General features: G+C 43.0%; 2 protein-coding genes and 1 pseudogene across 2 annotated transcripts; 2 read left to right on the top strand and 1 right to left on the bottom strand.

Annotated features, from left to right (window-relative positions):
* The first annotated feature begins 5,329 nt into the window (after window positions 1-5,329).
* On the top strand, window positions 5,330-5,884 carry LOC147433696 (uncharacterized; annotated as a pseudogene).
* Window positions 5,885-7,042: 1,158 nt separating this feature from the next.
* LOC147433695 (uncharacterized) lies at window positions 7,043-9,374 on the top strand. Its single transcript, XM_086490330.1, has 2 exons — window positions 7,043-8,404; window positions 8,739-9,374. The coding sequence occupies exons 1-2, from the start codon at window positions 7,152-7,154 to the stop codon at window positions 9,259-9,261; spliced, it is 1,776 nt and encodes a 591-aa protein (XP_086346456.1). The 5' UTR covers window positions 7,043-7,151; the 3' UTR covers window positions 9,262-9,374.
* Window positions 9,375-18,096: 8,722 nt separating this feature from the next.
* Window positions 18,097-61,401, bottom strand: LOC147433694 (uncharacterized). Its single transcript, XM_086490329.1, has 19 exons — window positions 61,269-61,401; window positions 60,527-61,158; window positions 49,553-49,783; window positions 34,686-35,012; window positions 33,694-33,862; window positions 33,006-33,223; window positions 31,585-31,806; window positions 31,373-31,484; window positions 29,779-30,029; window positions 29,526-29,678; window positions 28,987-29,093; window positions 22,799-22,892; window positions 21,171-21,325; window positions 20,611-20,796; window positions 20,280-20,364; window positions 20,050-20,177; window positions 19,759-19,924; window positions 19,517-19,648; window positions 18,097-19,431 (listed from the first exon to the last, which is right to left on the bottom strand). Exons 2-19 carry the CDS (start codon window positions 61,151-61,153, stop codon window positions 18,547-18,549), a joined length of 4,248 nt encoding a protein of 1,415 aa, XP_086346455.1. The 5' UTR covers window positions 61,154-61,158; window positions 61,269-61,401; the 3' UTR covers window positions 18,097-18,546.
* Window positions 61,402-72,089: the final 10,688 nt, after the last annotated feature.

Here is a 72,089-nt window from a genome sequence, read left to right as displayed (position 1 = left end):
GAACGTTAAGTATGTATGGACTGCTAAGGACCAAAATGCTTTTGAGAAGCTCAAGGAGAAGCTTATCTCCCAACCAGTCCTCATGCTTCCGGATCTCTCAAAGCCATTTCAGGTCTAATGTGATGCTTGTGGTGATTGCCTTGGAGCAATTTTGCTTCAAGAAGGGCATGCCATAGCATATGAGAGGCGAAGGCTCAATACGGATGAACGAGTCTTGGGCATTTATGAGAAAGAGCTTTTAGTTGTTCTACATGTCCTAGACACATGGAAGCACTACCTATTGGGGACTCCATTCATTCTACGCACTGACCACCAAAGTCTCAAGTATTTCATGACGCAAACCAAGCTTTCTGACAAACAAATGAGGTGGGCAAATTTTCTTTTGCAATTTAATTTCCATATTGCTCACATTGCTGGTAAGCACAATCAAGTGGCTGATGCACTTTCACGATGACCAAAAGTTAATGCGGTGTCTATTGCTACTCACAATGATCTATCCTCTATGATAGATGAGTATACTATTGACCCTGACTTTAGAGACATAATGTCAGCCCTTGATTTGGCGAAGAAAGAGGATCATTCACCTTGAGGATTGGTTATCTTCTCCACGGCAATAGGCTATGTGTTATCCATTCCCTTCGTGAGAAAGTTATGTATGAATCCCATGCTCCTTCCTATGCGGGGCATAGAGGTATTCAACCTACTCTTTGAGAAGTAGAGACGTATTTCTATTGTCCTACCATGAAAGTGGACATACAAGAGTATGTTTCAAAATATGTAGTATGCCAAAAGAACAAATATGGTAGAGGGAAGCAACCTAGATTATTCCAGCCATTGCCTATCCCAAATTCACCATGGGAGAGTATATCCATGGATTTCATCTTTGGATTGCCCAAGTATATCCATGGGAATACGAGAATATGGACAATAGTCGATAGGTTTAGCAAGCAAGCACACTTTATTCCTGTCAAAAAGAATATTAAGGCACACCAAATGGAAACTCTCTTCATATCACAAATTTTTAAACACCATGGATTACCAACATCCATCGTGTAAAATAGAGATCTTAGAATGACCAGTAATTTTTGGAAAGGTCTCTTTGAAAATCTAGGAACAAGATTGAATTTCTCTTCGGCCTATCACCCACAAATGGATGACCAAAGTGAGATAGCCAATCTTACGATACTCGATCTACTCAAGACTTATATTACCGAAGTAGATCAATGCTCACAATGGGAAAAGTACTTACCTCTTGTAGAGTATGCCTACAATATTACTATACATACTTCTACAGGAAAAGCACCTTTTGAGATCATTGAGGGAAGACCTAAAAGTCCCTTGCTACTCAAAGTACATATCTTTGCCGCCGATGAGTATAGCCGTGACCTACAAGAATCTTTACAAAAGATTAAGCAGGCTATATCTATATCTCAACAAAGGCAAAAAGCTACTGCTAACAAGCACAGAAGGGCCTTAACATTCAAAGAAAATGATTGGGTCTTACTTAAGTTTCCTAAGGCTCGATTAAGGCAAACGACGGACAAAAATCCTATGGGCCATCAAAAGTATTATGCTAAGCTAGCAAAAAGATACTATGGTCCTTTCCAAATCTTAAAGCCCATCAATGAGATGGCTTACCAACTCAAGTTGCCCAACCATTGGCTCATACACAATGCTTTTCATGTGAGCCTACTCAAGCCCTACAAAGGAGAGCCACCAAGTGAACCAATTATTGAAGACCCTCCCAAAGTTGAAGACCAAGAAGAGGTGCTACAACCTGAAGCTATCCTTCGGCATGAAGACAAGGTACTACGACATGGTAAGATTATCCGACGATATCTTATTAAGTTCAAAAATTATTCTTTTGAAGATGCTAGATGGATGCAAGGAATACAGCTTAAGGATAGTATGAACCTTGTCAATGCTTACAATGATACATTAGAGTAAGCAAATGTACAAATTTCTTTTAAATGACCCATGTTTTTGTTTTATAAGACTAGTTCTCTTTTTTAATGTGCACAAATTTAAATAGTATGCATGCTTAGAATTATGTTTGTGATGACGACGTCTCTCAAACACCAAGTAGAATTTTTCACTCTACTTTGGGAGAATGAAATGGACTAAAGAGCAACATGCTTGCGGCATCTATGTCTCCCAAGCACCAAATGGATTAGCCATCCATCTTGGAAAGATGTCGTAGGGTAAAAAGGGATCCTCTACCCGCTAAATAAGATTGACTAATGACTAAGGCTTTATCTCCTCTACCTCATAGTCGAGGATGATTATGATTTCAAGAGAGAGGTAATGTCATAAAATCTAATATCTAACCAACCCAAATGATTTTCTCATATTAAACTAATCATTTAATGTGGGAGAATAAACGGGAACAAGGGTTAAGATATAGACATAGATCTATCTCAACACGAGGCCAATGGTAAAGGGGCCCAAATGAGAGATGGTATATCAAAGAGCAAGGTTAACCAATGGAGCATAAGACCTTAGGGTTAGCTTCATTGTGAAGACCTCCAATAGTTAGTGTAAAAGTCCTTTGACCTTAGGTAAGCTAGGGCTGAGCTTGAGGTGGGAACCCGGCCCAAGCTTAAGGTGCTTGAGATGCTTGTCATGCTTGATGACTAAGGTGCTTGAGATGCTTGAGGTGCTTGATGATTGAGATGCTTGAGGTGCTTGTCATGCTTGAGATGCTAGGGCTGCACTTGAGGTGAGAACCCAGTCCAAGCTTGAAGTGCTTAAGGGCCAAGCTTGTGGTGGGAACTGGGCCTAAGCTTGAGGGGCTTGAGGTGTCAAAAAGTCAAGATTCAATCCCTACAATGAGGGGGCAAGCCCTACAACAGGGGGGATGAGAGAGAACACCCACATACTCACACAAAGCATGCTTGGTACAAAGAAAGCAAAAGGGACACTTGTCAAGTTCCTCCTCATGTTGCCCTCATGGTGTCCCTGAAGCCTATTAGTTGGCCACCCAAGAGGTCCAATGATAATTTAAAAGATTTAATTAATTGTCTGCATTTATCAAGTCCTCTCCCTCAAAGGGGAAAGGGGGACACTTGTCCTAAGGCTACCCTTGTTGCTTGTAATGCCTCCTGCTTGTGATTGGCTAGGCCTGGAGGGATCCAATGAGCTTCAAGCATGAACTACAAGGGGGGGGGTAGACCAAATCAAGCTAGGGGGGCGCTTAGGAGTATACTCTCCCACACACACTCTCATTGTGCATTGTGCAAAGTGCAAGAGCTCCCTCTCCTTTACCAAGCAAGTAGAGGTTGAGAGCCTACACCAACACTCTTGGCTATGGAGTGCAAATTCAACCAAGAGCCATGCTTCAATGCTTAAGCTTGTCATCTTCTCCATCTTCATTACTATGCTATTATGTATGCTAGCAAGAAGAGTGATGATAAGTGAGGAATTAATTCTTTCTCCTATGAAATGTATCTTCTTCCTCTTGCCTACCCTCATTCCCTACTAGCTCTCTCCATCTTTAAAGGTGTTTGAGGTCTTGGGACTGAGGCTTGGGATAGTTAAAGCTTTCCACAAAGTTTATATTATGCTTGTGATGCATGAATCTTTCCATCTTCATTGCATCACCTAGGTCACGAGGAACACAAAGATTGTATTGTAACAAGTCTCTCTTAATGGGAGAACTCATAATACAAATGCCTATTGGAGGGGGGACCGGCTCCACATAAATCCGGTCCTCAATTGTTGTCATGCTCTCTAAATTATCTTGCAAAAGTATTGTTCATGCCAAGTTAACTAATTGCTATGTCTATGTTTTTATCTTCAATTATGTTCACCCGTTATGCTCACAAAGTAATTTCTCAAAAGTACTCTCATTAATTTTTGCTACTCTCAAGTTAATAGGCCAATTTCATTACAAGACATTCAAAGAGAGGTAGATTAGGTGTAGAGAGAGATGTAGATAGGTTTTTATCCACTATCTATCAGTCTTTCTACACCTCATCTATATTTATTCTACAAAGAGAGGTACATTTGGTGTATATGCACAAGCTCTATCACACACACACACACACACACACACACACACACACTCACATAGATACATATATACATATGCCTACATACATATACTATTAGACCTAAATTGAGGCTAGTAGTGCCAATAGTCTAGTGGCACCTCTTTAGAGAGCATCACAATTTCAGTTGTGGTAAAACGAAGCGTACTATGTTGCGGTGCGTGGATCAAGGACTACAAAGCAACGATTAAAAAGGGACTATACCCAAGAGGAAGCATTCATCCATCGAATGCTATGTTCCCTTACTTAGTGCATACATACACACACACACACACACACACACACACACACACACACACACTCACTCACATATGAAAGTATATACAAATATGTACTATAAGTATATACACACACACTCACATATGAAAGTATATACAAATATGTACTATAAATATATACAACAAAAGAGTTACATACACCCAATCTATAATCTCCCTACTCTTTTCGATATCTCTAACTATCCCTCTCTCTATTTTTCTTTCTCTCTCTCCCCCCCTCTAAATCCCTCTCTCTCTACTCTCTCTCTCTCCTCCCTTGCCCTATCTCTATCTCTCTCTCTCTTTCCTTGCTCTATCTCTCTTTCCACCTCGCAGGGATGTGTATCCCATTGTTGTTATATGTTGACGATATTGTGTTGATCTTTGACTCACCAGAGGGTATGCAGCGAATGTTGTATGCATTACACAGTAGAGGATAGTGGATTGTTTGTAAACCTTGGTAAAATTAAGGTTATGGTGTTTAACACCACACCAAAGTGGATCAGGAGATCAGCACCGTCTTTCACATATGGTCAAGAGATTGTAGAGTATACAAATGCATACACTTACCTTAGGGTTGTCTTCACTGGGCCACGGTTTTCTTTGGTGCGAGCAGCAAAGACTAGACTGACTAGAGCTTTTGCGGCCTTGGGAGGCTTGGAGAGGATGTGTTCGCAGGTTCAGTTCCAAGAACCTCGGACAAAGTTATGGCTCTTTGATACTTTAGTAGCCTCAACTAAGTTGTATGGGGTGTAGATATGGGGACATTCTGTAGGCCAGGATGGTTGGAGACGTACGGACATGCTGGTATGCACAGATGACACCATGGTTTCAGACGCATGGATTCACCATGGACAGGCTGCCCCCTTTCCAGTCCTCTCTTTAGGCACCCTCGATGTCTCTTACACGGGAGGACATGGATAGAGTTGCCATATGAGTAGGGCACGAAGAGTTGCCATATGGATAGGGCACGAAGATACCAGGAGGACATGGATAGAGTTGCCATATGAGTAGGGCACGAAGATGGCTTTCTATAGAGAGCATCTTCTCCACCTCATGGGGGATGGGTTTGTGATTCAACCCAACTACATGGACACACATATGTCTCATGGTTTGCGATGTGCCATTGGTCAGATACGCACATCCTCACATCAGCTGGAGATTGAGACTAGTAGATTCAGAAGGATACCATTAGACAACAGGATACGCCGCTTATGCCAGTTATTACAGCCAGAGATAGAGCTACATTACATATATCATTGCATAGTGTACTATGAGATACGTGGCCGTTTCCAGTGCTTATACAGAGAGGGTTTCGGTTCTTTCTCTAGGGTAATGAGTTATGAGGATCAAAGATGTCTTGGGCTATATCTACTTGAGTTACACAGATATAGAGACACTTTACGGGGGAGAGATAGAGAGAGACAGTCCCAAAGATAGATTACAGATTTCTTTTCACTAGATATGGGACAGCCAGAGGAGCAGCCATCACCGCAGAGCTCGGCCCACACTCAGTCGACCACTACCGGCACTCTCATCGACCGAGCACTGGAGCTACAGAGATCCAAACGAGCATGATTGAGGAGAGGGGCTATACAGCATCGACGGAGACTACAACAGAGGATTCGAGCCATACTCTCTCGACATCCAGAGTGCAGATGAGGATGAATTCTAGTTAGATACATATATATATATAGATATATATATATATATACATTCTCTCTCTATCTCTCCATCCCTCTCTATCTCTCAACATTTTTTTTCTTTCAAACTACTTTAAAAATCACATTTTCTCTCAAACTCATTTAGTTATTCTAGGGTCATTTACTCTCTCTTTTTTTATTGATTTTTAAAAAAAAACTTATTTAATCATTTTAAGGTCATTTTCTCATTTACACTTTTTTTCTTTTAATCATTGATTTTTTTCTTTAAACTCATTCAATCATTTTAGGGTCATTTTCTCATTTTCTGTTTTTTTCCACCTAATTTAGTTATGTTCAAACTTAGCTTTCATTCACTGAATTGAACATAAAGCTAGTCTAATCAAACATTCTTTTCTTCCCTCTCTCTCTCTCTCTCTCTCTCTCTCTCTCTCTACACACACACACATTAATCATTAAACATAAACATACATTAATCAAACATTCTCTCTCTCTTTCTCTCTCATCATTAAATATAAACATGCACATTGCAGTAATCAAGCATTTTTTTCACTAAGTATCCGTTCCTCCTCTTCATTTCCTCTCTCTCTCTCTCACACACACACACACACACACACACACACACACTAATCTCACACCAATCTTTTTCTCCCACTCATTTTTTTCTCTCTTTTCCTCTCTCTCACTCTAATCACGCATCGCATTGCGCAAGCAAACAAATCGAAGCGCAAAGAGGACAAACAAGTCAATCGCAAAAGAAAAAGCATTGCGCAAGAAACAAATCGAAGCGCAAAGAGGACAAACAAGTCAATCGCAAAAGAGAAAAAATGCAGAAGGTCAGGTTTACATTTATTCTTTAGTGTGTGTGTGTGCATGCACGTTTCAAACATTTTTATTTTTTTTTGGTGGGGGGTTGGGGCGGGGGGGAGAGGGGGGGGGGGGGGGGGGGGGAGGTGAGGTCGGGGACCCACTTAGCTCTTTCTTTCTTATCCTTGCGGTCAACCTTGCCCCCGATGGTAGAGCTTCCTTCCTTTGTTGTGGACGAACGCCCATAGTGTGTGTGTGTGTGTGTGTGTGTGTGTGTGTGGGGGGAATTGTGTAAGGCTATAAACTGGCTATGTATTGCGCAGTGTGAACGCTGCCCAAATTTCTTTCCTTGTGATCACTTCCGAGAGGAAAGGAACATGGCAGCAGCAGACTCTGAGCTTCCTACCCCTTCCTTTCCTCTTCCTTCTGTTGAGGAAGTCTCAAGACTTTCCATCTCTAGCTTTGCCTATGAACTGCCCGCACACCAGCTTCTTACATACCATCGGTATGTTTGCTCTTTCCTTCAGATAGCTTGCGATGGCTTTGAAAAGAAGGCCGACCTTACAGAAGACGATATTGCATTTCCGATGCCCGCCTCTTTACAAGCATCCACAGACGAGCAACAGACATCAAGCTCTTTCTTCACCGGCGAGGCTGATCGCAGCTACACTGCCTTGCCTGCTGCTTCTGCTGAGAACTCTCTCGGTGCTTGGACACTTAAGTGCAGCATTAGTACCTCTGAGGATGATAATGCCACTCGTCCTTTGTATGGCAAGCGCGTGGTCATCAAGGACAACATCCCCATGCGTGGGATGCCCATGTATTGCGGCACGTCTCTGGCTTTTACGCCACTCACGGACTCTCCGCTCGTTACTCGCTGCATAGCTGCAGGGGCTACTATTGTGGGCAAGGCCCAATGCGAGTACATGTGTTTGTCAGCTTCATCTCATACCTCATCTGCAGGGCCAGTCCGCAACCCTGTTGCGCCCGATTACCATGCCGGTGGTAGCAGCAGTGGGTGTGCCGCTCTTGTTGCTAGTGGGGAGGCTGATCTTTCCATTGGATGTGATCAAGGTGGATCTTGTCGCGTTCCAGGTGCAATGTGTGGTGTTGTTGGCTGTAAGCCCACACACGGTCTTGTACCCTACACCTATATTGATGGCATGTATGGGCCGATCGACCATGCCGGTCCCATCACTCGCACGGTAGAAGACAACGCACTATTACTTGGTGTATTGGCTGGATGGGATGGTCTGGATGAGAGAGCAAGCTGCACAGCAAAGACAACGAGAAAGGTTAACTATTGTGAAGGTTTGAGGCAGGGTGTGAAGGGCATGAGGATAGGTGTGGTAAAGGAGGGTCTTATGAAGCCATTTATGGAGGAGGACGTGAAAAGGGCAACGGAGGACTCAGCACAATTGTTAAGACAGATGGGTGCAGAGGTAGGGTCTGTTTCAATACCTTTGCACTTCACATCTGTGGCCATCTGGGTGCTGTGTGTGCTGCCAAGTGTAGTGCAAAGGCTCTTCTTCTCAAGAGAGAGAGATCGCTTGTTGGGAGTGGACAAGGATGGCAAGGTCTATGATCGTCGGTCCTTTTTGCAGGAACATCTTTTGGCCCATGTGGCCAGGTAAGGAAGCACCTCCATCTGTATTACTTCAATCAATTCTAACATAGGAAAGCTTACTACCAATGTGTTAACGCTTAGATGGTCCTGTTTAATTTCATGATTTGTGGGAGATACTCTTGTTCACAAGAAGATTTAAACATTTTCTCATGTAGGAAAACGGACTCTTTTTCAGTGTTTTTCATACAATACATAACATCATGAGCTTTTGCTCGAGAGGCACCGCATACCTAGCTAGGTATGCGGTGCCTCCCTCACAGAAGCTAATGATGTTGAGGTAAGTCACAATGTGGGAATTATTGTGAGAATTTGTCTAAAACTTTTTGTGACGTTGCAGCTGGAGCTTCCAATTTCGCATAGCAATGCTTGCTGGGGAGTGGTTGAGGGTGCACTTTCCGGAGTCTCTGAAGGTGGCAGAGGTGTACAAGCAACCATTGATCAAGAGTTATGCGTCTGCCCTATTGCAATATGATGTGCTACTCTTCCCCACCACAGCCTGCAAGAGCAAGAAGCTGCCCACACATCTAAGCACATCTCATGAGTATGAGCATGCGTCGGCAGAACTTCTAGCTGAGCATGCTGAGTTGGGTTTTGGATTGACAATAAACACAGTTTGCTCTAATGTGACGGGGCATCCTGCATTGAGCGTGCCAGTTGGTGGCGGCATGGCAGCAGCATCAAAAGGGGGAGAGAGTAGTGATGGGGTAGCTTTGCCAATCGGAGTGATGCTGGTGGGGGACTTTTTCCAAGAGGCATCTCTCTATCGAGTGGCATATGCTCTGGAGCAAGCTCGTCCCTGGCAGTCATTTCTATACTGTGGAGGGAATTCTCTTGCAACACATCCCCTTATCCCCACTTGAGCACTTGCCACATACTTTCTAGTACTACTATAAGCTTTTCATTGAGTCTGTAATGAGTATTCAAAGCACAATGTTTATGTGGGTTAGAAATTGCTAATACTTTTATCTGAGTCTCTATTGTTGTAAAATTTTGTTTTTGTAGTGTCACCATTTGTCTTCCTATTCCTTCCTGGTGATTAGTGCGGTAAGTTTGCGCTGATTTTGTCAATCACAAAGTGGCATGTAGGGAGACTAGGAATGCTGTATGCAATCTCTACATGATGCAACATACACCTCTTCAATGTATCATGACTCCATGTTGGCATTTTGAAGAGAGGCGCCATGATGCAAGAATTTTAGAGATTCCATTGGGAGGCGTTTTCTCGGGATGCATCATCAGAGGATATGTTGAGCAAGGTAAGGGAGAGGAAGCATTGGGCTGTTTTCATTGAATACAGAGCAAGGGCTTCTCTTCTATTGGAATTACCTACTCTTGTATCTTCTAGAGATGTCACAGAAACCCTTTGGGCTAGCAATCATAGGATTAGGTGCAAAGTGAGGGCTACCGATGCAAAAGGTGGGCTACTCTTCAATGCATGACCTATGTTGGCATTTTGAAGATATGTAGCATGATACAAGAATTTGAGAGCTTCCATCGGGATGCGGTTGCTTGGGATGCATTATTGGATGATATGTTGAGCACGGGAAGGGTGAGGAAGAATTGGGCTGTTTTCACTGTATCTAGCATCCCACTTCCAATGTCCCTTTCGGGTTATTTTTCCAAGCAACTGCTTCACAAGATTTAACAACTCTTTCCAAATTCTTTCGGTCATTTTCAAGATTGGTGAGAAGAAGAATATGTATGTAATCATGAACAAGTTGAATATCTTCACTCTGTTGTAGAAGGGACGAAGCACATACAATTAGGGAATCATTGACAAAAAGTTTGGCTAGGAGTTGTTAGTTACTTGAGAGAGACAGATTGTACGAAGGGCATGGACGATTTTTGCTAGAAGGACATGAGTTGCGTGGACCAAACATATACAAACACGACATGCACCCAGTGAAGGCGAATGATTGGAAGAACATGTGGCAAGAATCAGGAGATTTTATACCACCTCGGATGAAAAGACTATTTTTCATCACCTTCCATGTTGGAGTGACTTGCTTATCAATCATTTGCTTGACTCAATGCATATTTTTAAGAATATGGGGGAGACTCTATGGAAGACCATTATGGAAAAAAGGATAGCAAGGCCTAAATAGACAATCTGCAAGCTATGGGACAAATGCTAGAGATGTGGCCTCATCTTAACCCTAATGAAAACTATGTGTATCCAAAAGCTCCATGGATTTTGAGAAAGACAGAGGAGCAAGAAGTGAAGAGGATCATATATACATTTAAAAGTCCTACTCGGAGTGTGCAATGCTTGAAAAAAGCTTTTACTAAAGATGACAAACTAAGCGGTCTTAAGTCTCATGATAGACACAAGTTTTCAAAATTCATCTTACCAATTGCCATCAAAGATTGCCTGATAGATTACATTAGAAACATAATTCACAAGATTAGTGAGTTAGTGTGTTGGATCTAATCAAAAGAGATCAATAGAGGCAGTATAGGTGCAGCTTGCTTAAATCTTATAGAGGCAGTCTGTATGGTGGACAAGTATTTTCTAACAAAAATTTTACCTATCCAAATGCTATTACTTATGCATGTGGTTATGAAGTTTAGTAGCTGGAACAGTGCATTACAGATGGATGTTCTTCTTGGAGAAATTCATGAAAACTTTAAAAGGGTTTGTTCGTCAAAGGGCTCGTCCAGAGGGTAGCATAGCCGAGGAATGGCTTGTGCAGGAATCTCTTGTTTTTATCAGTAAGTTATTGGGTTCAATTGACCCAGGGATGCCTCGATTGTAAACTTCTAAAAAAAGTGCAACTAAGGAGGAGCAATAGGGACATGGCATCATGAGGAAGATGGATTTCAAAATGTGCGCAAATGTTATGAGATTTTGTCTTCTTAACTCAGAAGTCATGCAAAAGTGGATTGAGAAATGTGAAGTGAAAAAGCAACAGTATTTGGCTGATCGTATATGATTCAAGCGCAATTGTGTCACTAGAAATCTTCCCTTTCCAGATCATCTTCAAAAACTGTCAAACTTTCCTTCTGGATGTTGACTAGATGCAACAATTTTGGAGGCAAAACAAAATGGAGATTGATCACTGAAGAAGAAGAGGAGATGTCAAGAATGTATTGTACCTACCCTATCTTTTTAACCACATGATAATATTTCTATAGTGAGTCTAAAATTGTTTTATGTGCCACTGATATCACAAATATGAAGCTTTGTGGTCACTTGGGTGACACTTCAGAGTGCAACGGATAGACGAACAAAGGGTGATTTTTGATAGGGGTGTCAGGGCAAGCTTTGTTCAAGAGAGTTTGAGTAGTGCTAGGGATGACAATACGCAGATTGGCTAGCTTGAATACTTTGGCTACATCCAAGACATCTTGAAAATGAGATTTAGAAAGTTTGATAATTTTTATTTTTGATGTGAAGTGGTTCAAAGTTATTACAAGTGGTCCCGATGCAATTGTGCGCAAAGATAGGAGTGAATTGATTCAAGTGAACTCTAAGCGGGTTTGGATTGATGAGCGGAATACATTTGCACTTCAGCAGCATTGTGAATAGGTTGTATTTATCATAGATCCACTATGGAAGAAAAAAAATGAAGAAGATTTGACTAAACTGCATTGGCTCTTTGTCATTCGAGTTGCTCAACGGAGTAAACAAGTCTATGAAGGATTGGAGGTTGAGAACGAAGAGAAACATGAACAGGGGGATTGCGGATGATCGTGATGAGGATGCTGAGCTTAAAATCGGTGCTCTTGGTAATGAATCATGACTTTGAAGATGAGTGATAAGATACAAAGATAGATGCAGAGATGGATAGAGCCGTAGAGTTTGATGACAAAGATGTAGAAGTTCATTTAGAGATATATATCTTTGGTGCAACAGCTTTTATTGAAGATGAGATATTGACTATTTATTTTTTATAAAAACTCTCTTATAATGGTTGCTTTTGATTAATATATTTTAATTACTATCCAACAATGAATAAATAGTTATTTTAATATATTTATGATGGTTTAACTGAAGTAACATACAGTTTATATGTTTTCAAATTAGTTTTTGCAGCCATGGCTGATGACAAGGAGCCATACTCTCTTAGCTTTAGTTTTTCAGTCACTCCAATCTACATGTCACCTAAGCAGAAGCGTACTTTTTTTCTCAATTTTTTATTCTAGAGCAATGTACATATGCACAGTAGTTTTGGTACAACTGGTTCTTCCAAACCAAATACAGCTGCTCCGACCCCTTAGACCAGCGTTTCACTCACACTAACTGGTGGTGTCACATCTTTGACGAGTGTCCCAGTTACATCGATCGGGCGAGGTATACCGGAGATTGTGCTCTCTCGTTCTTCTTCAAGACGACATAGGTCTCGTCGTTCAAGTGGTGGTGGTGGTGGTTGTGGTTGTTATGGTAGTGGCGCTATCGATGCATCGACATCATCGAAAGAGCGTTCACCTCTCTCTTCAGTAGATACTACATCGATAAGTACACCACGTACACCTTGGGGATCACATGAGTTTGATCCTAGCAAGGTATACAAGACCAAGGATGGGACACTAGTTATGGATAGGACCAAAAACAACATACAAAAAAGGGTTCGTCAGCTTTGTAAGATGTAGTTTGGGCACTCTGTGATGGAAAATTGGAATGCACAGGATTAGAAGAGAAAGAATTACAACATAAATACCATCCACAAAAAGTACATGCCAACAGATGGATATGATCCAGTCTTGAATGACTAGATCTTGGGCGTGGCTATTACGAAGATATCACATTGTCGATCAAAGACACGAGATAGGTACAAAAATAATGAGTCAAAATCAGCATGGTTGGACGCAGAGAAGTGGCCAAGGATCCTGCAAGAGGTGTCGGAGAATCCAGACACAACAGCGAGATGCACCCAGAGCACGCCTGGAGTCAGTTGGATCTTCTCATCTTAGGATTGGAGGCTACGATACTCTTCCATATGATTTTGTAGGTGGCATACACTATTTAAATAGTGTATGCACATATATTGTTCCAATGTTTATATTACAGGAGCCATGAAGCATCCTTCGATACGTAGAGAAAAGAAATATGGATTTAAATATGGAGTATCAGTTCTTCTTTGTCAAACCATTGATAGCGAGACCTTACCTTAATCAATATGTTCTATGTATATGTTTTCATTGAAACATGTTGATATATAGCTAGTTATGTTTATACTATTTGGTTCATGTATACTTTTAGACGTCGGCGATGGCTATAGATATATTCATGTATGTTCAGTTTTGGTTTTGGTTATGATAATTAACAGTGTTATGGTTATAGTTATGATTTTAATTGTGTTATGATGTTGGTTAAGGTTTTGAATTTGGTTTTGGTTATGGTTTTGAAATCATGTTATGGTTATGGTTTGAGACTTTGGTTATGGTTATGGCTTTGAAAAGCGCTTAAAGTTATGGTTATAGTTCAAGAATTTTGTTATGATTATGGCTTTGGAATCCGCTTAAGGTTATGGTTATGGTAATCGTTTTGAAAACCGCTTAAGATTATGGTTATGGTTTGAGAATTTGATTATGGTTTTGGAATCCGCTTAAGGTTATGGTTATGGTTACGATTTGAGAATTTGGTTATGGTTATGATTTTGGAATCCGCTCAAGGTTAAACTTATGGTTAAGGTTTCAGAATTAGAGTATTGTCATGGTTTTGGAATAAGCTTAAGGTTATGGTTATGGTTTGAGAATTTGGTTATGGTTTTAGGGTTTCGCTTAAAGTTATTCTTATAGTTTGAGAATTTGGTGATGGTTATAATTTTGAAATCCGCTTAAGGTTATGGTTATGATTTGAGAATTTTCTTATGGTTATGGATTATGCTTAAGATTATGGTTAGCGTTTTGGAATTCTCTTAAGATTGTGTTTAGTGTTTACAAGTTTTATTATGGTTATGGTTTGTGATTTTTATGATGGTTACGGTTAGCGAGTTTTGTTATAAATATGCTTATGGTTTGCGAGTATTGTTATGGTTATGTTTGTGAAATTCATCAGAATTATAGTTACAAAATCTTGTTATGGTAGTGTACTCACATATGCTCAATTTGCAAGCAAAATGAAGTTGGAGTGTAATTTTTTTGCGTGCTTTTCTTTGAGCAAAGAGGGTTGGTTTTGGTGTTGCAGTACATGCAGCACCAACTGCGAGCCCTCTCTGCTCAAAAAAATTTACAAGTTTCTTCATCGCTATATGCAACCATATGAGTGTCGGTATAGACATCTGTATAAGCGTCGGTATCAATATCGGTATGCTCCAAATCATATAATGACGCCTAGTATACCGACGTATATATCGACGCTATGATATCGATGCTTATAAAGACATACATACCAACACCATTGATTTTTAAAAGCCGTTTATTTTCATCGGCATTGGCGTCTGTATTCATGCGACGTATTATAGTGTTTTTTCATTTATGAAAGATTTGAACTATACAAAATTGTTGAGAATGATGAGTTATACACCCTAATTTTTTTTTTGTTCAATTTGGATCTCTTTTGCTCACCCAAAATGCCAATATTTAATGTATTAGAGTGTCTGATTATCAAAAAAATTATTCAATTTGGATTTCTTTTGCTTACCAAAAATGCCAATATTCAATGTATTAGAATGTTTGATTCCAGTTATTGCCCTTGGAGATGATAGAAGTACCAAATTTTATTAAACTTCACTTATGGGCTCTATTTGACATGTATATATAGTGCATACCAAAATTTGTGATTTTTTACCAACTTTGTATCATTGATTGCCAACTATAAGAGGAACCCAATTTTATCCTTGTTTAGATATCTAGAGCTTGCTTGAAGCATTTTTCCCATATTGTTGTATTGGTCTCAATTTAATAACTTGACATTAAAGATGTACTCTAGTAGATTTATAGGAATGTCAAGTCAGATACTTCCACTATGAACAACAATCCAATATTGCCCTACAGATTTTGGCTTGTTGTGTGAGTGTTTTGTTTTAATGGACTTTGTCCCAAATGTCAAGTGTAGTATCTTGGCAAGTTTAGGTTAAGCTTGAATAACTTTATCTTGACCAAATGCCCAATTTTCAATTCGGCAAACTCTCTAATTTCAATTTGTAGCCTCTGCTGGTGATCAAAATGGAGAATTTGTTTTTAAATTTATTTCATGGGCTATTTTTTGCATATACATACATTGTGTAACACGATATTCACAAAATTGTCCAATTTTGGCCCAAAATATTAGTATCGCAATACTAGACTTTGTTCCAAATTTTGCAGAATGATGGTCCAACTATGCTTGGTGAGTCCAATGACAGATGTCCAAATTCATAAATATTTGAAAAGTACTATGGACACAATATGCATAAGCAAAGTCAAAATCATATTTTAACTCTTTTGTTTAGTGTCATTATACTAAAAATAATTTCAATTTTCATATTTTTGAGTTTGATTGTTTCTGTGTATCCAAACAAAGATTTAGCAACTCTATTTAGCTCCACGAGAGACACTTCAAAGCCAAAAAGATCTCTCTAAAATGTACTATGGCTGATTTTGAATGGATTTGGCGTTTATTTACACCTTCACTGATGGATCCTACTTACCTTACTCCTATACAGGTGAAAAATATGAAAACAAATATTGATTTTTGACTTATTGAATATCTTCCCAACTCACCCAAGAGCCCAAAGAGTATCCCACTTGATCAAACCTAATTTAAATACACTAAAGACGTTTTTGACATGTACATCAATACTCCCAAATCCCTCAACATAGTCAGCAAAACCAATTACTAACTATGTGCTTAAGAAAATAAGATGACTACTCCAGAGTGATCTTGAGGAAGCTTCACATAATGAATCCAAATACATGGTCTCTAGTTTAGGCTGCCTCGTGGCGATAGCACTGCCAAATGTCACGAGTTTCTCCAACGCCACTAATCTTATTACAATAATAGTAAGAACCTCAAACATAATTATCAATCCAAGGGACATAGTTGATAGGACTATTGCATGAAGGCTATGAGAGGGTGTCAAATTCTCAAAAAACCCAATCACAACATGCTATCACTAAAAGCTATTATGTGGCTGCTAATCAAACTCATGTATTTCACTTAACAAATGGTATAGATGCTAGATGCAAAAACAATACTACACAAAAGGCCTAAACTCAACTGGTCAATTTTGGCAACGGATACACCTTATAGCTTTGTAATGTCAAAATCTATCCACAACTACTATTCGAATCACAAACAAATATTTATATCACATACGAAGGGCCATACTCAATACATAAAAATATGACAAGTGACTTACGCCGACACGGAGACCTGTCACCTCGAAACACAATGCCACTCTCAAATTTGAAAATAGACTTTAGTAGGTCAATTTTGGCAACAAAAAATACCCTATAGCTTTGTAATATCGAGCTTTATCCACAAATACTCTCAGAATCAGAAACCGATACTGAAATAACAAGTTATGACTAAAATTAGCATTCAGAGGGCCATGCTTAAAACAAAGAAACATGAAAAGAGACTTACGTTGCTACGTAGAGCTTTAGAAACATGATACCATTCTAAAATTTGAAAACAAACTTTGTGCAAGGAAGATACAAATACTACACAACACATAGAGCACTGGATTGTTTATCTCCTAAAACTGTGACTTATTTTAAAAATATTGGTCTTTATACTTTGCCAATGGTCAAAATATAGTCCGTTGGTCCAATATGGCTCATAAAATTGGTAAACTAAGTGCTTTGGGTCAATGGGGTACAAGTTGGAAGCTATCAGTCCCAATATAATCAATAGATGCTCACATATACGATCGTGAAAATAATACGTATAATTGTAGAATCCTCCTTTTAGTAGCATGTGTTCTTGCTTTTAGTAGCATATGTTAGCTTAGCAGCTCACATTTTGTCACATGGCCATGGGCACCATGTGCCACAGGGACATGCTACTATGACTCATAGCCAAACCCTAAATAAGAAAACCCTAGGGTCGAGGTTCTTTGCTGGCACCTTTGTAAGCATGTCTGCAAGATCCACATATCCAAAAATTCCACTAGATTAGTTAGAACCCCTACATTACCCCCTTTGTATAAATGTTTATAAAATGCGTAGATACACAACCGATAGCGTTAGTTGTCTAGAGTAGTAGACTTTATAAAATGCGTGGATACACAATCGATAGCATTAGTTGTCTAGAGTAGTAGACTAGTGATCATGGTCATGTAACAGCTGAAATTGCCAAATGTGATATGCGTGAACATGTGCCTATTTTACCTAGTGTGTCTTTTTGGGTACACTAAGTGCAAGTTCAATTGACACACTTGGCACACGTATTTCAAAGTCAAATTTTTCAGAGTAAAGCACAGAAAGTCAGTAATCTCCTAGAGAAAAGTATAAAAGGATCCTCTCAATGCCATTTGACACAAGAAGTGTGAAGTGTAGAAGAAGTAGGAGCGACCTCAACAAGGCCGCCGCTACATCGTCTTATACATGTGTCTCTAGCTTGCACTATATGCAAGTTCGCATGTCTGATGTTCAAGCTTACTTTTCAAGTCCGAATTTACTTTTTGCATTGGACATAAATCCATGTGTCTACTTTTGTGCTCAGGCTTGTCCCCCATTGATCCCATCGCTCTAGCTTCATTTAGGACTCCGTGGTCTTTAGTCATGAGGCATGGTGAGTGAGATGCCCAATGCATGTTAAGAGAAGTCAACGAGAAATCAAATTAATCTCATTCAAAATTGAACTCACTAGCGTGAGCACAAAAACACGTCGTATGTAGCTTTAGTTCTTTCGGTTGGATTAGAATGTTTTCTGTTTTGCTTGTGGGAATTTTTGCAAGTCATTACATTTGATTGCAATGGGATAGATGTCCAAAAGAATGATATGATTATTAAAGGCTACCAAGTGGTGATGGTACAATTTTCCTATATAAGATTGGAGGGAAGAAGTTAGGTGCTATTATCTTTCATTCATGCAAGCGGGGGTGAGCAACATGGGCTTTGAGTACTAAGTTCATCTTGCTTCCCTACAATGGCCCAAGGGATTTTCAATTGAATCCTTGGTCCTTCATTGTCTCCCTTACTGGCTTTTGAATCGAATCCCTTGGGGCCATTGTCTCTACCTAAAGAAGTGGAGGTGGTTCTTGTATGCCCTGACCTTAAATAGAGCCCCTTGTCAGCTTCTCGATTGACTCCCTTGGGGCCATTGCCTCAGCTTGAGGAAGTGGAGATGGTTCTTCTATGCCTTGATCTTTAATTGAGTCCCTTGCCGGCATTGTGCCAGGCTGAGGAGGGAGCAATTCGGATTTTGTCTGCTCTTCATGGGTAAGAAGCCCCTCAGCAGCATTGATCATTTCCTCGTTCGGATGGATTTCATCGCTGTTGGGCAATGTTGAAGGTTTCTCTTCTGACTCCAGAGCAGCGCGCTCCTCAACTGCTTCTGCTGATAAAAATGACTTCCTGCTGCCATTGATTATGTCCTGCAAATTTACCTCATTATTTTCAATCACTTCTATATTCTGGCCCACACCTCCAACGTGCATATCTGCTCCTCCACCCACTTCATTGACCTCTTTCAATGTAGAAGATTGTTCTAAAGAAGAGTCAGCACTCTCTTCTTGGCCTACTGGCACCGATGGGAAATCAACATGTTGGGAATTCTTCAACTTGGAAATGTCAACTGATTGGGAATTTGAGGTCTCCATTACATCCCTCCGCTTCTCGCTGACCATCGCCATCCTCTCATTGTCCCTCTCTTTGCTTGCTAGGATTGTCTCAAGTTGCTTCACCTCATCTTGCTTTCTACCCATTTGCATTTGCATCTCGCCGATACGAACCCGCATTGCCTCGATTTCTTTTGCCATGCTCGCACTATCCTCGGACTTAAATTGTGGACCTCTATGAGCATTTAGCTTCATCACTTTCAGCTCTCGCCTTAGCTCATTTAATTCATTAATTAAGATGACATTTTCTTGCATGATGACTAGGTGGCTCTTGTGATATGCTGCTGTATCTTTTGCAAGCTTGCGTTGAAGGCCCTCTACCTGCAGATCATTAAGATTTGTAAGATTGGCATGGATGCAATAATATCACAACTTGCCAAACAAAACAGCAAGTGGTCTCATGCACATTTCTTTCAAGGTACTCCCGATGTCTTGTAAGCTCTTTCTTCAAGTCCTGGTCTACAGGAACAATCTTAACTTTGTGCGTTCCATACTTCTTGTTGAGCTCCTTAACTGCATCTTTCAGGGCACGTGGTTCCTGTATGTTTCCCAAGGCGACATGCGTCATCATTGGACATTTTCCTTACCAAGTACTTCTTACAGACAGTTTGAATACAAGAAGCAAATACATTGAACACTCAACAGTACCTGAATCAGCTGGGTGAGGTGATAGAAGTCACAGTTGAAACTCTTTATGAGTTCAGAGGTCTTGTGAATTTTTGTTCTCATGTTAGCCTCTTCGATGCGCAGCCCATCCACTTTCAGCTTCATCTCAGCAATGATAAGCTCTTTTCGTGTGTTTCCATTATGAGCCCTGCAATTGCGATAAGCAGAATGTCACAGAAGCTGAACCCTTGGTCTCTTTCTGCAGTTTAAAGTCCTTCCGGCACAAAGGTGACACGCAACACCTCGAGACAACATCAAGCTCAAAAAACAGACCTTTCCAACTCTTTCTCCATGTTGGCAATCTGAAGTTTCGCATTCTGAAGCTCGAGCTCCCGTGGTTCAATGGTCTGCTTCAAATCCTTGATTTTGTAGTCCAAAACAAACTTTACTTTCTCCAGCTCCTATCAAGGCACATAGAACATAGAAGGAATCTTCAAAACCCGAGGTTGAAGATGCAATAACCTCATGCTTGCATTATCATGCACAAAGATCCCGGTACTTACTTGCGTCTTTCTTTTGAGCTCAAAAATACGTTTCTCCTTCTCTCCTATTGTGTCATCTCTTTCAGATACATCCTTCTTTAATGAGCTTCACCAAAAACCTCACAAGTCAAGTCTTTTAATCTTTGTAGCAGTTAAGAGTGACACTGTGGCACTGTGATCAGGACTTAGTTGTTTTCAAAAAAATTATCGACAACACTTTTGAATCCGCGGACAGACAAAAAACTTGGAAGACCCAAGTAAATAAATGCATAGTACAAGCCTTACTTTGACTAAGCAGAAGAGATGAAGTCAAAACTACTCCTGTATGAGGCTAATTGACGATGATACTTACGCAATGTCTCGCTCAAAGAAGCCCAAGGTTGAGTATAACTCCTTTTTCTGCTCAAAGAGCTGTTTAATTTCTGCCTTCTGCTCTTCAATATCTTTCTGGAACTCGTTAAACTTCTTCTTTAAAAGGCCATTCTCACCTTTAAGCCTCAGAATGGTGTCTGCCTCTTGTGCGAGCCTTGCCTCATATCTGCCATTTTCAACAAACTTATTGGCGATTTTTGGCATAGTTATGAATTTATCAATTTTGAATATGAGTACACTCCTAGTTTTGTCTGATGAGAAATGAGAAAATTCTTAGATGCAGTGGACTTCGTAAAATTAACCAAAGGAAGCAAGCATAGTTGCTAAATACCCACACTACACTACACAGACTAGTATCAATTATAAGGTTGTACCCGTTTGAACGTGGCACTACGCAAGTTAATTACCATTTCCTTTTAAACTCTCCTCCTTTTGAAAGAAATTTCTAAACAAAACCCATACACCAGAATCGAAGCTTTTACAACTTAATCCTAAGCAACACAGACCCACAATGGTGCTATAGAAATAGACTTTTATTACTTTAGTTTGATCTCTTCTATCTCCTTATCCGTGTCTTCTTCAGTTTGCTTCTTGATCTCTTCAAAGTCTTTCTTAGTTTGAAAGATTTCATGTTGTAACTTTTCATACGCTTGATGCTCCTCTTCAAGCTTTGTTTCAAACTCTTCAGTAAGCTCCTGTTCATTCTCTTACAAGTTAGAAAATTTTCAGTTTAACAAAACGTGCCCGCTCACTCTCACAGTGAAAACCTAGCGAGTACTAAAATAGATTATGAATTAACTTTGCTACATTTTTATTATACCGTTTACAAATGCATCAACAGTGAATTGTCGATCCTGTTGTTAGTCTCCATCCCTTAAAAAAACAGCAAAGTCTAATCCAATGAAAGGAATCATCAGTGCAGGTCAAGAGCAAGGAGCATAATTCGCACGCCATAAAGGCATCTGGATACACATGGAAGCATGTGAAATAAATTGAATTTGTCACATGCCCATGGGCTCGCTGTGCCATGTGGACATCCTACTACAACTCAGAGTGAAACCCTAGACAAGAATTGCCCCACATTGCTTGTTGAAGTTCAAGAATTATCCAGCCCTGGACACCCTCACTTTGACAGCCTTGGTCAGAGGCCAGTTTTCTTATGCTTCCACAAGTGGTTGGAGAAGGGAAGCCTAGCAGATCACCTCGGTTGTTGGATCTTTACCTCGAGGCTTACGGAGCTTACCATTTCAAGAGAACATGCAATTCCAGTGACTGATTCTTATGTAGTGCATGTCCTGCTGCCTAGAAGGGGCCACTCCACTCCCTTTGTCAAACTGATCATCTAGAATATGTATAGTAGTCATTTGGCATAGCTTTCTAGCATGCCAAGATGTTAGAATTTCACAACATGTATAATGGTGGCTTTTGGAAGCTCCATGGAGCAGATTCATGAGTAAGGGTCGTTTTCTTGTTGTGTCAATTGTGTGTGACTCGTGAGATAGACGTTCGTGTTGAGCCATGTACCTGGATCCTGCCTGCTCAATAGGCCTAGGCAAGACCCTTGTTCCTAGGCAATTTAGGGCTCAAAGTCTCTTAGCTTTGTAAGTATTCAGCCATGTGTCAATTTGAGATGACATGTCATAAATGTGCCACTTGGGATATGTATGACGATGTAGCATTTTTCAGGGTGCCCCCCATTTTACTGGGTCGTGGGGTTTTGGGATGTGCGTAGGGTATGATTAGGGGATCCCTACATAGGAACCCCCCTGCCCTTGTATCATCATCTTCATAACGTTGTCAGCAATTAGCCAGCGCTTTCTTGGTCACCACCTCTCTCTATCTTGAAATCTCCCTCTCTAAAGTACTTGAAATCTCCCTTTTCTAGAAATCACCCTCTCTGCCCCTCTATTCCCTTGCGTTTTGTTGTCTTGCAATTTGGAGACCTTGCAGCCTATCCAGATAAAAATATCTCCACCAGCCATCATCGAAAAGGTGTACCCAAGATTTGAAAGATAAGATTCCACGTCATTGACAATCTAATGAAAATATGTTCCAGAGGAAGCTAAAGTTTGTTGGAGCACGAAGACGAATGAAGTTACAATTTGATGCATCCCTTTGAATTTTAAGAAGACAGCAGGGATTCAAATCAAGCACAACAAAGAACCTACCTGTATGATTTGCTCATGAGAAGCCAACATTGCAGCATTTTGCTCCTCCCAGCGCTCATTCAGCATATCTTTTTCATGGCTTAAAGAAGAATATCTGAAAAAATTTAAAGAATGCTGTACTTGATATTTGCACTGAGACACGTACCTGAGCACATTTCACTTTCTAACAAGAATAAGCATACTAAACCAGCATTAGGACAGAATGCTAGGTATTCTGAATTTGCAGAATTTTGCTTGCACGGAGAAAATATGTATTTTCAAAAACATGAAAGAAAAGCAAGAAAACAAGAAAGTCACCTCATTGACAGGCTGTGATTGGATCCACTAGTGATGTGAAACTACAGCTAGCTATTTACAAGAACTCGGCTTCATATCCTGCTACTGTCTTATCATGAAGTTTACATTCAGCTTTCATAGAAGGAATTCAGAACCTTGCTCCAGTGTCCTTACAGATAAAAGGCTCAAAGAAATGCCTGACTTTCCAACCAACTTCTGAGAAGCCTTGAGTCGGTGACGATCGTGAAAGAGTGAAGGCCCTAATGGAATCCCCTCTTGCAACTTCAATCCCCTCTTGCAACTTCTGCAGATAATTCCCTGAACTCCCAATAACCCCCACCACCCCTCCTCTCTCTTCTTCCCTTAATGAGGCACTTGTTTTTTGGAGAATTTGTCTGTGCGTTTGTGGTTAACATTCGCTCTGCAGGGCCTTATCATTTTACTTAAGCTTCAAGTTTGGGATTTATATGCGAGTATAATAATTTGATTATTCAAAGCTTCTCTTCAACCTCAGGACTCCCTCTCCATGTGCAAGGCCCTCTAACACTGAAGTCTGCAACCCCTCTAGGCTTGACTCGTTCCATCTGTTCTTTGTTTGCACATTGTTAAAGGAGCCTTGGTGGTCGACTTCTTGCAGATCAGTGAATGGTTACACACTTGCAAAGCGACTCCCCGAAAATTGTACTCTGTGATTACTAAAATAAAATGAAATACTGGACCGGGCATCAGACTCTGGGGCCAATGCATCTCAAACCCGAACTCCGCCGCTTCTTGTCTCAACTATGTTCAGTTTTGAAGTGAAAGCGTTAAAGTTTCAATCCTGTTTGTGTGTTGCTATGAGATTACCGTCTTGTTAGTGCCAAGCCGGCTATATGGTATCGGAGCTTCAATCAATTCTTCCTCTACACAAGATCCACTGTTTCAAGCACATGCCATGGATTCTCACAGAGAATCTAATCACGGATGGGTGTGTGTCCTGCATACAGGTTTGCAGGAAGATGACTCAAATGGTAATAGAGATTCAAATAACAACAAATCAACAAATGAGGAGTTCGAGGATCTACTTGACGAAACCCCTTAAAAGGATCCACACTCTACAGATCTTTGTCAGCAATTGCAAGTTAGCACCTGTGTGAAGCGGTTGTTGAAGTTTGCTAAGGATCCAAGCGAGCAAACTATCTAAAGGACCAACCAATTCCGGAGTTCTATGACATGTGGCAATGGTCACCAATCCGCCCTCAAGTCGCCAATGAAGGTTAATGCAAAGCCAAAGTCCAACAAAAAGCTCTCTCGACAGACGAGGACATTGAACACCCTAGGAAGCAGAAATTCAATAAATTAATGAAGCATCAGAAACACACACAGAAAGGGCAGAAGTATTAGTCTTTCCCGGGCTACATGGGTCGACACTTTACTTGTGAAGAACTTGCAGAGAAGGGGTCTAGGAAGAAGCACCGCCAACGTGTTCACTTCAAAGACGACACTGCTATAGTACTTCTTCTTCTTCATCCTTAGTTTGAAAACGATGTTTTTTAAGACTTAAAATCATCTACGGATGAAGCCAAAACACATTATTTCCACTTACAATCGGAATACGTTTCTAACAGTGGCTTCTTTTAGAAAAGTCTCTTCGAAAGAGCAATTGGAATGGTGTGAAGCAGAGGTCTTCAAACATACAACGCCTCATGGAACATGCTATGGACAATTTATCGCTGAGAATAGGATTATGCTATGGGTAGAGAAAGAAGCATCAAAGGAAAAAACGAAATCTAAGAAGTTGAAGCCAAAGAAGAAAATCTACCACTCCTCAGAGCTGAAGGCAGAATCCAAGCAAGGTGCTTCAGGTGTAGAGAGACAGGACATATCTTAGCCAAGTGTCATAAGAAGGAGAAGAAGAATGAAGACAAACTAGAAACATCGAAAGCGATAGAGAAGTGGGCGAAGGAAGGGAAAATCAAGGGCAGACTTGTTTCAGATTTCATGGGGACACCTAAAGATCACATTGATCCCAACATAAAGCTCTACAGGATGTGGGGCAAAGTACAGGACCAGGACGCCCTAATTTTCTTTGATAGCAGAGCAAAGGCCAACTTTATCTCACTAAAAATGGTGGCGTGTTTGGAAATCAAGCCTGAAGAAATGGGGCAGAGATGGATGCAATGTTAGCCACACCTAGGGCATGAAGTCGTCGTAACACCTCTCACTAGCAAGCTGAGGCTGCATATTCAGGGTTACATAGGGCACGAGGACTTCAACATTATGCCTCTCGAAGAGTGTGATGTTTTGTTTGGATTCCTTGGCACGCCCAAAACAGCGTCGTCCTGGACTATGGGGATGGAAGATCAAATTGAAGAATAGCACGGGTCGGGAAGTGGTGATTGATGTAAAACAGAAAGGCGAATCAGAACCCCTTGTATTGGCTTTGGCCATTCTAAATTAACGAAATAAAGTCTTCTTGTATACTTGATCTTTCTCAATAATAATGATGATAATAAGGATCCAATTCGTCAAAGTTAGAGCGAGGGTGGCAGAGTTTTGTGCAAGCTCATGAAGAGAGGGTTTGCCTCGCGAGCTAAAGCCGAAAAGACTAGAGGATTAGACCATAGAACTGATCCCTGGTAGTACGACTCTGAATCGACCCCCTTATAGAGTGAGCCATGCTCACAACAGGAAGAAACCATGATCCAAGTACAAGACCTTTTTGAAAAAGGGCTTGATCTAGAAAATTACGACACCTTTTTGTTCCCGGGTATTGCTTGTTCAAGAGAGAGACGCATCCGGAGAATGTGTATCGATTACAGGGCTCTCAATAAGATGACTATCAAGAATAGGTTTCCAATACCCACGATCAATGATATACTTGATAGTTTTCAGGGTTTTGCGTGCTTTAGCAAAATCGATTGTAAAAGTGGCTATCATCAAATCAGGACTGCTCCGGGAGATGTATAGAAGACCACGTACCTGACATCATTCAGATTGTATGAGTATTTGGTGATGCCTTACAGACTCAAGAATGCTACTTCAACCCGATCTTCTAGGACATCATTCCTTTCTCCAAGTCCGAGATAGAACATAGAGAGCATTTGTTGAAAGTGTATAATTAAGGGAACATAGAATAGTTATAAAGGGGAAGAAAAGTGAGTTCCTTCCGGAGATACACTTTTTGGGACACATTGTCTCAGAAGAGGCTTTTAACATGGATCTAATGAAGGTGGCTGCCATTTCAGATTGGTCACTTAGAGATGTACATCATGTAAGGAGCTTTTTGGGATTATACTCTTACTATCCATGGTTCATTCAACAATTTGCAAAGATTCTTTCGATGTTGCATACCCTAACTTAGAAAGGGGTACCATTCCCTTGGGGATCTTCACAAATTGTGGGTTTTGAGAGATTGAAACATGATTTGACTACAGTGCCAATGTTGAAGTAGCCAGATTTGCAACAGTCTTTTGGAGTTTATTGTGACACTTGCAGAAGCAGTCTGGGAGCGGTCTTAATGCAAGATGGCCATGTCATAGCTTACGAGAGATCAAGATGTTGTACAAGCCAAAGAGGGTTGCACAAACATATGAAAAGGAGCTCTTACCAGTCATACATGCTTTAAGTCAGTGGAGGCATTACTTGTTCAATGCAGATTTGGCAATATACATGAATATGATTAGAGTTTGAGATACTTCTTGTCCCATGACAAGCTTTCGAACATTTTTTCGTAGTTCCATTTCCTAATAGTATATCTAAAGGGAAAGAAAAATGTAATTGCAGTCTCATAGACCCAATGTTTCGCAAGCCATAGATATCCGTTGTCACTTCGGTACCAAAAGACTATATTGTGTGTGTCTCGTAGCCTGAGGTAGAAGGTGTTGAGGGAGTGTCACAATGCTCCTTTTGTTGGTCACAAAGGCCTAGAGGCAACAATTAAGGGTGTTGAGAGATACTTTCGCTTTAGAAGAATGTGGACGAGAAAGTTTATACTTGTATGGTATGTCGGAAAGTGTTGTATGAGAGTCACTTTGTGACGGGACTCGTAAAGGCTTTACCAATTCCAAGTCGCCTTTGGGAGAGTATAGCAATGGACTTTGTTTTTTTATCTTCCCAAGATGGGACATCATGGCATATGGACTATAGTAAATAGATTCAACAAGCAGGTTATACCACTGAAGAATACATTAAAGGCCAACCATCTGGCAAAACAGTTTGTCTTGCACATCTTTCGCTTACATGAGATACCTACATGTATTGTTTCAGATAGGGATCCCCCGTTTACTAGTTTGTTTTGGAGAGCAATGTGTGAGAATGTGGGAACTATGCTCAAATTCTCTTCATCGTTTTATTCATAGACCAATGGACAGTCAAAGATAACCAATGCAATGGTTTTGGCCTTGTTAAAGTGTGAATAAGTCTTCTTGGGAGCAATATTTGCCATTAGTCGAGTTTACATACAACAACACCATTCATACGTCGACGGGGACAACAACCTTTGAGATTGTCAACCATGGCAAAAAGGTTCCTCCTATTTTGAGCACCAAGGACAGGATTTTTTAGGGAGATCGTTTTGTAGAGGATCACGAGAGTGCTTGTGCTAAGGTTAAGGAGGCTTTGCAGAAGTGTCAAGAACGGCACAAGAAAGCAGCACATAAGCATCACCGCAACTTGCAATTTAAGGAAGAAGTTTGGATGCTTCTTCGGTTTGAGAAGGTATGCCTTAGGAATATGAAGGGTAAGGAGAATCTTTTTCCAAAGAGAGCATGAGATATTACTGGCTCTTCAAGATTTCTGAAAAGATCAGCAATGTATCCTTCTGACTTCAGTTGTTGGATACTTGGAAGATTCAGGATGCAAAATATACAAAAGCAAGGGACACTTGCAGAAAAAGGAAAATTATTTGTTACTAAACAAAACTACATGAAAACAAACCATTCTTCAATTAAAAATAGTTTTAGAAAAGGCATAACATAAAGAAACCCAGTTCGTTGAGTTAAACGTACTCCATAAAACCAACGAACTGAGTTTCTATCACCCTCCAAAGATGATGGGAAGAACCTTGTTTCATTCTCTCTCGACTCCTGATGGGGGCGCAATATTGCAGTGTGCGCTTTACTTTGTGCGATGCAAGAAAGGCAATATTATTGCCCCTTCCCCCCCCCCCCCCCCCCCCCCCCCCTTTTTTCTTCAGTTCACAATTCCACATTATCAACCCTAAGGTCAGATCTGCAGGAACCAAGTACAGATTTGACCACCAACAGCAGCTCTGAAGAGGTTGACTTATGGCTAGCAAAGAAACTTTCCTCCCTTGCTGAAGCTTGTAAAATGGACAAGGTTCCTTTGCAGCTTAACAGACCTTCTGGGCTTAAATCTAAACCCAAGACCTGTGACTAGGCAACTCCCTAGAGAGCACTCAGCTTGGAATCCTCTTTGATCTTTAAAGATACCTTTTGGCTACATGCCTCTATTGTAACAAGTCTTCTTATCTTAGTTTTGGGATCCATGGGATGTTTCTAACTTTCTTTTGCCAGTCCTCATTTCCAACTGTCAATATTTTTCAGCAAGCACAATTTCTGGTGACTCTAAACCCTAACACCCAGTATCCATCTTCTGTCAGCGACCAGAGCTCCTGTGCCAAAGGTGACTGTAATATCAGTACAATATTTCTTAAGCTTGTAGAAGCGGAGATACTTTGTTCTGATGTTTCCAAAATTGACTGCTTTGCATCAAACAATATGCAAGATTGTAATAGCACCCAACTCTGCAATCTGCATAATGATTTTGCTTGAAGCAAGGCCAATGTCGAAGTCAAGCAGCTTGGCATTTTTAGAAGACTTCAGAATCTCGCAAGGATTCTATACCTCACTCACAAATATTTCAAGAGATTTTTAGTGACTTAAGCAAACCCTAGTAATTTGAAATGTCACCTTTGAACTTCTTGCATCATCTTCTGTTGCCACTGCTCTTCCAGTTCCTTCAATTGCTGTAAGTGTCTCTCTTCCATGTAGACTTGTTTCTCCTCTAGATTCAACTCCTAAATCACCAAATAAACAAAAACCAATAAAGGAAGAACTTTAGAAAGTGTGTTGAATGTTGTATGGGAGCACCAATTAGTATGGCTATATACACACATCTTTACCACCTACATTGGCAGAAACTTCACATCCATTTTGAACCAAAGCAAGTAGATAAATGATGCAGTATTTGGTTGCTAGATTATTTTATTGAATGAGATATGGTTCTGTATAGAGTCTTTTATATGCAAAAACACCATTATAATGTTCAAATTATGGACCTAAGGAATGCAGGGAAAACACTGTATGCCATAGTTGTACTCCATGACGTTATAGCTTGAAAAGAAAGCATCAACGTCATGCATTTGAGAATGATTTGGATGCAGCACTATCATACAGAGTTGAAACACAATGCTAAATATTATAACTTGAACCAAGTAAGTTTTTCTAACCTCCTGATTTTTCTCTTGCAGAAGCTTGTCATATCTTGATTGAGCCTCTTCAATTTGACGCTGGAAGCTGTCATTAATAGCCTTTACTTTCTCATTGAGAGAGATGTCCTTGAGTCTCATTTGATACTCATTGTCAGTCTTGAGTTCGGAAACCTATAGAGGATGATTCAAGCTAAGGCCAGGACTCTGAGTTGTGCAGGGCCATCCACTTCATTAATAAGAGGGGAAAAGCCCAAAATAAAAAGCAAAACACCTTCTCTTCAAGTTCTTGCATGTGAGCTCGCATCTCTTCCAGATCCGTTTTTGTTATCAGAACTTCTTCAGCCCATCCAAAGGCTTCCTTTTCTCGCCTTAAAGCACCAATAACTAGTGCCTTCTCTCTGTCCTTCACATCAAAGATAGATAAAACCCCATCCTCACCAGCCACAAAAAGCAGGTTTGCATCATATGAGGCAACCATTCTAGTAATATATGCACTACTTGCTTGAACTTCTTGGTACTCGCCTAAGTATTTTGAGGACAAAATCAGTTCAAAACTGTCAGCAGAAGAAACAACACAGAGCTCATAGTTACCAGCAATAAAATGGCACCTGATACATTTAAGCTAGAACCCCTGAAAAGTTCTACACCTCATGATAGCACAACAGATCAGCGAAATTGAGATAAGAAAAGTTCCAGATGAATTTCCCTTAACAAGCAAGATTGTTAGATAAGAAAAAAAAAATAGCTAGAGCTATTCTCTTACTTATGTCAAAAAGAATCATATAAAACTTCATACGCACACTCATTTGGCCTGAGATGTTTGGCCTGACATCACCTTGTTGATGTTGTAGTGTCAATTTGCACTTAAGCATATACTACCACAAGTGAAGCTATAAGCAGGAGCAACAAATAAGCCCAATACAGGAGAATCTCTACTGCCTTTTCCTTTTTCTAATTAGTGTTATTTGTTGGTCAGATCTTTTCACTGCAGTATCTAAGCGGAAATACTTTGTCTTTTTTATAGAACCTTCCAGTGCCATTGTGACTAACATGACCATGAAAAAAGATATGTTCTGTAGCATCTAAAATCGCAAGGCAAGTTAGACACTATTGTAAATGTGTCAGACGGGTATATCAACAAGAACTTCTTATACCTTATGGTACTTAAAAGTGTGTAAAACTGGCCCAATTGTAATACCTAGAGGAGCTGTAAATCACAAGCTTCTAACCTCCCACAAGCAGCCTGGAGCACCTAGAAGACTCCTGTTTACGCTCCTCCCATCATCGTATCCAGCATGCACTCAGTTTACGGTCAGCATGTTTTGGCTCCATTTGCTCTCAGTCTCTTCTTTGCTCCATTCTCTCTTTCCTCCATTTCCGCTATGCATGCTGACACCACTATCCCATGTCACTGCATATCATGTTCTCCAACGTCATACATAACAAGAACTTTGTGGTGCACCTTATGTCTTGAGTTCCCACTCTAAACCCTAGAATCTTCTTTGGGCTTACATTAAGTAAATGGTGGCTTTCGCCTCTAAGCCCGTCTCCCATTCCTGTTCCCGGCTGTTCAGGGCACGCCCCATGTTACTATGTTCTATACACCACCACATTTTACACAATTCAACGACACATTTGATTGGCTTGTATGATTTCGTGCATATCATTGTTTGGATGCAAACCCAGCAGTAGAAGCTCGGCAACATCAAGCCACATAAACAAACTCCCTGCTTGCACAGGTTACATGACTGAAAGGAAAAGTTTCAGACATTAACCTTAATTTGTATGCCATTCCTAATAGCAACAACACATTGTGCCTTTAAAACCACACACCACAAGCTTAAAGAAAACCATGTGAGCATTGCCTGTCAAGGGATAGCGATAACTCCGAACACCCCCAAATTCTGTACCCGCAAACAACAACCGGCTTCCATCAGATAATGAAATTTGTGTCAACAGAGCCGCACTATTGAAGCTCTGCAAGAAAGCATATTAAAAAAGTGTTACATATGCACCATAAGAAATTGCTGCTATTAAAAAAAAAAGGATTCCTTGAAGACAATAAGAGAAGCCTTACCTTCACAATTTGAGTTTCATCCATTTCTTTCAATTTTCTGTCTGAGCCAACAGCAATAAAGGTATTGGCATTGTATGCACCAGCTACGCAGGTATATGCACAACCCTTGAGAACATTCTCACGGTTTCGCTTGTAGTCTTTGACCCGCCATTCATAAATGGCTCCATCTAGACCAGCTGTCGATATAAACGTGTCATCCGAGGACCACCATACATATTGCACCTGAAGCAGGAAAAGCAAGCCCTCATGTAAAGACTCAGGGATTTGTAAATTTATCACAAAGAAAACAAAACCTTCAGAAACAAGAATTGGAGAGCTCAAACGTACAAAGCACCCCAAACAAAACTCCCCCAACCCCCACCACACGCACACACACACACACACACACCCCCCCCCCTTTCCCTTCCCACCACACACACACACACAGGCATGAAATATAAAAAAGAGAGAAAGAAAGCTTTATTAATGTCTTATAGAGGTCGAATTTGGCCTATGAGACAAAACGGCATACATGTGTCCTCTGGTCAGTGGTATCCAGCTAAAAGGATGAAAGACCCACTACAAAACAATTTAGACTAACAAGCGGGTGTGTGTATATGTATCAAAGGGATGAGAGCGATGGAGCTCTAACTCTAATGGATGTGGAACTATCTGCACAGGCGAGTAGAATCATGATATGCAAAAGGCTAGCTAGATCCATCCGGTACCAAACTCACAGTGTAGTATGGCATGCATAGGTGGATAGGGAGTGAAGAATCCCCGCAAAATAGCAGCAGGGTCTGAGAAGGCCATCTCTATCTCCCTCTCTGCGATCTGCTCATGTCGTGATCGGATATCCTCGATGGCCCCATGATGTACTCTCTAGGCCTGTTATCCTCGTGCTCTAGGGTATCTATGGGCTCGAACAATCTCTGCCTGCTATAGTGTGACCCATCCGTCACTGTCCGTGGTTGGGACTGGGGTAGCTCTCTAAAAAAGGTCCATGACCTATGAATGTTGCCCTCCACTCATGTGTGTGGGTGACTCGAGGAGCGTGTCCCTATGTGTCTCAATCTCTAGTAAGAAGGGACCCAGCTGTCTCTGGTCTCTCAGCTGCAATAGCACTCTAAGTGTGGGCTGTCCCATGAAAAGTGCTGCACATCGATGTAATCAAGATAACAACCTTCATCAAAAAGATCTAAACTTGAGAAAACAAGTACAAACAGAGCAGAAGAAAAAATAATAGTGAAGACCTTATATGAACATAAATTGGAGAAACATTAAGAACCCTACCACGTTAAATAGAACTCTTTGCTAGACAAACATGGATGCAAACATGCCTTACCTTAGACTGACCTCTTATGCTTATCATTTAACAGGAATGCATCATAAGTGCCCACAGATCTAGGTATACAATAGCATTAATATAAAAGCAAACTTACTTTACCGCTATGACCTCTCAAATTGCCAATGTTTTCACAGGTATATGTGGAGAATATCTGAACTACATTGTTATGAACAGCAGCGAAAAATTGACCACCATTGCTAAACGTACACTCTTGGCAACTCTTGATTCCTATCTCTTTTGCCAGCCGTATGTCATCAATCAAAAGATTCATGAACCTCAGCTTGTCTGAGAATCCTACCAGAACATGCAAGCCTGCATTCATTGAAAGAAAAGCAAAAAAGGGCAGAATCAATTGCCAGTTGAGATTTAAATAATTTTTCCAGGTTATACAAGTAACAAGAGCCCTGCGTCTAGAACCATTCCCCTGACCTCCACGATCGAGGTTCTTTGTGATTATTTTGGGTTGAGAAGAGGTTTTACAGTGTACTCTGCTCTATAGATGCACATCATGAAGCATACGTGGCTGAAAGATATCCACATTCCTTTCCGATCCTAACAAGCTCCAGGCATTTTATTACTTAATGATGTGCATCTATAGAGAAGATTGAGTTCATAAGTAAGAGTACACTCAATAAGGAATTAGTGTATGTTGAATGGGTTCTTTGCAGCAATCCCAGATTCCTTTCCAGTACACACATTCACTACCAGGCCCTAACAAGCTCCAAATCATTTGATAACTTTCCTCTACTCATATAGTACTCAATTAATATATGATCACTTACCACTGGGATGCAACGCCACTGAAAAAGCATCCTCATGAAAAGACTTCACAATCTCACAAGTCCTCTCATGATAGTTCCAAACACGTACACTTTTGTCAGCACCACATGTGACAACTATAGGCTTGCGAGTGCAAATGTCTATTCCCGTTATGCGTCCAAAATGATAAGCCTGCAAAACACCAAAACTGGATAGAAACTCATGAGCTGAGAGACCTGCAACGGATCAGAAAACTGTTCAATCGTCGAATCTTTTCATCCATACAAGATTTACCCCAGAGTAGATGTAAACACAATATGGCAATAAGGATGTAAGACCATAAATTGCAGAAAGTGAGAAATGAAAACCCATTAAGTGCTGATAGTGGCAAAGAGCATTGCACACAAACTCACAAGAAAATTTGTTTGAAGCTTCTGAGACAAAACAAGTGTTCCAATGTCAAGCCCATGCGAAGAACATATCTCACTTTTACCCAGCTATGAGAGTCGTCTTAGCATGTACCATGTAAAAAATGACGCTTCATTAGACAACAAACTCTTGGGCCCGCTAAGCTAATCTAGCAACCTAAAACTGGTATGCCAATTCCTCTGGATATTGGACAAGATGATATCCAACAACATGTCTGCATATGGTATTGTCTAACCATGAGACTTCAGAACAGTGTGCCTGTTTTTTATTTTGTAGATGAGTTTTGAAAAAGTACTCTCTATCAAAATTCAACTGGTAAGAGCAATCTATTTCCTCTGGATGTTGGACAAGATGCTACCCAACAACATGTCTGCATATGGTATTGTCTACCCATGAAACTTCAGAACAGTGACTTTTATTTATTTTCTAGATGGTTTTCAAAAAATTACTCATATTAAAATTCGCCTCAAGTGATCTAAACAACTGGAAAGAACCATCTCAACAAAGACCTAAATACTGATGTTTCCCACAACCAAAAGCACACGTGACTGCTTCAACTTTGGCTAAAAGGGAGAAAAAGTAATACCTGAGCAGCAAGTTCCTTTGGAATCTCGTCTTGTTTGAAAAGGTCTCTATGCTGAAAAGGTATAGTTACTAGGTGATTGTTGCTCAAGGTGCATCCTAGCAGCTCCTCATTTGTAGACAAAGCCAAACCACAAATTGTTGCTCCACCCTTGTCTACCTTGAAAGCACATACTTTCTTTAAGCCTTCTTTAACTTCTTTCTCATCTACCCTTTCATAAATGGATACACTTCCACCCCGTTCACCACAAATAATTCCTTTGGAATATAAAAGCATGATCTCCACAACACTGGAACCATCTGTAGAGCTTGGAGGCAATGTGGCCATTATCTGTCAAATAGCAAGAAAAGCGCATGAACATCCTTTTGGAACACAGCAAGGCTCTTTTTTCTCTCATGATGGGCAATTTAGGTACGCTCGCTCTTTCTCACACACATACACAACCAATATCCATGTGAACACACAGAGAGATGACGTCCACCCCCCCCCCCCCCCGCCCCCCCTCTCAAAAAACAAGGCTCCCACCAACTCTGCCCATCTCCAAGAAAGATTCAAAGAGCTCATGGATACCACCAAGGATGAACTCGTATGATAAACCGCAAGATTTTTGGTCAAATCAATTTTCTTTAAGCGGAGTTGAGCAAATTGAAGCAGGGAACCGAGCCTCGGAAGAAAGCAAGGGAGGAAGAATGGAAGCAAACAAAAGAGGCTTCCAAGAAAGAGGAGGAGGATTGAGCATGAGAGGAGGAGGCGATTGAGAGAGGAGATTGATCACCTTATAGGGGAGGTGGCTTCTCTACCAGACCAGTCCTCCAGAGAAGGAGAGATCCCCGAAGTTGACACACACACTAAGGAGAGGCTCACTATGGTGATTACTGCAAGCATAAGGAGAAGATTGAAGCCAAAATAGGATGGATGGGTGGAGGTGGTGAAGAAAAACCTTCACAAAGGGGTACGGGAAGAATCACAAAAAGAGGAATTGCAAAAAGTGATTCGACAATATCCACATCACCCGCATCCCGAGAAGACTCATTCATCTCTAGAAATGAATGGGAAGATGTTATGCAAGAAGCTTGGCTATAAGGAAGAGAAGACCCTCCCCTATAGCAAATCTTAGAGAGAGCCAGTAAAGACACAACCAAGCAGAGGGCTCTCATCCTAGAATTTCAGAGTGAGATAGAGAGGACCGCTTTCATGCGGTACAAGGTGATATTACGCACTTTCGCCCATGACTCCATCTGCCTTGATGACGACCTTACACGTATTCACATAGAGCATAGACGGCTTTCATGCCACGAGTCTTATAGGCCCGGAAAGTGGGCAAGAGAGCCATATACCACAATGGTCGAGTCATCATTGATGGCAAGGCTGTAGAATACGAACTTGCGACTATGAGAGAGATACACATGGTGGTATGGAACTCCAACAGGTCCCTATGATCGAACATAGGAGCCTGGCACCACATGAATAGAAGGTGACGGTTAAGGTTTGATGCTGACTGCTATCAAATTGATTTTGGAAAAGGTGAATTCAGGTTGGTTTGGACTTACGATGTGGATAAGTGTTGTTTGGGACAATCCTTACTGTGGTGATCCTTGGCCTCAGGGCAATAACCGCAAGGAGGAGACCCTTCTGGCAAGGGGCATTTGCTTTGGTAGTGCCCATAGTCCCCGCATCTGTAGCACAAAATGGGCCAATTGGATGGGCAAGTCGGAGGACGAGGTGGTCTTTGCTCTAGCTGCATGGAGGTGGAAGCTAAGGTGTAGAAGCTCTGAGGGGCTGAAGGAAGCTCTGAGATGGAAAAGTGCTTTGCATACCTTGCATAGGTGTAGTCAGCAAAGGTGGCATGTAGTTTGGAGGGCCATAGGGGGAAACCATGTTGGATGCAATTGCCAACCCTTGTTGAAGAGTAGGAGCAAGGCTCAGCCGTAGTTTCCATTATCCCTTTAGGTAGTAGCAATCCTTGTCTTCATGTCTAGCTTTTTCACAGAGGTGGCAATAAGCCCGAAGGGGGCATTCATGTGGAGGATGCCCTGGAGAGCGACATGAGCTACACCAGACCATAGCACTCTTGTTGAGTCCATAGCTCTTCTAGCTCTCTCCTGATTTGGTCCAAAGCTTCTTGATGTGGAGACTTCTCCTGTCAAAGAGAGAAGGGCCTCTCCTCTTGAAGACCTTGTTGTAAGTTTAGTGCTTCTAGTGTCCCTACGTAAAGAAATCAAGGGGTCAGACTGACTTTCCATGAGTATTGAGGCAGTCTCTACCTGAGAAGGGGCGTTGAATAGCTTCCTTGCCGCTTCTATCCTGGTAGCAGCAACGACAAACTCCTCCAGAGTTTCTTTAGGTCAGAGACTCTCTCGTAGGTTCTGCTAAGAAGGCTTGTGAAGAGACTTCTCCACCCACTTCTTGGCCATGAATTCTCTTGGTTGTTGGGAAGCTTGGCGACCAAAGACTTTGCTTGTCATGATTTTTGCAAAAGTCTCATCTAGCTGGAGCACTAGGTTTGCCAACTTCTCCAAAACCTTCTCTTGAAAGTCACCTGGTCTGAAAGCTTCACAGAACTCTTGCCTTAGTTGTAAGGTGCAACGGAAGTGAATGTTGATATTGCTCAAGATGAGTGCTCCGAACTATGCTCAAGGGTTCCTTTTACTTACGGAAGGGAGAGCCTTCCGTTCCTTTAGAGAGAGAGTGCAATGATCACAAACAAAGTGAATGCTACTGTGAATGAAAGTGCTGAGACTGAGAGAAAGAGAGAGAGAAGAATACGACACCAGACGGTTTTGAAACCCTCCTCCAAGGGCCCCTCTCTCTCTATGGCGAGAGAGGTCTATGCTATAGATTGCACAAATCTGGTACAATGGTCTAGATGCAATGGACTTGCCGATGATGTCGACGACAATGATGACGGGCTAAAAGTGAAAAACGCTAGGGCTGAAATGCTAAAATCTGCAAAACGATGACTTCCTGCTGAATATTGACACTGTGCAAGAGAGGGTATGCAACTATGACTGGCCTAGACATGCACGTCTTGCTAGAGGCTCACAAAGGCGCCAGGCTCAGTCCTAAGCTAGGTTATAACTAATGCTAGACCATGGTAGAATCATGTCCACGTGGCGCAAGTGAAGTGCGCATGTGACATTAGTGTTGCCCAAGTAGCAAAGTGGTTCTTAACAAACTAATTGTACCATTTATCTGCTAAGCCATCCAAGGTTGACAAGAAGAGCACTAGGTAGGCGTCTTCTCTTTGAGGCCACGACCCCTGCAGAGGGATACAAATCTCCTAGCATGGTCATCTACATCCTTTGTGGCCAGTCCTTTGAAAGTGGGAAAACTTTATGTTCACCTTAGTGAGAGAATGCTTGTCAGCTCCTCCATGGCTGCCTGCTCAAGAGCCTATTGTAGCACAGTTGGTGGGAAGTGTAATAGGCCAGGGGATCGGGGTGGTGAGGAGCTGGTTGAGGGAGTCAAGGTAGATGCTTGAGAAGGTAGGGGTAGTGGGGCAGGGAGACTTGTACTCGGCACAAAAGGCTGGCACTTTCTGTGGTAGTACTTCAAAGGGGTCCGTAGTGGGCTTTGTCGATCTTTAGATTGTCTTGTGTGTGTCATGCAGTAGCAACAAACCCACCCAAGCTCTAGGCACAAAGACCCTTGAACTTGTTGGATAGTCTAGACCCACTTGACCAGACTCGACTAGAACACTCCAGCTAGACTAGACGAGCTAGACCAACCCGGACGAGGCGAACATGGACTAGACCAAGTTGGACGAGGGCGGAGGTGTATAGGACCTAGCTAGACCACACCAGCTGGCTAGACCAAGTGAGGGGTTGAACCAGCTAGCTCCTTAAACTCGACCATGTATGCTGAGTGGAGTAAGACTTCAATTGAGGTCCCGCTGGGCGTGCCAAAAATGAGAGCACCTGTAGCAGGAAAAATGTGTCATGCTCTCTATTGTGGGTGCTCCTCAATGCAATATGCTTGAAAACTCACTGCAACAGAAAGAAAGCACAATAGAGCAATGGTATGAGCAACTCAAAGACACAACAATAGACTCAGAACTCAATGGAATTCGACTAACTCATGGAACCAGTACAGACTCTCGCTGGCAACACGCTTAGCTCCGAGCCGAGGACTCTGAGGTACAATGGGGGTGTCGAGGATCCAATGTGCAGGGAGATGAAGTAGAAAATAGATGAAGCATAGGACGACTAGAACCAACTACACATATACAATCATAACGAGCCACCAACGGCTAGCAAAATATCCCAGACAATCTAGCTATGTCTTATCTCCAAACTGTGGTGGTGCTGATCAAAATCTGGCCACGGTGTCCACTAGACTACCACCCGTGTCTTTCTACACGTCACTGCCTAGGTGAGAGTCCGTCCAATGTGAACCCAAGACCAATTGTAACTATAACTACATGTCTTGTGCAAGTGACTATAGCCCTGCTACAGCCGCTCTGAGGAAGACTAGCAGGTGTGCAAACCAAACAGCATGCCTCTACGTGTGGCCAAGGAACTATGAATGGAGTTGAGTGTATCTGCTGAAAGTTTGATTCCAATGGATATCCCATCGAAGTCCATGATGATGGTATCTGTGCCAAAAGAGAACAAGCCTAAAGAAGCGATTCTTGCGGCAATTCCTTGCACCTGTAAACTTACCTGACTAGAGCTATTTCTATCTGCCTCTTATTGCCTCTCTTCATGTGGCTCTCTCAGTGGTTGAGGGGGTTCAGTACCAATGCTAGACTAGCCTTATGCGATGTCTCAAACTAGACTGTAGCAACCCCTTCCCAATGGAGAGACTGTCACAATCCCAAGAAAAGGAGGCACGCAAAAGCAAGCTCTGAGTAGAGTGGGTGTGACACAGCCAATGTAGGTGATGGATGGCTGATGCACACGTAGCGTGGGAAGCAAGAGTGGGCTGATGTGCCGCAAAGTGACACAACCAACGTAGGCGATGGATGGCGGATGCGCAGATAGCGTGGGAGGCAAGGGCCGGCTAATGTGTAAGTGACGGCTGGCGCACAGTGTGGGTTGACACTTCGAAGGTAGGACACGCTACACAGAGGCTCGCTCGTATTCTCGACAAGCTCTCTCTGTGTGTGTGTGTGTGTGTGTGTGTGTGTGTGTGTGTGTGTGTGTGTGTGTGTGTGTGTGTGTGTGTGTGTGTGTGTGTGTGTGTGTGTGTGTGTGTGTGTGTGTGTGTGTGTGTAAGGATTTGACCAAGAGAAGGAGAGCTATGTTCAGGTGTATGCATCATATCCTAATCTATTTGCAACGGAGTACAAGGACTTGCGAGGGGCGAAGGGTGTGAAGCACAGGATTATACTCAAAGAGGGGTACAAGCCGAAAGCGCAGAAGCTAAGTAACTAGGGGAGATTCAAAAGGAAGCCCAAGCTCTTAGATTCAAGTATTATCTAACCCGTGAAGGAGTCGGAGTGGGTTTCTCCAGTGGGGTCATCACTCCAAAGAAGAATGGGAAACGGAGAGTGTGTGTCGACTACAAACCATTAAATGCAGCTCTACCAAGTGGAATCACTACCCATTATCGTTCTAGGACAAGATCTTAAAACTTAAACCAGGTCGCAACCCATGAAAGGTACTCAATCATGGATGGGTTTTCAGGGTACTTCCAGATAGGTATTGCGTTTGAAAACCAATTGAAGACTACTTTTATCTCTCCATGGGGATGTTTTGCCTACCGCAGGATTGCCATTTGGGTTGGTAAATGTCTATGCTACCTTCCAAGATTGGATGAAGAGGGTGGTCCATATTTGGGCAGGTTCATCAAGGTGTTTATGGACGATATCGGTTGCTATAGCTCTAGGGCGGAGCACCTATCGAAGTTGCAGTTATGTTTCCAGAGCTTAATGAAGAAGGTGGTCGGTTCAACCCCAAGAAGTGCAAGCTGGCACAACCTCGAGCTCAGCTATTAGGCCATGTGGTGTCGCAAAATGGAGTTGAAGCTAATCCGGAGAAAGTCGAGGCTCTGGTTCTAATGGAGCCTCCGTTAAGTGCTCAAGGTTTCGCCTCCTTTCTACATAATCTGAAGTATTTGTCGCGGTTTTTTTGGATGTTGTCCCAGTATGTGTATCCTCTTCAAAAAAGGGCTCATCAGGTTCATGGGTTTCAACGAGATGAAGAAGCTCGAGAAGCTTTTGACAGTGTAAAAGATATCTTGTGTCAGCCACAAACGGTGTGTCCTCCCAACCATGAGGATGATTTCTATGTTGCCATGATGGTAGGTACTGTGGCGATTGGAGCGGTGTTGCTGCAAAAGGTAGGGAGAAGCTACAAGCCTATCTACTTTGAAAGTAGGGTGATAAGTCCCGAGGAGACTACCTATACGGAAGCAGAGCAGTGGGTGATGGCCTTGGTTTTTGCTTGCAAGAAGTTCAAAGTGCATCCCATTGTGCATAAATTCTATGTGTTAACAGCTAACAATCTATTTTCCCAAGTGGTGCTGCATTTATAGCCAAGGAAGCAAATTATGAAGTGGACACTAGAGCTAAAGGAGTTCTTGTTTGAGTTTAAGATCAACCACACTAGTCGGTCTCACTTGGTGGACATTTTGGTCAACAAGGGCATTGATTTGCCGGTTTATCTAACGGTTCGTGGGAGATGAAGCAAGAGAGGAACTGGATTTGGAAGTTGCGTTTACTATGTGGTTTGATGGTACATATAGGAGGATGATACAGAAAGCAGTGGGTGGTGTGGTCATACAGGACCCGCAGGGCAAGGTGATCTTCTTGAAGTCCTATGATCTAGAGGACGTCCACACCAACAATGAGGCAGAGTACCTCAGTCTTCATTTGGGTTTGAAGTAGTGCATGGAGTTTGGCATTTCCACGTTGGTGGTGAAAGGTGATGCGTTGCTGGTCATCAAGCAATTGCTACGCCAATGGCAGGTAAAACGAGATTCCTTGAAGCATTGGTTTTTTGCCATCAAGAAGCTACTAAAGTTCTTTGAAGAGGTTCAGTTTAAGCATGTCAAGAGAGAGCAAAACCAAGAGCCGGACCAGCTAGCTAGTAGCAAGGTATAGGTGCATGTTGCAGGGCTATATGTGGCACCAGCCACTTACACAGGTAGAGAGTCCTTGAAGGAAATAGAAGATTTTCTGGGTACAAGGCAGTGTTCAGAGCGTTTATCCAAGCTACATAGGAGAAGGATGGTGCAAAAGGACCGCAAGTTTACATTGGTAGGTGAAGACTTGATGACCTATGGTAGAGACCGGGTTCTAAGGAGAGTGCTTTACAAAGAAGAGATTGGCATAGTGCTGGAGCAATGCCATGAAGAAAGCGGACATCAAGGAAAAGACCACGTGCTATTTCGAGTGCTAAGAGCAGGTTTTTGGTGGCCTTCCATAATACGAGATGTGCATTATTGCTGGAAGACCTACCACGAGTGCCAAACCATGGGTAAAAGGTGTCTGGTAACCGAATCGCAGGGGGCTATCATCGCTCAGAGTGCTTTTGCGAAGGAGGATTGGATGCCATCGGTCCTCTCCCTAAGTCGGCAAGTGGGAAGAAGTACATTGTGGTGGCCATTGACTACCTCACTAGGTGGGTTGAGGCTAAGGCAATTAAGGAGGTAAATTCACATGTTGGGGCTAAGTTTGTTTTCTATTGCATTTGTTGCCATTTTGAAGTGCCATGGGTGCTCATTTCTAATAGAGCCTAGGGGTTTAGAAGTAAGTTAACGCGGGCATTAGTGAAAAAGTTGGGCATTCACAATCGGTTTTCTTCACGCCATCATACCCAATGCAATGGTCTAGTGGCGAGCGCCAACAGGTAGGTCATTAAAATGCTGACGAAGTATATATACAAGCAGGAGGCAGAGTGGGAGGCAAATCTAGAGAAGTGCTTATGGGCATACACGCCGTCCTATAAGGTGGATACGAATTTCACTCCATTCAAGTTCATCTATGGTAAAGAGGCAGTGTTGCCAGTGCATGCACAACGAGGTGCTTTAAAAGTTATGTGGCACGTCAATGCCACTCAGTAGGAGGTTTTGCAGGATCCGATTGTTAGTCTTGATTGAAGCTTTGCAGTTGGACAGAGAGGCAGCATTAGACTATTATGTGAATCAACGAGAGAAACGAGTGGTAAAGTCTGCCAAATAAGAAGATACAGGAAGGAGACGTGGTGATGAAGTATGAGAGCTACTTGGCTTTCACTTTTCAAAAGAAGTTTAAGAAGAAGTGGATGGGGCCATATAAGGTGCAGAAGGCCTTTCCTAATGAGACCTATCAGCTAGTAATGGCAAATGGCAAGCTTATTAGGCGCACAAGGTGAACGGTGTGCGGCTCAAAATGTACTTTGACAGGGCTCTAGTGCCTGATGTGCACCAGATTGTAGCCAAGAGGGGTTGCCCCGGAAACCCACCTGAAAGGGACAGTATGCCATGAGGATGGAGCTTTGTACGTATCCTCTACATATAGTTGTGGTTTTCAAATGTGCTTGGTTGTGAGTTTAGTGCAGTTTTTAAGTTCAATAAGCTTGTTTTTGGTTGGAAATGAGTGTTCGACGAGGAAGTTGGGCAATGATTGTGCAACTAAAGTTGGTTGATGTTGCAAGCAGTGTAGCACAGTGCTATGGGTGTCCACATGTACATGGCGGGATGCTAGAGCAGGTACGAAGGCAAGTGGTGGTTGAAATGCATGATTTGATGCGGTTTGTGAGGCCAAAAGGGGCAAATTGGGATGGTAGGTCGAGATGCCCGAAGTGCTGGAATGATGCCTTGGAAGGTGGTGTTTGAGGTGCTCTAGAAGCCGGTCAAGACGGCTCGTCAAACGGAGCAGTGGTGTAGAAGTTACAGTAAGCTAAAGGCGGAATGTTTTGCAGATTCAGACGACAGGGCAAGTGGGGACAAGTGGCCAAAGCTGGTGTGAGTGGATGGATGCAAAGTGCTCAAGTTGTGGAGCATGCAAGTCTTCCCGGATCCTCAATCGGAGCTCGGATGGGCAAGATATGGCCAGTCAAAGATTTTCCGTGGGCCAGTTGTGAGCCAAGTTGACAGCATCAGTAGGCGTGCCATCTGACATTTTCTTGGGTCCGCCAGAGTTCTCAAAGATAGTGTGCATCACGTGGAGTCAGCTCGAGTTGACGGTGCGTCAATCGGAATGACGGGCAGCACGTTATGCCAGGTTGAAACTTGGAGCATTTGCTCGAGAGAAGGTGCCAAATGCTTTTTCCGTTTTTAGTGGCCTTGGTTTACGGCCTCGGTGAAGTCGGAATGCGGCGGGGCTTGCAAGGATTGAAGCCAACAAAGGGAAGTTTCACCGGGTTTTTACGGCACCATCATCGAAGCACTGTGCACCAAATGGCAGGTTTTGAAAGGTGGGAGAAAAAAAAAAGGTTTTTTTGGACTTTTTAGTGGAGTTCAAGGGGAGTTTGGAGGGGTGGTGGCCCACGAGCTGCCACATCGCAAGTCCCATGAACCCATATACGTGGCCTTGGAGCAGAGGGGGATGGTATATATAATGGAGCGAGCAAGTCATTCGGAGCATGAGGTGAGAAAGAGAGAGTCCTCTCGTTGTGGCTATGGCGTGGTGCACCGTCGGCGTTGCCCAGCCGGCTGGCGGGCGGTTTGGCGTTGCGGTCTCGTTGTCGACACTGCCGTGAAGGTGATGATGTGGCACCCCGCAAGGGGGGGGGGGGGGGGTTCCCGCGCCTGATGGGGCCAATATCTTTTTGAGGGAAAAATGGCCCCTCCCCTGGAGCAACGACGGCGCCGTCGTTGCCCCCTTGGGTGCAAAGTGTATAAAAAAGGGAGAAGTGGACTCGACCACCTAAGAAAATTCTAAGTTGAGGGGCCTTGATGTGCCAATCACACACCATATACCAAAAAATTGAAGGGCCCTCTATAAGAGGTTGTAAAAAAAATGTTTTGGGAGAGCTTTCTCGGGCTTTTTTGGGGAAGAGAAAAGAGACCATCGAGAGGAGTTCTTGCACAAGGAAATGAGCTTGTGGGAGCTATGAGAAGTGTCTTTTTCTTGCCAAAGCTAACCATGGCACCAGCTCTTTGAAGCTTGTAAGCGTTTTTAGAGGAAGAAGAAGCCATCATTGTCGCTTTTGGTGTCGTTCCCCCTTCTTTTTTATGCTACTCTTGTGCAATCCGCGGTGTTGTGTGCGTGAGTGGGTGTACGCCGAACCGGCAGTGTTCCATGTTGCAAAGATAGAGAAAAGAGAGAGGTGTTGTGTGAGTAGAGGGTTGTGGAATGAGCAGTGCGGAGTGAGTGTGCTTGCTTGTGGTGCTACAATGGGTGCGTGAGTCAACGGAGTGTGCAAGCGAGGCTCTGCTGGTGTGAATGGTCTTTTTTGAAGGTGAATTCGAGAGGACAGTGGTGTTATGAATACCCTGAGCCATATAGTGGCATTGTTGTGTGTTGGGCGTGTTCTCGATTCCCCCTCTCCAACTTGTGGGCACAAATGCCTTGCCTCGTCACTGAGGAAGTGCGACAGATGCTTAAGAGCCCTCTCCTACCAGGGGAGCTTCAGGAGGCTCTCAAAGCACTCCCTCGTAATAGTTGCACAGGAGAGGATGGTTTGACTCCCTGCTTTTTCTTGGAGTACTGAGAGGTGCTTGGACAGGACCTATGTAGTGCATACCAGCACATTTTGTGCACTAGGGAGATGCCTGATAGCATGAGCAAGGGTTTGATCTACCTCTTCCCCAAGGAGGGGGAATCTCCACATGAGATTCGGCCATGGTAGCCCATCACCATTCTCAACTCAACCTACAATTTTTTCATTCTTTTTTAAAACTCAAATTCTGCCTACAAAATTCTTGCAAAGGCTTTTGAGTTTGAGAATTCAGCCACTACTTGAGAGCATCATACATGAGACTCAGACAGGCTTTGTCAAGGAGCATAGTATCCTTGACAACATCTTCACCTTTTGGGAGGTGACTGTCCTCACGCGCCTGCGAGGAGAGGATCTTGTGGCGCTCCTTCTCGACTTTGAGAAGGCCTACGACAGAGTTGACTGGGACTTCGTAGAGGACACTTTGCACAGGATGGGTTTTCCAGTGTATGGATTAGAGGGGTGTCTGCTCTCTATAGGTGTGCTCAGAGTCAAGTGTTGCTAGCAGGATGTCAAGGGGAACACTTCATGGTTACACGCAAGGTTGTCCTCTTGCCCCCCTTCCTATTTCTTTTCTACGCAAAGCGATGAGCAGATTTCTAGCCTCACAGGAGGTTGATTTGCGTGGCCTACAGTTACCCATTTCAGCCAATTGGCACAGGTGTGAGCAGGCCCTAGAGGTATTTTGTTGTGCGTCAGAAGCATTGATCAACTAGACGGTGGCTTTTTGGGTTGGTGATGCTCACGCGCTTGACTGGATGCCAGGAGAGGGCTTTCGTTGGATCCCTCCGGGGACAAACGTTCACTACTTGGGCTGCCAGGTTGTCTTTAACTTGTCACCAGAGCAACAAACTGAGGAGGAAGTTGTTGCATTGGAGCTCGGCACAGCTCTCTCTTACTGGCAGGGCTGTTGTGGCCAATCAGGTGCTCTTGGCCACCATGTGGTACATCACATCTTGCGGGATATTCTCAAGTTCTTGCATCAGCCAGCTAGAGAGGCTGATCAGGAACTTTCAGTGGATTGTGAGAGACACGCAATCGGCTCGGGCCAAAGTCTCTTGGCAGGTCATCACCCTACTTGCTCTCAGGGGATTCCAGGTATCATCGATCCAGCATGGCAGAGTAGAGCCTTCCTTGGGAAGCTCATTGTCAGAGGTCTTCTTCCAGGGGAGGAGCCCTGGAAGGAGCTATTGCTAAACCGAAATAGAGGCCGAGTTTCATAGATGGGTGGAGGGGCCGAGTTCCATGGAGCCCCTCCACTCCATGGATTTTCACAGAGATGCGCAGAGTGGGCCTAAGCAAGAGATGGGAGGACCGTTTCGTGTTGAGCTTACTTCGGTCTTGGGAGCACCTGAGGGGGGGCCTTGAGCAACATCAGCCCACATGCATTGAGGAGCAAGCACTTGAGGCAGCCTCTTACATGGAACCCGTTGGTCAGTACACAACGAGGTCACATGGTGGGCAGTAGACCCCATGTCTCATGGGGTCCCATGGTAGAGGGTCCAGCCCGCACCCTAGGAAATTGGTTGCAGTTTACATCACTTCCTGAGGAGAGTCAGAGCATCCAGTTGCGACGCATGAGGGGGGTATAGGGCATGTGTCGGGACATCGTCGAGGCTTTACCATCAAAGTGGCACATGCCTCTCGAGCCAGTAGTTCCTAGCTCAATGGGGCCTTTACTCGTCTTGAGGTCCTCATCGCACTTCGAGCCTGCTCAGACTCAAGCCTTTGCATGTTCTTTGAGGTTCCGCGAGAGGGCCGCCTCAACAGAGTTGCTATTGAGGCACTAGAGGTGGCAGAGTGTTGTTTTCAGCAGATTCGAATTGTGGGCATTAGAGGGAGGATCTGTGTGCTTGATCCTGACCCGGTAAATCTTTGAGACTGGACAGTGGTGGCTTTGGGCTTAGGAGAGTCACCCTTTGGGGCGTGTGCAGAGGGACCCTGAGGAGTGGTTTTGGCGGGACCCTTTTGCTTCAATTGATCACCAAGGGATCCCTTTCTTCGATTACACAACACAACCGGGGCACCACATACTAACTGCTCGAGAGAGGCCCGCCCTGCGGCAACAGGTCATTGGCACGAGGAGGGTCTCACAACTGAGTTCCTGATAGACTTTTGGGAGCGTTTATGGGACAACAGATAGCCAAGGAGAGTTACCATGTTCCAGTGGCTTGTCGCCCATCGAGCTACCACAGTGGAGAGTTGGTTGGTCTACAGTGGCCACCCGGTGGGTTGTGTTGCTTGTGACTACCCACTTGAGTCACAGAGGCATTGTCTATGGGATTGCCCCATGGCGTTGCAAGTTTAACTCGCGGATTCTACAGTTGATGCCAGCTTTGTCGTCATCTAGTCAATACACTTGGGGTGCTGCTGCTTGGTCCACCCTCACGGCCCAGCACTTCGTTTTGAGCTGTCCTCGGCTAGCAGGATGATTGTGATACAGGAGGGCCTGCCTACACACTCCAGCCTGCCACAGCGCTTAGGCCTCAGGAGTGGAGCAATGATAGAGAGCTTTGTTGGGAGCTTATCTGCAGCCTAACTCTCTAGTTCATATGGAGAGCCCCTTGATTCCACATCTTCAAGGCCCGCCCCATCCCACCAGTGGAGACTATACGAGATATATTGTTGGAGCTGATCCATTCACTTCGAGGTCAGTTCGAGAGGCTACATGCAGCTTCAACCGTATGCAAGAGCACCGTGAGGCTTTCATGCAGCTTTGGCGTCAAGAACCTTTCTACACCATGGTCCATGGGACTCCTAGATGGCACTACTGGCCATCTCTGTGGTTGTTTCCTCCTCCCATATCTAGATTTAGCCGTCATTGTACATATCTCACCTTTTCTTTAAAGAGTCTTCCCCAATGCTGATGTAGCCCCCTCTTGTCGGGCCAGTTTGTAGCTCGATGGGCAATTTTATTAACTAATAGAAGGATCTTTTTCTTGGCGAAAAAAAAAAGATGTCTTTGAAATGTCGGCTTTTTCTATGGTGCTGCTTGCTTGCAGTTCTTCTAGTTGCGTCTTCTCTGGCAAGGCACTATGTGATATCCTCTCTTTGTTACGTTTGTGGAGCGTCTGTTGGAATAGTTCCTCACCTATTATGGAATTGTACTTCCTCTCGCAATTTGAGAGCTTCTTCGAGCTTGTTTCCCTTCTATCTTTTGGGAAACATTTTTGGTTGTTTAGCCTTTTTGCTCTACTTTCAGACAATATAGACCTTTCTTTGATTGGCTCTCTGGTACTAGGCTATGTGGATGATTTGACACTTGAGAAATCAGTCTGCTTGTGGTGAGTCACCAATTCAAACCTTTTCCTTTTCAAACAATCTTTGCATCAGTCTCGTTATGATTGTCTGACCCTCCAAGAGATTGACCCATCATTGTATGCCCTTTTCTCATATGTGTTTTGACTATGCCTTTGTTCCTTATGAACTCAGGCATTTCTTGTATATGATATACTATGTGGGTTTTCATCATTTTAGGGTGAGAAACCCTACTTGCCAGAGAATATCAAAAAATGAAAATCTATTGCAAGGCTACAACCAAGGCCAAGATACATTGTGCCCACGTGGATGGAGGGCAGCTATCAACGTGACTCGAAAAACATACGGCAATGGCTCTGTTTGCAAAAAGACAAAGCGAAGCCCAGCCTGCATGGAAGCAATCGGAATGAGGCCTCACAACCTTTCACTAGCGGGCTACTGCTATGGTATTCAGTGTCTGATTTGATCATGGATAACCTGGGTATCTATAAATCCCCACCAGGCAAATGTGAGATGAAGCTATAGAACTCAAACAATGCTACCATGATCATGGGGCAATCTGACCAAGCAAAGAGCTGAAATGAGTGCTGACATGATCTAGGGACAACCCAGAATCCTCACAAGCTCTGACAATAATAGCTTAATTATGACTCTTAGACCTCACAGCTCCGGAGCTAAAGGCTACATGCATTGTCTATAGACCTTAAAGATTTTTGCTAAAGCACACATTTATGTGAGGTCAATGCTCATTCAGACACAAAACCTGGGTGCTTTTTTCTTTGACATGGCTGGTGGGGATTTTTTGAGCTGGACATGCACTAGAGTAAAATTTGAGATGACAGAGCCAGAACCAAACGTCAGGGCACACAAAAGAGGCATTTATAGACCACAACGTGCTTCACAACTGTTGAAATTGATCGTCTTGTCATATTAATAAAAATTTGACCCTCTACCTAATATTTGTTTGAATTTCAACTCACTTTAATTCATAAACCCTGCATTTTTCAAAGAGGAGCATAAAATTACCTCGCCCCCTTCCACACGAACAAGCTCTCCTGTATCCAATGAATAGATGCAGCTATCTTTTCCAGCATGTTCTGCCTCAGCAAGCCATGTATGCCATATGAAATTTTTCCCTTCCCACTTTGCTATGTCAGTAGCAATTTGCCGAAAGGCAGTTTCTGTCAACTTGAATGTCTTTGCAAATCCATCACCAACTACACTTACTAAAGAAGCATCGGAAAGACAATACTGCACCTGTTAAAAAAGAACAATCTTCTCTGTTATCACACTTCTGGCTGATTTAATTGTGGAATGTACAAAAGCTAAGGTTTATAGCTAAGAAATTCCAATGATTCAATAGTGGAATGTGAACAAGCTGGAGTTACATTAAGAAACTCCAAATGAAATTCAAAAGTATAAAATGGAGCTACTGATGACTATTACATACGCCTTGCACATAGTAGGCCCTTAAAAAAGGGTCGTGACTGGCAGAAGATAGATAGTGCAGATCAAAGCACTTGACGTATGGTTTCTCTTCCTCCACTAAGACATGAACGTGCATGTGTTCCTAGTATGCGTGCGTGTGTGTGTGTGTGTGTGTGTGTGTGTGTGTGTGTGTGTGTGTGTGTGTGTGTGTGTAACAGCCGCTGGTGCTCACTTAGCTGTGTGTGTGTGTGTGTGTGTGTGTAACAGCCGCCTTGCGTGTGTGTTTGTGTCTATATCGAGTGCGTGTGTGTGTGTATGCTTGTGGGGGATTTGGGTGTGTGGTGAATCTTTCAGCCTCGTCTGTCGCGCGACTCTGTTCTGCACAACATCTACTCTGTGCAGGCCCTTCATAGCGCGTCGGGGGTGGAAGTTTGATTTCGCCTGCATGCGGTCCTTCCGTCGTCTTGTGTGCGAGAGAGGGGTGTGTGTTTTTGTACAGCTAGCCGGTGTGTGTCTCTGCCTGTGTATATAGCAATCAGTTATCAAAAACTCCCAAAAAATAAGAAGAGTGTGTGTGTGAGAGCTTCACATGGATTCCACTGATCAGTGTATATATAAGCGTCGGAAAGCCATGGAAACTTCGGAGATGGATGCTTTGAGTCTTATCAAAGAATGTTTGCATGAGGACTTCGAGGATGCACGTCAAGCCTAGGAAGGATCCGCTCCTGTTATGGAAGTGTGCATCCCTATTCAGGAACTCATGGATCCTGTTGCTCAATATGCACTTAACGCTGTGATTCTTTTTTTCCCGGGTAGAATGCCTACTGCTCATGATGTAGGCCAATGGGTTGATTTCCTACTCAAACGGCAAGCAGTCCGAGGGGTTTACTTTGGTGCGCAAGGGTTCTACGAAGTCTTGCTGGCTGACATGGATGCTCAGGATGCTCTGCTTGAAATGTCTCCTCTTTTCTTCAATACGCAGATGACTCATGTGCTACCCTGGGCTCTTACCAAGGACTATCAAAGTCTCATTCGTCACAAAAGTGTCCCGTCTGGGTTGAGGTGGTCGACTTTCCTCGCACTTGGCGTCATTTTCTTCCTTTGTTGGCTGCTCAGTTAGGCAAAGTCATTTGTCCTCCTAAGCTAGAGGCAAACACAAACCGTTTTTGTATTTTGTGGGACACGGATATCCCCACATCAGCAGGTATTTCGATCGATTCTGGGGATACAGTGGTTGGAAAGCGCCCATTTAAGCTTAAATGGGGCAAGTTTACAAATTCTTGCTTCCGATGTGGCAAATTTGGTCATATGCAGTCTGAATGTCCGGAAACCAAATTTGCAACCACCTCCTTCAGCCGTCCCTACTCCTCAACCTCGCTCACCTCCGAAACCTTCTACTGAGGTTCAAACTAAAGGAGTTTAACCTCCTCCCCCTCAGCTGGGGCGATTAAAGGCAAGGGGAAACAAGTCCAATTGTCTGCACTTTCTGCTTCTCCAAATATTAAAGACAAGGGAAAAGAACAGGTTTCGACCTCTCAAACTTGGATATTGCCCAAGAAACCCATCAAAGCTGCTACACCTCGTGTTCCGGCATCTTCTCGTAATTATGTGCCTCCTGTGAAGAATGTTGCTCAAAAAAAACTCCCTTGTAATGACAACACTTCTTTGGCTAAATCTTGGGACAAGGTTGTTCGTTCTTACAAGGAGGTTGTTACTGGAAGAGCTTCTTCATCGCAAGGTGCATTTCCTTTCAATTATCCAGGTCCAAGTATTGACCCACCTTCTCAGGCACCTTCAGCTGGGGAGGATGTGTCAATGGGTACTAGTACTTGAATTTTATTCCCCCCTTTCTTTCCCTGTTTCCTCGTCCACTGTATATACCATATAGAATGCATAGTTCTTTGAATTGCACCTCCTATAATGTGCGTGGGTTATGCAATCACGACAAGTGGCGGTTACCTGGCACTATGTACATACATGTAAAGCAGACATTGTGGTTCTTCAAGAGCATAACCAGCACCAATTTGCAGGACAGACTTCTTACTTTGCGGGCTACTGGATAGCTTATGCAGGATCAGCTGGCCATTCTGGAGTGCTTATGCTTGTTTGACATGAACTCTTCCCGACCTTGGTCTTTAATGACCCGGCTGGGGGATGGATGGTCATCCAATGTATTGTTAATGGAGAAGTTTTCGAATTTGGAGGATTATATGCATACACAGCTTCTGCAGATAGAGCACGGTTGTGGAGTGCTATCTCTTCTTATTGTTGGCGTTCCAATGCCTTTCTCTGCGGGGATTTTAATAATGCACCAAACCTTGCGGATAATACTACTGGCCATTCTCACATGCTTCATATGGAACGGCAATCTTGGGACCAACTTATGTCGACCTGTAATAGGCTTGATTTGTGGCCCTTTTTGCATGCGACTGATCCAGGCTTTACTTTTCAGCATAATGCTCAATCCATGTATCGAGCTCGGCTGGATAGTTGGTATCTTTTTCACATGCAACAATATGATGACTTTGTATGCGAGATGAGGATTGATTATGCTATGTGTCTCTCGGATCATTTTCCCATATGCTTGAAACTTCGTTTTGGCTCTTTTGGTGTCAATGATCGCCTACCAAAGAAAAGACTTCTGCATGTCAATAATGCTTATCTCAAGCATGAGCCTTTTCGCACTATGATTGTGAATATCATCCCCCCTTTGCTCTCCCAGATGTATGTTGACATGGACATAGCATGGTTCCGTTTTGTTATGCGTGTTCAATCAGTTATACAAGATTATGGCAGGGATTATTTGTCACAATTAAGGGAACAGGTTAACCAAGCAAAGGATGCTTGTAGCCGATTAATGCACTTGGCTAATGATTCTTCTCTTACTGATGCTCAAATGACTGAATTGTTTTCTGCTTGTGCAATATTAAGGCACAATGATGAGAGAAAATTGGCCAAATGGCAGACTCGAGCTCGTCAACAGGCTTTTGTAGATAAAGGATGTGCTTCTAAACAATTTTTTTAGCATTTGCATCACTCGAGGCAGTCTCAAGCTATAGGGAGAGTTAAATTACCGTCAGGGGAGTGGACCTCCACTTTTCGAGAGCTAGCACTAGCCCTACGCTCTCATTATGGCAAGATTTTTGAGGCCCCTTCTTCTCCCACGAGAGAAGATCGCCAAGCGCGTCACATGTTTCTATCGCATGTCACTTCCATTCTCTCGTTGCGGCAAGCTCAAGACTTGGAAGCTGTTTTCACTAAGTCGGAATTGTATGCAAGCTTGCTTGATTTAAGTCGATGGAGAACTCCTGGTTGGGATGGTCTCTCTGTGGAATTCTTCTTGTCTTTCTGGGATTATTTGAAGTTGCCTCTATTATTCATGATGAATACAGCTTGGGAAGTTGGAACAATAGAAATTACCCTCCTCTTGGAAAGAAGGTTTGCTCAAGCTGATCCCTAAGCATGCATTGTGTGAAGAATTTTCACATTGGCGGCCTATTACACTTATACTTGTGGTATATAAATTAATGGCTCAAATGCTTTCTGCATGAAGGCTTGCATCAATCTCAATACGGCTTCATCCGCGACGTCAAATTACTGATAACCTCGCAAATGTCATTATTGGTATGGAATATGCAAAATATACTCGACAAGATGTATTAGTCATGCAGGTTGACATTGAAAAGACTTTGATACTGTTCTTTGGGATTACATTGCGGATACCATGCGACATTTGGGCTTTGGGCTTAGGCTATCTCGTGTCGTGCTTTTCTTGTATGCAAACAGTACTTCTGCAGGCTTGCTGGATGGTTCTCTCACAGAATCTTGGCCATTGGGACGGTCGGTACGGCAGGGCTACCCTCTAAGTGCTTTGCTTTATGCGATCGCTACTCATCCCTTGTTTATGTATTTGGATTCCTTGACCTCCACTCGTAGGCTACATGGCCTTACTTTACCTTCTGGTCGATAGTTTGCTGGTTAGGCTTATGCGGATGACTCTTTGTTCATGCCTCGTAATAATTATGATGATGTACAACAGATTATGCATACTCTTCACTTGTTTGGATTGGCAGTAGGTCTCAAAGTTAACTTTTGCAAATCCAAGCTATTGCCTCTGAAAGAGTGTGACTGACATAAGATATTGTGGCCTGGGGAGATTGTTCCTCCCCATGTTCTTGTTCGCAATTTGGGTTATCCGCTGGGTTGGAATGTATCGGCTATGAAGAAAACGGATTGGGTGCTCCAACATCTACATTCCAAGTAGAATTATTGGAAATTGTCCACGTGGCCACTTCATGTGCGTCTCAGGATTGTCCAATGCATCCTTGTGGCTTATGTGTAGTTTTACTTGCCTTTGTTATCCTGGCCTCGGTTGCGCTTGCAGTCTCTCATGTCCAATATTTTAGAACATTTTTGGCGGACCTCGTCTACCAAGAGGGGCATTCGGCTTCTATCTATGGACAAGTTATGTTCTCCCAAGCGGCTTGGAGGGTTGAATATTTTGGACCTGAGACGTCATCTTCTGGCTCGGAAAGCTATGCTGTTGCCAGTTTTGGTGGAGCAACAGCAACCTTGGGCTCTCATGGTCACACATTTATGTGCGCACATTGTCACCCCTTCTTTTGTTCATTGGCAACTGACTTATTGGGATGTTGTTTTTGGGAAGCTTGAAGGACACATTCCTGGATGTCCCTTTACTTCTTCTCTAATTGTTGATCGGAAGGTTGTCACTTCGCATTTGGCTTGGGATGGTCGACAATCCTCTGGGGGTAACTCTCTTCGCTTGGAGAGTCTGCATTGGAGCAAGGTTTTTGCTTCAACTTTGGTTCAACGGTCTCCTCGCCAAGCGTATTTTCTTTCCCAAAAAGGAATCTGTCAGGTGCATCGGGTGGTTGATGACTCGGGTTATGTTCTTTCTTTCGTTGATGCCGTCTCCCGCTTTCGGTTGGGTCTTCACTATTCTCCTCTCTAGCAGGAGATTCGAAACATGCTTGCTGCTCATTTGCCCTTTCCTCCTCTGGATGAAGACTCTCGCTTCTCGGATTGGAATCTGGCTACTATTAGATTGGACTGCATCTCAGTTGCCAGTGTCTATGCCATTCTTCAGTCTGATGTATGGATTGTGCATCGGGGTAATCAGCTGTGGTTGCTTTCCGAGTCATCCTTGTGGTGGCAACACGCATTGTCTCGCATTTGGCAGAGTCATCTGCCTTTGAAGGAACGTGTTTTCTTGTGGCGGTGCTTGGTGGGAGCTCTACCTGTTGGCAGTGTGTTGCATGCTCGGCATATTGCGCCTTCCCGCTGCCTCAAATGTCTTGAAGCTGAGGAGACCGTGCCACACTTGCTGTGGTGTTGTCGTCACTCCAGAGCATTCATTCGGCAAGTGTCGACTGCTCTTCGACTACGTTTTCCTTCCAGCTCTTTTCACAGACGATTTTGGCTTTTTGGGGTGCTTCGGTCACCACATTCTCAGTTTGCGGTCTTCTTCACCTGGGTCAGATTTTGGACTATGTGGGCCATCTAGCATCATAGGAACTCCTTAATGTTCCAGGGCACTTTTGTTGACCCCATTCCCTATTTCAAATTATCTCTTGGTCAAGCGTTGCATTTTGCCTATGAAGCTGGAGACATCACTCTTGATGCCTACAGGATTTACTTTGACTGTTTCTAGCCTTCGGAGCCTCATAGTGCTCCGTCTTTTGTATCCGTTCTTTTCATGGGTTTACCTCGCTTTGAGGTTTCCCACTTGTAAATTAATCAAAGCAGATTTACAAAAAAAAAGTGTGTGTGTGTGTGTGTGTGTGTGTCTTCAAACTTTCCCTTAGGCAGTCTTTACGGTTCGCCTTGGAAGTTGGTGATATCACTGCAGAGATACATCAGCTGTCTTATGAATGCTTTTAGCTGTTTTGTACAGTCGAACACTTTTGTGTTCCTTCGCTTGTACTTCATCTTTTTGGTGGGTTTTCCTCTCTTTGAGGTTTCCCACAGATAGATAAATCAATTTGATTTACAAAAAAAAAAGAAGTGTGTGTGTGTGTGTGTGTGTGTGTGTGTGTGTGTGTGTGTGTGTGTGTGTGCAGTTATCTCTCTCCAGCGAGCACAAGGGTTGGAGGTTGCTTTCACTAAGGCAGAGTTGCATGCAAGTTTGCGAGACTTAGGAAGATGGAAATCTCCTAGATGGGACAGGCTTACTCTTGAGTTTTTCCTCTCCTTTTGGGGATACCTTAGGGAGCCTTTATTGGTGGTGATGAATATGGCTTGGGAGAAGCACGATGTACCCCTCTCTTGGAAGGAGGGGGTGCTCAAGCTATTGCCAAAGCATGTCTTTTGTGATCATTTTTCCCATTGGCGCCATATCACCCTTATGCCGGTGGTCTACAAATTGATGGCCAAAATGAAAGTTAACCATGTTAAGGATTACTTGCATGAAGGACTTCATCAATCCCAGTATGGTTTCATACCTCGCCAACACATCACTGACAGTTTGGCGAATGTCATCATAGGCATGTAATATGCAAAATACACTTAGCAACATGTGTTGGTTATGGAAGTTGATATTGAAAAGGGTTTTGATACTGTTTTATGGGATTATATCGCAGAAACAATGCAAAGGCTAGGATTTGGGCCAAGAATTTTGCAGGTGGTCTTCCTCCTGTACGTTCAGAGCACTTTTGCAGGTCTGTTGGGTGGCTCTATCACAGATACTTGGAATCTATGGCGTTTGGTCACACAAGGGTGTCCTCTTAGTGCTTTGCTTTATGCAATTGCTTCGCACCCCTTGTTGTTAAGGAGGATGTGCAACAGATTATGCATGTTCTGCATTTATTTGGCTTGACAGTTGGATTGCATTTTAATTTTAGTAAATCCAAGTAGATGCCGCTGAAGAAACTCGATTGGCATAGGCTTCTATGGCCAGGGAAGATTGTTTCCCTTCATATCATAGTACGCCATCTGGGATATCCGATTGGTTGGAATGTGTCTGCAACGCAGAAACTTGAATTGGTGCTACAAAGAATGCACTTAAAGCTTAGCTATTGGAAATTGTCTACCTGGACACTGCAAGTGCGACTCAGGATTGTCCAATGCATAAAGATGGTCTATGTGCAGTTCTATTTGCCACATTTATGCTGGCCACAGTGGTGCCTTGGGTCTCTCATGTCATCTATGTTGAAACATTTTTGACGTACTTCCTCCAACAAGAAAGGATTGCGGTTTATATCTATGGATAAGTTATGCACGCCTAAGCGACTGGGAGGGATTAATATTCTGGATTAACGTCGGCACGTTTTGGCCCGAAAAGCTATGCTTCTGCCTACGCTGGTGGATCAGCAACAGCCATGGACGCTCATGGTTTCACATTTATGTGATGGCATTGTCACGCAATTTTGGTCATTGGCATCCTTCGTATTGGGATGTCATTTTTGGGCAGTTGGATGGCCATATTCGGGGTTGTCCCTTCACTTCATCTCTTGTTGTGGATTGGAAGGCTGTTACCTTGCACTTATCTTGGCACGATCGCCAATCTCCTTCAAGAAATTCACTTCGGTTGGAGAGCATTCATTGGAGCAAAGCTCTCTCTCGTACTTTGGTTCGGCGTTCTCCTCGACAAGCTTACTTTCTTTCACAAAAAGGGATCTGCCATGTTGATCAAGTGGTGGATAATGCGGGACAAGTTCTTTCTTTTCCGGTCATTGTTGTTCGTTATGATTTGGGAGCTCATTATCGACAATTATGGTAGCAAATTCAGCAGCTACTTGTAGATGCTTTAACAGTGCCTTCAATGTTTGGGGACTCTCGGCTTCCTGCTTGGTATCTCGGCCATATTAGGATCGATTGCATATCGCTGGGTCTGTTTATGCCTTGCTGCACTCTGATGAATGGATTGTGGCTCATGGAAATCAATTGTGGTCACTCTCCATATCTCAATTATGGTGGCAAAAAACAATCTCTCACATTTGGAAGAATCACTTACCACTCAAGGAACGCAGTTTCTTGTGGAGATGCATGGTGCGCGCTCTACCAGTTGGTACTTTATTGCATGCATGACGCATTGCTTCCGCTCGTTGTGTCCGGTGTCATGGGGTTGATGAGTCAGTATTTGCTTTGGGATTGCCGCTACCCCCGAACTTTCATCAGGCAGGTCATCAGGCAGGCGTCCTCTGCTTTGCGTCTTTGTTTCCCATCTATGATCTTTCATAGATGATTTTGGATCTTTGGATCTTTGGAGATTTTATAGACAATTTTGGCAAAACAAACCCTTCAAGGGTAGTGTCATACGCGAGATGGGAGATATCCCAAGAAGGCACAACCAAACCTTTCAAGAGAGGTGGGTGTCCATATTGCCCCCCCCCAACCAAACGTGCCAACTATGGGTGACACGGAAACCATTTTCCCCCTTTTTTTTTTTTGAAAAAACCAAAAAACTAGTGTGTGTGTGTGTGTGTGTGTGTGTGTGTGTGTGTGTGTGTGTGATAGGGGCCCTTCACTATTGTAGAGTATAAAAAAACTTTTTGACTAGATATGTGCTTAATTTGCCAACAAAGGTGCCAACCGTGGGTTAAAAAATCCAAGTAAGGAACCAGAGTGTGTGTGTGTGTCATGCGCGCGCGCTTTGCTGGTCAGTGTTCTTATTTTACTAGTTATTGGATTGTGTATGCTGGTTTACAAGAGTATTCAGATTTATTGATGCTTGTTTGGCATGAGCTTCAGCCTGCTCTGTTGTATAATGATCTGCAAGGCCGTTGGATGGTAGTTCAATGCCTGTTGAATGGTCAGGTATATCAATTTGGAGGCATTTGTGCACATATAGCATCTGGGCAAAGGGTTGCCTTATGGTGAGACATCTCTTCTCGCTCATGGACTTCAAATGCATTCCTTTGCGGTGATTTTAATAATACCCCTACTACAGGTAATTCACATATGTTGTTTGTGGAAAGGCAAGAATGGGATAATCTCTTTGCTTATACTCACATGATTGATTTATGGCGGTGTTTGCATCTAAATGTCTCTGGATTTACTTTTCAGCATGTTGCTCACTCTTCTTATCGAGCACGGTTAGATCGATGGTATTCACTTAATTTGCAACAATTTGAGGATTTCGTATGTGACATGAGCATGGATTACACCTTGCAGTTATCGAGGATCATTACTCTGTTTTGTTGAACTTGAGTTTTGGGCAATCTATTTGTGATCTGCCTCTTCCTAGGAAACGTCTGATGATATTAACAATGCTTATCTCACTCATGAGGTTTTTCATGACATGACCTCTGATATTATTCCCCCTCTGCTAGCTCACATGCATCTTGATCTTAATGATGCCTGGTATCGCTTTGTTATGAGGGTGCAAAGTGTTATTTATGACTATGGCACGCATTACATACAGTGCGCTTGGGGGGATGTCAAGGATGCGAAGCAAGCTTGTCAACCGCTACAAGTATTGGCTGATTTGTGGCCTTTGTCTAACTCTGAGATGTCGGAGTTGTGTGAAGCTTGTGTGTGTATTCAGCATAAGGATAAACGAAAAATTGTTAAATGGCAGACGCGTGCCCGTCAACAGGCTTAACCGCTGTAAGTATTGGCTGATTTGCGGCCTTTGTCTAACTTTGAGATGTCGGAGTTGTGTGAAGCTTGTGTGTGTATTCAGCATAACGATAAGCGAAAAATTGCTAAATGACAGACGTGTGCCCGTCAACATGCTTTTATGGATAAAGGCTGCGCTTTAAGCAATTCTTTAAGCATTTGCATCATACAAGGGTCTCGCAAGCAATCTAGCGGGTTATGCTTCCCTCAGGTGTTTGGACTTCTTCAAAGCAGGAACTAACTGATGCCATGGTTTTGCATTATTGACAGGTGTTTGTTGTTCCTTCTCAGGCATCTTCGGCTGCTTGCCATGCGTGTCAGATAAGAAGTCTACCCTGCAAATTGATGCTGGTTATGTTCTTGAAGAACCACTATGTCCACTTTGCATGTATGTGCATAGTGCCAGGTAAGCCGCCACTTGTAGTGATTGTATGACCCACGCACATTATAGGAGATGTGTAATGTGCAGCGGAAGTGAATGATGACGTAAGCTCCAGATGAGTGATCAGTGAGTGCTCAAGGTTCCTTTTACTTAGCGCAAGGGAGAGCCTTCCGTACTTAGTGAGAAATGTGTGCAATGACCAAAACAACGAGAGTGGAAAACTATGAGTGCAAAGTGCATGATATGTTTTATTGAGTTTTTTTGTATGTTTATGTTATTAAGTAAAGTTTTGTATATGCAGGCTATTCTCATTATCTAGAGTGGCACGTTAAAGTGAAATGTGAGTTTATGGACATTGAAGGAAGGTGAGAATGTGAGCTTCTCTTGGCACTACGAGCTACAAATGCTTTAAAATTAATCATGATGAAATATTGATAATAGATTAATATTGTGTGCGCCCACGTTTTGTCTTTTTCCTGCTCCAGGACGGGGGGGGGGGGGGGGGGGGGGGGGGGGGGGGGGGATGTTGGTTGTTTATATGCATAAGTGAGCTGACAAACAAGCTAACTTTCTCTGAAACAGGCATTCATATACATGAGATACAGCCATACCTGATACACTTGAGCTTGCGGTATTGACGCTTTGACAGTGGCAAAAATTTTAGACTTCTCCAAGCTCCATAGCACAAGGATCCAATCTGGGCCACAGCCTTGGGCAGCAATATTTCTGCCATCAGCACTGAAAGATATGGAAACATACTCTCTCATGCCAGCAAGAGCTTCACTGCCAGAGAGGACCTTCCGCTTCTTCCAAACACCTGTTTCCCATAAGCTAATGATGGGGCCGCTGGCTTTAGATTCCGGTGAGAGCCCCCGCTGATCGCTATCTCTCGATTCACCATCCTGAGATTTGGTGTCCGTGGTTTGTTTGTGGTCACCACCTGCAGAACTACGTGAATCAGAGCTAAGGGTAGAATACCGAGAGTCAGCTTGGCCCCCTGCTATGGGAAGTGTACCCTCTGCAATTGCTACAAGCTTTTTAGTGGGACTCACTGCAATGGCAGTGATTGCATTCGTGTCATTGCTCCCTGGAAGAACCTTCTGCTGCCTGTGTTCTGTCGATGTCACCACCACATTGTGGCCAGACACATACACATAGACCGCCTCATCAATAAAGTGGATTGAGTCCTTCAAGGATCCCTTCAAACCGATAATGTGGGTAGGAATCAGATGAGCCATCGAACCTGCATTTACAAAGAGAATCTCTCTCTCTCTCTCTCTCTCTCTCTCTCTCTCTCTCTCTCTCTCTCGTGCGTGTGTGCGTGCGCGCGCATGCGTGTATGTGTGTGCAGACCTCACGGCCTATGAGTCTGGGTCCCACAGAGGGTTCGTGGCCGCGATCGCATCGCTTGCCAGGGCCGCAATCGTTGCTCCCAATTGCTGCAGGTTGAATGTCCTACATTTGGCAACCCCCCTTGTTAATTGGCTCGTAACGGCTCCTATTCAAATCAAACTAGAGTTGCTCGGTTGGCCTTGTGGTGACGATTATTTTCTTAAGATATAATAAAATACTATTGGAGAAATATTTAAAGAAAATAATACATCAAGATGAACATAAACAATATTTTTGAAACGTATTTTTTAATAGGAGAATCAGACTGCGTTACAATCAAATCTCTTTTTTTTGTGTTAAGCACTAGTGCAACTTACACATCAAGATAGAGCACTCGCCTTATTTGAAGTTGTTTCGCTTGAACAAGTATGCACTTCAAAAATCTTGCCTTTGCTAAACTACAAACAACAGTACAATAGTAGTTAAACTTTCCATACCATGAAATTTTTAAATTGTCAAAAAAGTAGAGTGTGTACGGTGTACATGAGTGCCATACAGAAGTACGGTGGAGAGTCGGCACTGTGTCAGTGCACGCCATACAGAAATATGGTGGAGAGTTGGCACTGTGTCTTTCAAAATTTCATAAGAAACAGAAGCCATGCCTAACCTTGTACTCCATTTCCTACTACATAGTCATGGTATCCAAGAACAAGATAACGAACCTGAATTTCTCTCTGATAATTTTATATTCATACTTCAAGTCCGTGCCACAGTCCTGCGAATTTTTCTGTTTAATTTCATATTCAAGTCCTTGTCTCGCAGCAATATTAGCGAGATCCTATAATCAACATGTTCCAAGAGGGTGCATTTTGGATAGAAAGCTTGTTAAGAGCTTTTAGGAGAAGAACAACATGAATGTTGGCGAGCAAACTTTGACAAAGTACTTAGGAAGCTTAGCTCCATAACCTCAATCCATACGTCTTGATCTCTCTTCACAACATGCATTGTATTGGCGATCATAATGTGGGGCAATTTACCACTCGCGCCAATCCCTTCCTTTTGATCACGAAAGCCTAGAAACTGCACAAAGCAGCTATGTTCCATGACACGTGAAACCCTATCTTGATAAACATTGATTAGCTCAAGTTCCTATCATTGATGCCCTTTTGAGGAGCTAAGGTTTCTATCATCTGGATCTCTCTTGCTTCAGTCTCTGAGTTCACCGTCATCAGTTAGCATATCCATTATATCTATCCTTGTATCATCATGTCCTCAGTGAGTCCTTCGATCACCATCCATGTGGTTATTGACGCTTCTATATTCATCTTCTTTGTGTCTCTTAGTCTTTCATACCTTCTCTACGGCATGGCATCTATTGGTCCATGTTTGTATTCATGGATTGCAGATGGGGCACCAATGGTGATAGTTAGACCAACAAGCTCATTGAGTGTAGGCAAATGAGTTTCACCAAGGACAAGGAATAGGTGGAATCATCAATATAGAGAAGGTCGTATGCTTGAATTAAGGCTGCAACTTGGCAATCACACGCAAAGTTAGCAAACCCATGTGTTAGGCAAAAACTTATTATGACCAGCCAAAACAATTGGCAATTGCATGTCGTTATCTCTGTCTGGCTTTGATTCCACACTACTCATTTACAGTGGGCACGAAAAAGGTGTGGGATACTGAGTGGCCATTTGGGATGCATGAGGTCCATCATTTTCAACTTTGCAAACAACTGGTTCACCACGGGATCAGATGACAGAACCAACTGGCGATCTGTCATGGCACACATGTCGATCAAGGGAATCCCAAGCACGACGTTTTGTTTCAACAAATGTTTCAACAGCCCTTGTCTAGCAATATCATCGCTGCCCATATTGGAGTCTTGTGTAGTGCCACATGCCTTCAAGATGCGAGCATAAGTGATTACATCTTGAGAAATGCCCTCGCTTTGCATCCATTGAAAACGACCCAAAGCTTCCTTGCCTTGGTCTTGTTGGGAATATCCCGCGATTGGTGCATTCCAAGAGACAACATTCTGAATAGAAATCTTGTCAAGCACTTTTATGAGCTTTTTGAAGTAAATCACATTTGGCATATATGTCAACCAAGGCATTTCCAAGCATGACTTCTTCTTTCAACATCCCTTGACTAAAAATATCATCCTGAATTCTTCTGCCCATATCAGTGTCTTGTGTAATGCCACATCCATTCAAGATGCAAGTGTGGATGATTGCATTTGGAGAGATGACATCCCTTTGTATCTATTGTAAATAACCCAAAGCTTTTTTGTCTTGTATCTATTGTGCATATCACGCAATCAATGCACTCGATGCAATTCCAAGCACAACTTCTTTTTCAACAGCCCCAGACTAGCAATATCATTGTGAATTTTGTTGCCCATATCAAATTCTTGCCTACTATCACATACCTTCAAGATGAAAGCATAGTTAATTGCATCCGGAGTGGTGTTGTCGCTTCACATCTACTAAAAACACCCCACGGCTTCTTGTCCCTACCACATTTTTCATACATGTCGACCAAGGCAATGCCAATCATAACGTTTTTTTCAACGTCCCTTGACTAACAATATCATCGTGAGTTCTTTTGTCCATCCTAGCATCTTCCAAATTGCCACATGCCTTGAAGAGACTAGTATGTGACCCGCATGTTGTTGCGGCCAAAGAAACACCACCTCTATTCTCATAGGGCTAACTTTTTTTCCAAGTAGAACACCATTAATACTCTTTTCCTACATGTATAGACTATTGTTACCACATACATGTGGTAGTGATGTGTGTGAACACACTTAGGACTGTCGGGGTTTTTTTTTCCTCACTAGGAGGTTTTTCCCTCGTGCATTGTATATACGCCCATCATTCTAGGGCTATCTATCTTTCCATAGCACACTAAGTAATACACTCTCTGTTGTGTGCCTTGAGCTTCCTTCGTCTTCTCCAAGCTGTGTGTGTTTTCTTGCAACCCTAATTCCAATAATTGGTATTAGAGCAGATTGCATCCTCCCGAGCCTTGTCGCCAGCAGCTCAGCACACACCTGCTCATTTTTTCCAATTTTTGTGACCTTTGGTGAGTGTTCGTTTCCACTACAGGCAGTACTCCACTGGCTATTTCATCATTTTGTGCTGAATTTTTGTCGGTGTTGTTTTCTGCATAACTGGTCCCTTACAGTCTTCTATAGTTTGTGCTATATAGCACGTGTTGTTCTCGCTTTGTTTCTCCTCTTTTCGGGTAGTTTTCACATCGAGTGCATCATTTACCATGGCTGACAACAACACATATGTGTTCAAGATGTTTGTTGCTGAGGACATATTGGATGGGGACAATTACTCTATGAGGGCTTACATGATGCAACATGTTCTTGTGTCAAAGGGCATTTGGAATATTGTGCAGGACATTGATGTACGTCCTGAATCTGAGGATGTAGGCGATGTTGAGGAGTTGAGGATGTTGCAAGTCTTGCTACAAGGATTGTTGCTGTTAGAGTTGGTTTGCCAACGACAAAACAAGCTCGTTGGGATGTAAAGGATGTGCAGGCTCATGCGTTGATTGCGTTGTCTGTGAAGCGCACCATTACTCCTCACATTCGTTCAGTGAAATCTACAAAACAGGCTTGGGACATTCTGGTTGGTCTTTATGCAAGCCGCAATGAGGCAAAAAATGCATTGTTGTGTAAAGAGCTGGAGTCGAGGATTATGCATGAGGAGGATGATATGGACACTTTCCTTGCTGGTGTCAGGGATATAATGAGCGACTTATTTTTGCAGGTGAAGTCATTTCAGACAGCTCTCTTGTGCAGACTGTTCTTGATGCCTTGCCAGACTCTTACCATACTTTTGTTAGTACTTGGAGACTCATGACCCAAGGAAATCCTGAAGTTGTAATGTTTGATGCATTGTGCACATTGTTGTTACAAGAGTCACTTTCAAGAAAAATCAGGACTAGACAGTGTGCAGTTGTTATACATGCTTCTATTGTTGCTCAAAGAAAGGGTGGTAACAACAATGCAGCCACTTCTTATGGTTCTTCTGCAAGTGGAAAATCACCTATTCCTAATGCTTCTGCTGATAGCAATTTGTCTAGAAATTCTGGTAATAAGGGCAAAAAGAAGATGCGTTGCCATTATTGTAAAGCTAATGATCACTTGATCAAGCAGTGTCCTAATGAAGGCCAAAGAGGCTAAGAAGAAAGAGGGTGGTTCCACTACAAATGTTGGTTCCACTACAAATGTAGCTATTGTTAAGTCTTCTGTGAAAGTGTAGAGTGTACCTATAATCCTGATTTCCATGATGCATGCATGTCAGTTGCTGTAGATTCACATGTGTGGTATTTTGATAGTGGTGCTACAAAGCACATTACCTCACATCGTGATTTGTTCACCTCTCTTGAGTCTGTCCCTCATGGGAATTCAGTTACTTGTGCCAACAACGCCTCTTATCCGGTTCAAGGAGTTGGAAAGATTGTGCTTACTACTGCAAATGGCAGTTCTTTCACACTTGTTGATGCACTTTATGTGCCTGGCATCAAGAAGAATCTTTTGTATGTATTTGAACTTGCTAGACTTGGTCTTGTAGTCAAATTTGTGGATGATAGATGTATTGTACATGATCTAAGTTTCAGTGATGAAATTGTTGCATCTGGCATTTTATGCCATAGGTTGTATAATCTCACTTTGTATGACAAGTTTGGGTAGAATTTTGCAAATGTTGTTGTGGATTCAAAGGCTATTCTAAATGCAAAACTTTGGCATGCACGTTTTGGTCATCTGAATTTTTCCAGTTTGATGCATTTGCAAAAATTTGATATGCTTGCTTCTTTGCCGCCTCTTGAAGCACCTGCTAAACATGTTTGTGAAGGCTGTATTTTGGGTAAGATGCAGCATTCTAAGTTTCCAAAGGATGGTTCAGTTAGGTCCACATACAGGTTGCAACTTGTGCATGGTGATGTTTGTGGGCCCAAACTCCATCCTTGGGCAATTACCTTTACTTCGTGACTTTTATTGATGATTATTCCAGGCATGCATGGGTATTTCCGCTTAAAGCAAAGTCCGAAGTAGTTATGTGCTGCAAACAATTTCTAGCTATGGTTGAAAATGTCTTGAAATGTACTATGGGCACCCTCCGTTCCGATCGAGGGGGGGAGTATATGTCTCATGAATTTAATGCATTTCTGGCTATTCATGGATAAAACACCAATGTACAGTGCCTTATACGCCTCAGCAGAATGGTGTTGCTGAGAGGACAATATAGGTCACTTACGGAAATGGCACGATGTATGGTCAAAAGTCAATCTTTGCCGCATTCTTTTTGGCTTGAGGCCATCATGTGTGCCACTTATGTAATAAACAGGTGTCCTATAAAAGCTTTGCATTCTATTACTCCATATGAAGCATGTCATGATAGAAAGCCTTCTATTGAGCACATGTGTGTTTTTGGATGTTTGGCATATGCTTTGGTGCCACAAACACAACACAAAAAGTTGGATGATAAGGCTGTCAAATGTATTTTTTGTAAAGAATGAGGATGCAAGAGAGCTACACAAGACAAGCACAAAGCACACAGAGATGGAAAGCTTCTTCTTCTTCTTCACAGAAAAGAGAGTACAAAATGACTAAGTGCTAAAGCTGAAAAATAGCACATATGTACATGCGGTCACTAAGTGTGAACTCGCTAGAAGCGTACTAGGCTGGCACTATAAGTGTAGTCCAGCTGTAGAATCACTGCAGAGATCCTCCGTGTCGGTCACCTAACGCGCCAGTGAGTAAATGCCGTAAGCGGCCAAGACCCGTAGTGGATGCCAGCTCAAGGTGTAGAGCTCGACATCTCAACACTCCCCCTCGAGCTCTGCATGTCGCAAAGTCCAAGCATAGTCCGGAAACGTCGAAGCTTCTCAGCTCCGAGGGACTTGGTAAAGATATCCGCTATCTGCTCCTCTGTGCTGACGTAGACCAAGTCGATGTCGCCCGCCAACACTCGCTCTCGAACGTAGTGGTAATGGACCTCTATGTGTTTGGTCCTAGCATGGAACACTGGGTTCCTAGCCAACTGCATGTTGCTGAGGTTGTCACAATGAATGACAATCTGCTGGTCCACATGCACTCCCAAGTCCTCAAGTAATGTGCGTAGCCAAGCTACCTCGCACGCCGCAACTGCTGCACCTCTGTACTCGGCCTCTGTGCTCGATAAAGCAACCGTAGGCTGCTTTTTGCTGCTCCAAGTAACAGCAGCACTCCCAAAAGAGAACATGAAGCCACTCGTAGATCTCCTATCAACAATGCTACCTGCCCAATCTGCATCTGTATACCCATACAATGCTAATGGTGCATCTGTTGCATAGAACAATGCGTAGTCAAGAGTCCCTTGCACATACCTAAGTGTGCGTCGTACTCCATCCAAATGTGGCTTCCTCGGAAGCTGCATGAACTGACTCTCCAAGCCTACTGTGTAGCTCAAGTCTGGCCTCGTGATAGTCAAGTAGATTAGACTACCCACCATGTTCCTGTACATATTGACATCCTCAACAACATCACCCTTCTCTGCACTCAGCTTTGCATTCACATCCAAGGGAATAGAAATTGGCTTACAATCAGCCATACCATACTTTGACAACATGTCCAAAGCATACTGTCTCTGTGACAGCCATACACCCTCTGGAGTCCTGATCACCTCAATGCCAAGAAAGTAGCGCAATTCGCCCAAATTTTTCATTTCAAACTCCTGTTTGAGAAGACCCTTCACATGGTCAATCTCCATAGCATTGTCACCCACAATAATAAGGTCATCTACATATATGGTAATGACCACAATCCCCACTTCAATCTCACGTACATAGAGTGAATGATCTGCATGAGCTCTCCTAAACCCAATACTGACAAGATACTTGGCAATCCTGTCATACCATGCTCTAGAGCCCTGCTTCAAACCATACAAAGCTTTGAGAAGCCTGCATACATAATCTGGGTAACCTGGATCGACATAACCAGGTGGCTGATCCATATACACTTCCTCTTGCAACTCACCATTCAAGAAGGCATTCTTTACATCCATTTGATGCATAATCCATCCTCTAGATGCAGACACTGCTATGACAGCTCTCACAGTCGTCATCTTTGCCACTGGAGCAAAGGTCTCCTCATAGTCTATGCCATACGTCTGTGCATAGACCTTTGCGACCAGCCTTGCCTTGTGACGCTCAATGTTACCATCAGCCTTATGCTTGGTTTTATAAACCCATTTACAGCCAATAGCTTTCTTGCCACTTGGCAATGGCACCAACTCCCATGTGTCGTTTGCTTCCAATGCAGCCATCTCTTCATTCATTGCATCATCCCAATGCACATTTCCAACTGCATCCTCGAAACATGTGGGCTCCACATCATGTATCACCTTAGCCATGTAGGCTTGGTGATGCGCTAGATACCCATCATAAGTCAATTTCTGAACTGGATTTCTGACTCTATTAGATCTGCGCGGTCCTGTGTCACTCCTTTGCCCTCTAGCATCTTCTTGTACTTTCCTTACACCAGGTGTCCTGACAGCCGGAATTCCAAATTCCTCATCAAGACTTTGTTTAGAACCATCTGAATCTATGTCTACATGTGAAAAACCTAATGATGCATCAGCCATAAAGGGAGGTTCATCAACCTTTTCCTTTCCTTTTCGTGATACATTCCCTGTACCTGTTGGTGGAGTAACCTGCGTACGTAGTCTACCATTCCATGGTTTCTCAACAGAGCCACGAGAAGAGGACTCTTGTGGTCCACTCAAAACCTGTGACTGTGGCCTCACATTTTGTACAACCACATCATCTTTTACATCAGCCCCAATAGTGCCATGTGCATTACTGTACCAGTTGCTCATCTAATCAAAGACTACATCTCTGCTCACTCGTAATTCTCGTGTAGTAGGATTGTAGCACATGTACCCCTTTTGTTCAAGGGAATATCCCACAAGAATACATTTCTCTGCTTTAGGATCCAATTTCCTACGCAACTCATCTGGTACATGCACCTAATCTATGCAGCCAAACACTTTCAAGTGTGCCAAATCAGGCTTTGTACCTGTAAACTTTTCCTCAGGTGTTACATCATGCACCGCAGTTGTAGGTGTCCTGTTCATAATGTACACAGTTGTATTTACGGCTTCAGCCCAGAAATGATGAGGCATGTTCTTCTCATTCATCAATGCATGTGCAACCTCTGCAATGTGCCTGTTTTTCCTTTCTGCGACCCCATTCTGTTGTGGAGTATATCTGCATGTAAACTGCTTGCGTATACCATGCATTCGCAGAAAATCTGAAAAATCATTGGAGAAGTACTCTCCCCCTCCATCTGACCTCAATGTCTTGATTTGCATATATGTCTCCTTCTCAATCATGACTTTGAAGTCTTGAAAGTGACCAAACACTTCACTTTTGTTACGCATGAAGTAGACCCATACTTTCCTTGTATGGTCATCAATGAAAGAGACATAATACCTGCAACCATGTATACTTGCAGTATCGGTTGGACCCCAAACATCTGTGTGCACCACCTCAAGTGGCTTTTTACATACATTGCGCTCATGTGGAAATGAGCCCTTTGACTGTTTTCCAAACTGGCATGCTTCACACACTTTATGCATACCATCCACCTTGAATTTAGGCAAACCTTTTACAATCTGTTTTGATTGCATGCTGTGCAATCTCTGCTCATTGACATGGCCAATGCGTTTGTGCCAAATGTCAACATCAGCCACAACACCTGTGCCCTGTGAAAATAATGCAGCTTTTACCTCAAGCATGTCTACATTCAGCGTAAACATTCTGCCCACACAATTGCCCTCTGTGATCAGCTTACAGCGATTCTGGAAATCTTCTACATAACAGCCATTTGGATTGAAGCGAACCTGCAAACCCTGCTCAACCATTTGTCCAACAGAAACAAGATTCTTTGTAATGTTTGGGACATGAAGTACATCTGCTAAGTACTTTGATTTCCCACTCTTCGTATTTAGAGGTATGTCCCCTACATGAGCAATGGGGTGAGCTGTGTCATCTCCTGTCTGCACATAGCCTGACACATCTGGTTTTTTGCGCATATCTCTAAACCACTCTCCACGAGACGTCATGTGATTAGAGGCACCTGAATCCACATACCAAACATCATCTTGGGTGGAATTCTCTGCAGTCATTGTATTCATTACCTGCTGCATAACAAACATGCGCTCGTTTTTGCTGTCATCTGCATCTCTGCTAGTAGATGCATAGTTGCCATGTTCTCTCTTTCCACTTGCTTTTCCCTTTGGACAGTCATGTGACATGTGACCTCTTTCACCACAAGTCCAACATTCTCTGCTATCTAGAGTATGTTGCTGCCTGCTTGATCCTGCACCACGACCTCTTTGACTCCCCCTACCTTGAGACTGGTTTCCCCTGCCACCTGTATTGTTTTGATTTGATTGACCTTCCAGAAATTGGCCCCTGCAACCCCTTGGGCCTCGACCACGACCTCTACCTCTACCTCTGTTGGAGTTAGAATAGAAGGCCTGTTCAGAATTATTTCTGCCATGAGAAGAAGATGTGTCAAGGTTCTTCTCCTCAAGAATAAGCATAGAAATCAAATCTTGGAACACGGGATGTCGTCTCTTGTATTCATGGAAGACCTAAAATGTACATACTCATCTCCTAGACCATCCAAGCATGCACGGACAATGTCATCGTCTTCCACTGAGACTTTAATAGATCCAAGAGCCTCAATGATACTCTTGATCTTCAAGGCATAATCATTGATTGAGAGGTTGTTCCTCTTAACCTGATTTAGCTCCGACTTTAGTTGAAGCTTCCTGGCCTTGGTGTTCACCTCGAACACTCTGCCTAAGTTTCTCCATGCAATGGCGGGGGTTTCAGCATCCTGTAGATAGACCATCATGCCATCTGTGATGCTCATAGAAAGCCAATACATCACTTTGCTCTGGCCTTGTTGCCAGTCCCCCAAAGCTTTCCTTTGTTCTGCTGTAGCATTTGCCTCAGGAATCTCGGGTTCCTTTTCATTGTCTCCTTCTACATAGTCCCAATAACCTTTTCCTTTTAGGAAATTTTTTATTCTGAACTTCCATGCAGGGTAGTTATTTTTCTCAAGCTTCTCAGTAACAATCTGACTGAAACCGTCAGACATCTTGAAGCACTAAGACAAAATAGCTGCAATCTGCAAAAACTTGCAAATCTGCTGAACCTTCTATCGTGGTACCTGTAACGCTTTCTACACTCAACGAGTGTCCACAATCAAGCGTACATACAACCACTGTACTTGTACAGTAAATCTCTGTATACTGCACTTTGGAGACCTGTTCAAAAACTTGTGCGAAAAACCCCTAAAAAAATTGCAATCAGAATATGATGTACTTATAGAAAATGACACACCGACTTTATGTGATTTGCCTCTTGGCAAACAGGCCATTGGTACAAAGTGGGTTTACAAGTTGAATGCAAGACGGATGGTGAGATTGATTGCTATAAGGCACGATTTGTTGCAAAGGGTTATGCACAACAAAAAGGCATAGATTATGAAGAGACTTTTGCTCTCACTTGTCATATGACTACTGTGCGTTGTTTATGTGCATTGGCAGCTCATTTTAATTGGGATGTACAACAGTCAGAGTTACTGCTTTCTTGAATGGTGACATATTTGAGGAAGTTTATGTAACATAGCCTCACGATTTTGTCAAAAAAGGACAAGAGGATAAGGTGTGCAAATGTAATAAAGCTTTGTATGGGTTGAAGCAATCTCCTCGTGCTTGGTATGAGAAGGCTGACACTCATTTGGTCAAACGAGGCTTTTGTAAT

This window comes from Adiantum capillus-veneris, chromosome 19, assembly GCF_014529385.1.
Source record: "Adiantum capillus-veneris isolate H3 chromosome 19, ASM1452938v2, whole genome shotgun sequence".
NCBI lineage: Eukaryota > Viridiplantae > Streptophyta > Polypodiopsida > Polypodiales > Pteridaceae > Adiantum > Adiantum capillus-veneris.
Note: the sequence above shows the minus strand (reverse complement) of the source record. Positions and strands in the feature narration are given on the sequence as shown.

What these genes read in the sequence shown, in the direction of transcription:
- LOC147433695 (XM_086490330.1), top strand. Translation starts at nt 7,152, where the DNA reads ATGGCAGCAGCAGACTCTGAGCTTCCTACCCCTTCCTTTCCTCTTCCT. An exon ending in CTTTTGGCCCATGTGGCCAG is followed by an intron (nt 8,405 to 8,738) that starts GTAAGGAAGCAC and finishes GTGACGTTGCAG; the next exon opens with CTGGAGCTTCCAATTTCGCA.
- LOC147433694 (XM_086490329.1), bottom strand. Translation starts at nt 61,153, where the DNA reads ATGGCTCATCTGATTCCTACCCACATTATCGGTTTGAAGGGATCCTTG. An exon ending in ATGAAACTCAAATTGTGAAG is followed by an intron (nt 31,485 to 31,584) that starts GTAAGGCTTCTC and finishes GCTTTCTTGCAG; the next exon opens with AGCTTCAATAGTGCGGCTCT. An exon ending in TGCAAGAGAAAAATCAGGAG is followed by an intron (nt 29,094 to 29,525) that starts GTTAGAAAAACT and finishes TTGGTGATTTAG; the next exon opens with GAGTTGAATCTAGAGGAGAA.